General features: G+C 48.3%; 2 protein-coding genes across 7 annotated transcripts; one reads left to right on the top strand and one right to left on the bottom strand.

Moving 5' to 3' along the window:
* The first annotated feature begins 26737 nt into the window (after positions 1 to 26737).
* On the top strand, positions 26738 to 54741 carry TCL1A (TCL1 family AKT coactivator A). 5 transcript variants are annotated; one of them, XR_006599968.1, is made up of 5 exons: positions 26738 to 26910; positions 29100 to 29270; positions 29687 to 29747; positions 49763 to 49833; positions 54231 to 54741. XR_006599968.1 is itself a non-coding variant. In XM_045060483.1 (4 exons), the coding sequence occupies exons 1-3, from the start codon at positions 26791 to 26793 to the stop codon at positions 29741 to 29743; spliced, it is 348 nt and encodes a 115-aa protein (XP_044916418.1). In that variant the 5' UTR covers positions 26738 to 26790; the 3' UTR covers positions 29744 to 29747; positions 49763 to 50507. The 5 variants fall into 5 exon arrangements, 2 of the variants coding, with proteins under 2 accessions (XP_044916418.1, XP_044916417.1); XR_006599967.1 differs by having other exon boundaries at positions 53628 to 54741; XR_006599969.1 differs by lacking the exon at positions 54231 to 54741 and adding an exon at positions 52394 to 52654.
* A 3188-nt stretch (positions 54742 to 57929) lies between these two features.
* TCL1B (TCL1 family AKT coactivator B) lies at positions 57930 to 62204 on the bottom strand. Of its 2 annotated transcripts, none has more exons than XM_045060481.1 (4): positions 61673 to 62201; positions 59422 to 59598; positions 59163 to 59240; positions 57930 to 58590 (listed from the first exon to the last, which is right to left on the bottom strand). In XM_045060481.1, the coding sequence occupies exons 1-3, from the start codon at positions 61832 to 61834 to the stop codon at positions 59187 to 59189; spliced, it is 393 nt and encodes a 130-aa protein (XP_044916416.1). In that variant the 5' UTR covers positions 61835 to 62201; the 3' UTR covers positions 57930 to 58590; positions 59163 to 59186. The 2 variants fall into 2 exon arrangements, 1 of the variants encoding a protein (XP_044916416.1); XR_006599966.1 differs by having other exon boundaries at positions 59471 to 59598; positions 61673 to 62204.
* Between the last annotated feature and the right edge of the window lie 8122 nt (positions 62205 to 70326).

Here is a 70326-nt window from a genome sequence, read left to right as displayed (position 1 = left end):
ACCTTGTCATGGTGCCAGCTTCCTGAACCCTACTTGCCTGTCTCATTAAAATTTGCTAAACTAATGAATACTAATTACTTTGAAAAAAAAAAAGGGAAAAAGCATCCTCTAAAGGACAGCATACTCCAACGCGTCTGAGATAATAGACAGGGGGCCGAACCACATAGCGGGGACTTATCTTCTCTCCAGGATTAGTGAACTCTTCCCAGATTTTAATTACATTTCTCCACAACAAAAACAAACCTATTCTGTGAGGGACTCACCCCCATTTATGGAGAGCCAGCTGTACTGAGTGGCAGAAAAACAAAACGGGCAAGGGACAATCGCGGCTCAGGGGAAGTGAACATGACAGTCACAGGCCACTGTGCTGATGGCTCCGTGCATCGGCTTCACAAGCCTGATGGGCTTGTGACTATTATTGTGCCCGTTTTGCATGCGGGGAAACTGAGACTCACGCGGGGTTAAGGCATTTGCTGAAGCCTTGGTCCTGGTGGAGCCGGGATGTGAAAGTAGCCATCTGATTCCAGAGCCCAAGCCCCTACCCCCAGGGCGTCCTACCTAAGGAAGGGAGGGAGAAGGGGACAGATGCACGTCCTGTGTAAGCCTGTGTGCCCCGGAGCTCATCATGGCAAACTTCTTCCTAGCTTTGCCTTCTAAGCTGCAGCCATGCAAGAGGAGAAACGGCCCTCGATTCCAAACTCGACGGACCCTCATTTGAGATTGGAATGAGGTGAGGTTCGAGTCTTTGTTGGCAAAGTCGCTCGACCTCCCTCGGCCTCAGTTTCCTCATCTGTAAAGTGGGGCTAGGGCTCTTCCCTCCTCTACGGTTGTTGCAGACCTAAAACCAGAAAGGAGAAGCCCGATGTAAAGAGTCGTGACACGGTCACTCCTGGACCGACTGTGTTCTTTCAGGTTGGGGAACCACACTGAGCAAAGCGCCCTTCGCTTTGAGTTAGGGCAGTGGGTGCAGAGAGCTGAGTGTGGCCCCTCCGGCAGCTGCTGTGACCGAGGCTTCTGGGCCTCCTGGTGCTGGGGGTTGGTTCTCTCTGTGAGCATCTGGAGCTGACCAAGGCCATTGGGAAAGCAACACCCCCCCCCCCGTGCTGTGGACGCCCCCGCATGACTCCTCATCTGGAACAATCTTGCCGGAACAGCCCCTTCGAGGCAGCCTGGGCCACGAGGCCCTTCCCTCCAGCCCCACCGTCTGCTGGGGGGAAAGGTGACTGCTCAGAATTTGCAGCCCCATTTCCCTTAAACGTTACTGAGGTGTATGCAGATCCTTGTCAGAAACGAGAACACCCCGTGATTCGTGTACTGCTCCTTACACAGGGGGCAAGAGAAAACTAGGAGATGTGGCCCTCACATCCACACTTTTCATCAGGAACTCTCTAGGTCTGTTGTCTCTCTCTCTCTCTCTTTTTCAAAAACTCGCACCAGGGGCATCTGGCTGGCTCAGTCAGTAGAGTAGGAGACTTTTTTTTTTTTTAATACTTATTTATTCTTTGAGAGAGAGACAGAGACAGAGCACAAACAGGGGAGGGGCAGAGAGAGAGAGAGAGAGAGGGAGACACACAATCGGAAGCAGGCTCCAGGCTGAGCTGTCAGCACAGAGCCGGACGTGGGGCTCGAACTCATGGACTGTGTGATCATGACGAGCCAAAGTCAGACGCTTAACCGACGTAGCCACCCAGACGTCACTCTAGATCCGTTCTCAGCCTGAGTGACTTTTGTCCCCATTGCATTTGGCAATGTCTAGAGACATTTTAAGTTGTCACAGCTGGGGAAGGGGGGGGGGTATGGGTGGAAGCCTGGGACGTTACCCAGTACCCCCCAGTGATGCCCAAGGCAGCCCCCACGACGAAGAACGACGCAGCCCCAGATGTCAGGAGTGCTGAGGAATCCTGGCATCATATTCCAGGGCTTCCTTTAACACTTGGCAGCTGCTGTTCTCCTCACTAGCCCTCCCGCCATCTTTCCTTAATGGCAAATGGCGGTTGGAGGGGGCAATGCTGGCCAACCACGTTCCCAATAGCGAGCGTCATTGACAAAGAAAACGCTGTCTCTTTTGCAGAGAATGATGATGTTTGCCACCCTGCTGTCCGCTGGGTTTATGACACTCATGCGGGAGGAGCAGACAGGCTAGTTTGATGCATCCCGTGTACTGCCATCCCGCGAGTGACAGTGCTCAGGCTTGACTTAATGGCCGGGACAGGCTGGCTTGCAAGGCATAAAGGTTCTTCACATTCCAAGCATTGATTTTCTTTTCCAAACGAGAACTCCTCCTACACACGAGAAAGCATTGCATGTGCGGTGACTTAGAACTCTTCATGTACACAGAATCATGGCGTGAGGTCAAAATTACGTTAAATTCAAATCAGATCCGACCCAAGTCCCCTTCTATGCGCTTATCAGTCTTCCAACAGAGACGTGCAGAGCCCCTCTTATGCCCAAGGCTTTCTGTTCCCTCATGAAGCCGCTTCACGCTCTGATGGGAACACACACCTGCAGAGGAACAGTTACAGGGAGACAAGGTGCATTGGGTGTGGAGACAACGTAGAGGACCAACCAGCTCCAAACCTGCGTCCTTCCCTCTTATCTACACAGCCAGACTCCATTTCCCAGCTTCCTCTGCAGCTGGGTGTCTCTGCATCCTAGGCTGTGAGCCCCAAGTGGGAAGAGTCGCTCACCCCACCCTATAAGAACTTCTCAGGGTTGGCCTCTCTCCTTTCCCCCGCCTCCTAGCCGGAGACCGAGGATGGAGCGGAGGGCTCTGAGATGCTAGGGGACAGCACGACGACACTATGAGGGGATGCAGGTCTCTGAACGGCCTGGGGCAAGATCACCCCTGAGCGAGAACGCCCGCGCTGGATTAAGACAGCAATCTATACCGTGTTGCACTACTGAAATTTGGGGCGTTATTCCCTACAGCTAGTGTTGCCTGTCCTGACAAATATCAGATGTGAAAATCACCTCCAGGTCACTGGAAGACTGGTCAGAGGCATCGTTTCCAACTGCAAAGGTGGGGTCGGCCCTACCATCCCCTCCGGAGAAGCCAAGTCTTCCTTGCGTCCCCATTATGCTTTCTAAAGACCCTTATCCCAACACCTGCAGTAACATATTTACCTCTTTGTGTCTCTACAGCGGTTGCCACAGGCTTTCTGGATAGCGGGGGGCTTACGGGTAGCGATCTGATGGAGGGATGGGGTTAGGAGACTTGTCCTCAAGCTGAAATGGCACGTTTGACTCCCGGTCTAAAACAAGAATCTCTAAAGGTGTGTCCAGACACGTCATAGGAGAGTGAGAAATGTCCACTGTCCATTTCAAAGGAAGGGTACGGTCTCAGCCAGCACTGCGGTGGTTTAAAGGCTCTAGAATACACACAGCTTGACCTCGGCTCTGCCATTTACTGTTGGTGACATTAAACAATTAATCAAGCTCAGCCTGCTTCTTCCTCTATGAAATGGGGATACCACAAGCACCTGCCTCAGAGGATTAAATAGGATGATGCATGAAGGTCCTTATCCCAGGGCCTGGTACCTGATTTCGGCATCATCATCATTATCTGCAAACCCCCAGCATCCAGCACGGTGCCTAAAAGCACGGTGTTTGTTGAAAGAAGGAATACCCGAATTTAGAAAAAAGAACAATGCAAGTCAGAGGAACACAGGAGAAAGATATTGCTTATTCAACGTTGAGTCAGTGATCATAATGAATTTGAGAGACACATTTTGTTGGCATTCTTTTTCAGGAAGGATTCTCCCCCAGATTTAATTAGGTAGGCAAAAGTCAACCTCCTACCAGGGTACTTCTCCTTTTTTTATTGTCCTCTTAAAAAACAAACCAAAAAAGCCTACGGCGCTATTCTGTCTGGCACGGCAAAATATATTACCCTGGGTCCTCACTGTGGCGATGCGTGTTGTATAGAAGAATCGGCTGGCTGTGCTACCTGCTTTTGGAAAAAGACCAGGGTCAGCCCCTGGGATCTAAAAGCCACTGGAAGGAAGAAGACAGTCGTTGGGCTCAGGGGCTATTAAATAAGAAAGACCTTAGGGAGGGTCTCAAGTTCTAGCTGGGGAAGCTGAAGCCCTGGAAGGGATAAAATTGCCCAAGGTCATTAGGAGGAAACAATAGGTGTGACCCTAAAAGCTTCATTCTTTAGTCGCTCTGAATCTAGGTGAAAAGCATTAAGATTCTTCCTAAGGATTCTCTCTACCCTCCGTCCCAGGATCTAATGCAAGCAGAGTAATTCATTCTGGCTCCTCCAAGGCAGGTGTGGGTGTCTAGGGATTCTGATCCCAGTCTGAAGCCCTGATGTCATAGTAGGAGATGACTTGGCCAAGGAGCTGAGTAACTCTCATGACAGATGCTTCCAGGGAAAATCACCTCCAGGTCACTGGAAGGCCCCTGAAAGACCAGTCAAAGGTGTCCCTTCCAACTACAAAGTGGGAGTGTGTGCAGAGCAAAGGGGTCAAGCTGCCTGCAGAATAACTCGGGGGACGGGGTTGTGGTGGGGGGGGGGGGCGTCAGCACAAGAGAAGCCTTGCTCAGTGAGCTGGAGCTGGGCATCTTGTCCAATTCACCCGTCTTCCATCCACATCCAGCCCAGCGTCGTCTCATCTAGAGTTGGGCGCACTCGCGTGAGGTCGGAACCCTGACTCTGAGCCAGACTCACAGCATCCCTGTGAGGCTGTGGGCAAGTCACTTAGCATCTGCTTGACTCAGTTTCCTTCTCCACAACATGGAGACCCTGATAGTACCCGCTTCATGGGGCTGCTGAGAGGATCACACGGAGCCTGAGAACACATGCACGTATGTGTATACACATGCACTACATATACTATGCCGTGTGTAGCAACACATATATTTCTACATATATATGAGTATATGTAAATGTACAGCATGAGAGTCCTATGCATGTATATGTGTATGTTTATGTATTTGTGTATTTACTTATCATTATTATTCCTTGGCCATGTCTGCTGGCCCTGACACTGATCTCAGGACTTCAGGGAAAACAAACATGAATGGCACTTGGTCTCTGATCTCAAGGAGTTCCGCTGAGCTAAAAAACTACAATGAACATCAGAAGACCCCATAGCTAGGGTCCCGGGGAGCTCACACTAAGCATGATGGTCAATGGAAGGCAGCGTACGTGGTGGTCAGGAGCCAGGACGGGGAGCTCATGCCTTGGCACAGGGAGAAGGATGGGTGGTGGCGAGTGTGGGAGGCCAAAGGAAGTGAGTGGAGATCCTGGGCAGTGGGGAGTACGGCTTACAGACCACTGCCAGAGTCTCTCTGGAGGGCAGATTAAAAAAAAAAAGTTTATTTATTTATTTTGAGAGAGAGAGAGAGAGAGAGAGAGTGTGGGTGGGGCAGAGAGAATGGGAGAGAATCCCAAGCATGCTCGGTGCTCTCAGTGCAGAGCCTGATGCAGGGATCAATCCCGTGAACCGTGAGATCATGACCTGAGTGGAAATCAAGAGTCCATCGGACACTTACCGACTGGGCCACCCAGGCGGCCTTGGAGGGAAGGTTTTCAAGGAAGAAGGTGCCAGGCCCCTGCTCAGCACCTTGCCAGCGTTAACCCATCTAATCCCCCCAACTGCCCCTTTATCACGTCCTCTCTACAGACAAGTTGACTGAGCAAGGGGAGGGTAGATCATCTGCCTGAGCTCGCTCAGCTGGTCCAGAATTCGTGCTCACGCAGAGCTAGCTCAGTAATCTTTGCCCTCCACTGTTAGGCTGGCGGGAGCACTGCGGGTCAGAGCCGGGAGGTGGGTCCCCGGGGCTGTGCAGTGAGCAGGTGGAAGAGGCGGAACTCGCACACAGGTCCTCAGAGGCAGGTCAGCGGCCTCATCCCTACCGGCTCTCACGGTAAGAACTTCACACTTGCCTGTTTCCTGGCCACCTGCCCTCGGGACACGCAGTATCCCGGCGCTTTTTTTTTTTTTTAAAATCTAACCAAAGGGTGTGCAAATGTCCTCTGCTACCTGAAGTGTGGCTGCTGCCATATGCTTCGTGGCCCACGGCCCGTGGCTGGATTTCTGGGAGAAAGACCCCAGAGATGTGGTCTGCAGAAGAAGAATTTCCCTCCTTGTGCGGAATCAGCAGGCACTGTTGCAGGTGACATTTGCTTTCAGCGTTGAGGAATCCATTCTTTTCTGTAGCCCAAATTCTTTATGGAGGGAGGAAATTACCACAGATAAAACTGAGTCTGTTTCGCGGTGCCTGACTCACTTGGGGACGGCCCTGGAACGGTGATGGACCCGGGCCGTGCTGGTCAGTCCCGTCCTGGAGCAGGGCCCCCACTCTCCGGGCAGAGGTGGCCCAAATCCTGCAGTGGCCCCACTGAGAATCCTCTGTGTGACCAGGGGAAAGACCATCCCCCCAACTTGCCCCGTTGTCTCCTGTTTCCACTTGAGCAAAATGAAGATGATAATGGCAAATTCTGCCCTGCATCCCCACTACTGATTAGACCATGGATGTGAGTGCCTTTGCAAAACTACAAAGGGGAACTGTTCCCACCAGGTGATGGCAGATCTGTCCCCTCCTCCCCGTTGGACTCAGCACCTACTTCCTTTGAGACTTCCACGGGGGTTCAAAGGCTGGCCATCTTAGTTCTACCATTTCCCAGCTTATGACTTTGGACAACGCCTCACCATTTTCTTGTCTGTGGGAAGGGGATAGTAGGAGGATGCCGTGGGAGGTAAATGAGGAGATTCATGGGAAAGCACTTAATTTAGAGCAGCCAAGAGGCATCACCACCAACTAGCAGTAGGAGCACACTTGCTGTACGACTCGGCTGTTTGTGGCTCCTGTGAGACCGTGGGCTCCCAAGGACGGGGACGTGCCTTTCTTATTTTGCTATATTCACCTTGAACTGGGAATGAGTTCTTCCTGCACACCTCCTCACGCCCTCATTCCTGCTCTCTGGCATTACATTCGCAGATGAACAACCCCACGACCAGCCTTTCTCTTGGGTTCTGTTTCTGCAGGGGGGAAGGGGGGCAGGCGAAGACGCCTGGCTCTTCTACCTGTGTTCCCCCTCATAGCGAATGGCAACCCCATCCACACCGGTCCCAGGAAAGAACCAGGGAAGGCACTCTCCACTCCTCCTTGCCCTTCTTCACTGTTCCCGCCTCACCCAGACACCCAACCAGATGGTTTTCTTTCTGTTGATTCTGCTTTATTATCTGATGGTTTGACTTGACTTCCTGTTGGCTCTACTTCCGGTTGCTTCTACCTTACTTCCTGTGGACTCTACTTCCTTAATAGCTTTTTCAACAGCTCGTGTCTCACCAGCCAGCTCCCTGTGCCCTGCCAGCGTCACCACTGCCCCCCGCCCCCCGCCCCCTCCACCATCCTGGTGGTCTCCCTGAAGGGTCTCCAGTGCTCAGCAAGGCCAGATCCAAGAATCGTGTACAGCCTGCTCTGAGCCAGACCCTCACCCCGACAGCAGGCATGAGGAGGAGAGTCTGGAGACCGTTTAGGAGGCTGCCACGAGAGGCTCAGGCAAGAGGTGGTAAATCCCAAGAAGCAGCGGACTTGGCAATAGACATTTGAGTTCACCCTCCGTCTCTTGTTTCCCGGGAGTCCTGAAGCTCCTGACATGGCACCCCCAGGATTTCAGCGGGAGGGAGCAGCCTCGAAGCGTCTGCCAAACCAAAGCACATTTGGCACCAGGGGACTCGAGAACCCACTGTGAGCTGGCTTCTTGTCCTCAGATAAAAGTGCTACTTCATCTCCAGGCAGGGCATATGGAGCAGCCAAAGGGAATTAAATTCATAAACTGCATAACGAGCCCAGACCCACTGCAGTCGTCCCTGTGAATCATCCTGGCACCAAGGCCCTCGGCCGCTGTGTGGGTTAACAGCAGTTCCAACCTGGGGGGGCAGGAAGGCCGGAGCCTGCTGTTTATATGTTTATCATTGTCACCCGCAGATACTTGGGGAGCATCTGGGGGAGGAGGTCCAGAAAAGGGTCAAACCCAAAATATAATACACTATCTAGAGACCAGTAAAGGCCAAGTAGGGCTCATCTTTTTTTGTGTGTGTTTTAAGCTAACATTTTTGTGCCAACCACCATATTGAACTCCCACAGTCCCCGGAGGGGGACATTATTTTCTCCATTCTACAGATGAAGAAACTGAGACTAAGAGAAGCAAAGTAACTTCAGTAGGATCTTACCGTTATGTCCGCCTTCCTCCATACCCACTACTCCATGCTAAAATTTGCAGTGAGTCTTTTCCTTCCAGAATTGTGCTAGGCCAGGGGCTCCTGGGTGGCCCAGTCAGTTAAGCATCTGACTCTTCATTTCGGCTCAGGTCATCTCACAGTTCGTGAGATAGAGCCCCTTGTTGGGCTCTGTGCTGACAGCGTGGAGCCTGCTTGGGATTCTCTCTCTCTCTCTCTCTCTCTCTCTCTCTCTCTCTCTCTCTGTCTCTGTTCCTCTCTGCTCTCTCTCTTTCTTTCTCTTTCTCTCTCTCAAAATAAATAAACACAAAAAAAAGAGAATTGTGCTAAGCTGGTCAGAAGGACTTCTCTGGATAGAAAAAATAAGCTATAATCATTGACCTACTTTTCAAAGGTATTTTATTTTATTTTATTTTATTTTATTTTATTTTATTTTACTTTACTTTACTTTACTTTATTTTATTTTATTTTATTTTTGTATTTTGGTCTGGAGCCAAAGAACCTTTTCCTTTTTATCCAAAGCCTGTCTGCTGCTTGAGACCACTCCAGCACCCCTTCCCCCAGGAAGACCCCCGGGGACTACTTCTTACCTGTGAGCTCTTACAGCACCTAAGCCTGTGCCAGTCCTTTGGTGCTTAATTGTCAGCATTTAATTAACTTCTCTTCCCTGATTATTTAACACTTGGTTTTAACAAGAGAACCTTTCAACTCAAATATACATAGAGCAAAAGGCAAGTATTGGGAATGAGAGCATGTTGAATGTACACAGACTGAATACACCTGTGCAAATAGCACCCACGTCAAAAAGGAGAACATGACCAGACCCCCGGGATCTCCCCAAATACCCCCTTCCAGCCACCACCCCACCCCACCGAGGGTCACCACCCTCCTGACTTCTAAAACTGTAGAGTAGCTTTGCCTCTTTTTGTACCTTTCATAAATGCAATTGTAAGTTGCGTCGTGGGGTAGGTACCCCATGGCGTCTGACTTCTTTTGCCACATGATGTCTGTGAGTTCATTACGTGTTGATTTTTCCCCCTCAGCCCTACGCTTGTGAGATTCACCCATTTTGTTGTGTACAACAGAAGTTCGCTTGTTCTCATCGCCGAGTTGCGTGGATCTATGCCACAATGGGGCGATACCACGCAACCACTGGTGGGCTTTTGAGTCGTTTCCAGCTTGCGCTTGTTGTGAACAGTGCTGCAGTGAACATTCTAGTTCGTGTCTTCTGGTGGACGTATGTGCACATTTCTGTGGGGTAGGTATAAGAATGGAATCGTTGGGTGAGGGGGTATACATGCTTTCAGTTTTAGTAGAATTGTCAGACAGCTTTCCAAAGTGAATTTACTATTCTTCCAACAGGGTAGGAAGATGCAGTTGTTCACAACCGTACTAGCACGTGATATTTCCTGTCTTTTTCCTTTTATCCATTCTGGTAAGTATACGGTGATGGCTCATTTGCATTTCCCTGATGCCTCTTGAAGGCGAGTTTCTTTTCTTTTGTTTTAAGTTTTCTTTATTTTGAGAGAGAGAGAGAGAGAGAGAGAGAGAGAGAGAGAGAGAGAGAACCAGCAGGGGAGGGACAGAGAAAGGGAGAGAGAGAGAGAGAGAGAGAGAGAGGCAGAGAGAGAGAGAGAGAGAGAGAGAGAGACAGAGAGAATCCCAAGCATGTTCCATGCTGTCAGCACAGAGTCTGGCGTGGGGCTTGAGCCCACAAACCATGAGATCATGACCTGAGTCAAGATCAAAGTCAGATGCTTAACCAGCTGAGCCACCCAGGCGCCCCAAAGGTGAGCTTATTCCCATATGTCCACTGGCCATTTGGATAACTAGTTTTCAGTGAGGTCCCTGTTCAAGTATTTTGCCCATTTATCTATTGGGTTACCTCTTTTTCACATTGATTTGTAGAAGTTCTTTATATACACTATATTAGAGTCCTTTTTCAGGTACATGTACTGAAAATATCTATTCCCACTTTGTGAGTTTTTTTTTAATTAAAAATTTTTTAATGTTTATTTATTTTTGAGAGAGAGAGAGAGAGAGACAGAGCATGAGTTGGGGAGGGGCAGAGAGAGACGGAGACATAGAATCTGAAGCAGGCTCCAGGCTCTGAGCTGTCAGCACAGAGCCTGAGGTGGGGCTCAAACTCATGAACCATGAGATCATGACCCAAGCTGAAGTCAGATGTTTAACTGACTGAGCCACCCAGGCACCCCTGTGAGTTGCCTTTTTACTCTCTTGATAGTGTCTCATGATGAATACATGTCTTTAATTTTTATATAGTCAGATTTGTTACTGTTTCCTTTATGATTAGTGATTTTATATTCCACTTAAGAAACCTGCCTACTTCAGGTTCCCAAAGATGTTCTGTTACATTTTCCTCTAAAAGCTTTATTTTTCTACCTTTCTCATTTAAATCTGTGATCCATCTGGAAATAATTTTGTATACTGAATGAAGTAATAATTGAGATTCATATTGGCTTAAAGTGTATATCCACTTCACCCAGCACCACTGGTTGAGAAGAGCATTCTACTCCCCTTGGTTGAACTATCCTTTTTGTGGATAAGTTTCTGGACTATCTATGCTCATTCTTTTTTTTTTTTTTAATTTTTTTTTAAGTTTATTTATTTTTTGAGACAGAGAGAGACAGAGCATGAACGGGGGAGGGGCAGAGAGAGAGGGAGACACAGAATCGGAAACAGGCTCCAGGCTCCGAGCCATCAGCCCAGAGCCTGACGCGGGGCTCGAACTCACGGACCGCGAGATCGTGACCTGGCTGAAGTCGGACGCTCAACCGACTGCGCCACCCAGGCGCCCCCATCTACGCTCATTCTTGAGTTTGTCAATCCTTGACTCTATCACTCTGTCTTAATTATTGTAGCTTTCTATCTGGCAAAAGAACGGGTGCCTGGGTGGCTCAGTCGGTTGAGCCACTGACTTCGGCTCAGGTCATGATCTCATGGTTTGTGAGTTCGAGCCCTGCATCAGGGTCTGTGCTGACAGCTCAGAGCCCAGAGCCTGCTTCGGATTCTGTGTCTCCCTCTGCTCCGTTCTTCTTCAAGATGGCCTTGGCTGCTGTTGGTCTTTCCGGCTCCACATGAATTTTAAAATCCATTTGTCAATTTCTGCCAAAAAAAAAAAAAAGAAAAATTTGTTGGGATCTTGATTGGAATTGCTTTGAATGACACCTTCATGATGTCGAGTGTTCTTATCCATGATATACGCTCGCATTCAATTTATTTAGGTGTTCTTTGATTTCTTTCTGTAATATTTTGCAGATTTAAATCCGAAGTGCTCAGAATACAAGGAAACTAGATTGAAATCTCTGCCCTTATGGAGCTTACATTCAAGTGGGGAAGTTTTAAAGAAAAGAATAAGTCTGAAATCTTCAATATGAGTAATGAAATAAGCCAACAAGATGGCTGAGTGCTGGGATCAGACATGATGAATGTATTAAATCAGAAAGATGCTATGACTTTCTCTAGCAGCACTAGAAGAGATAAAACCGACAGCAGAGGGCTGTAAATTAGAATGAGGGAAAAACAGTACCTCCTTGACTTGATATTCCAGAAATACATTCCAATCTCCAAAGGTGATTGCCCTAACTGGTTTGCCTGTTTTTAACAAAACAGAGCAATGCCCAGATAATCCAGTGGCCGAATTTTTGGCACAAACACCAGCCAGGAAATGAAAAAGATCTTAGTGAGGCCACTAAGCTTTAAGACAAATGGCTGTTACAAGCCGTCGCCATCCTTATCCAAATAACATCATGCAAAATGAGACAAAAGATTAGGAAAATGAATACATAGGGGCCATCAGGAAAAAGTGGCTCACAGGAAAAAAAAAAGCAAAAGCAAATAAATGCTTGGGAAGTAAATAGAACTAAAAAGGAACAGGGGTGAGGGGAATGCAGTGTTTAACTGTTAGGGGAGGGGCGCCTGGGTGGCTCAGTCGGTTGAGCGGCTGACTTCAGCTCAGGTCATGATCTCATGGTTTGTGACTTCGAGCCCCGCATCAGGCTCTGTGCCGACAGCTCAGAGCCTGGAGTCTGCTTCGGATTCTGTGTCTCCCTCTCCCTCTGCCCCTCCCCCACTCATGCTGTGTCTCTCTCTGTTTCAGAAATAAATAAACATTTAAAAAAATGTAAAACTATTAGGGGGGATCAGCCTGGGCACAAGACTCCTTGTGAGCATTTCCAAATGATGATAAGGTCAATCACGTAGCCTGATAAAGTCAGTAAGAGGACTTTTGTTTACATTTACTTTCTTTGCAAACACAAGAACAGATGTCATACTCCAGAGGGAGAGATTTTCCCCCCAAAATGATTTTTCTAAGTTGTCATAGAGCAGAGGGAAAATATTCGCCATCAAAAAAAAAAAAAATTAAATCACATTATTGGTAATTTTTAGAGCTTTGGACAGTCTCCCTAAAAGAAAGTCATGTATTCCCATATAAACACAGCTTTGCATACAATTCCAGCACCCTGATGCCTAACTTTGAACTTCGGGTTGCAATCTCTGACTCATTTCCCGGCAATGCAAATAAATAATGTTGCTATTTTTGTTCCGCTTTGCCGAAGTTAATGAACCTTCCAGGAAGTCCTCTCTGCAGTTCTACTCTTTAATAATAACGTGCTTAAAATCCATGTTTATGACTCTAGCGTCATCTTGGCTCACCTTCCCCAGCTCCATTTCATTGCAAAGTAATCTGCACAGAGCTCGTATTCACTCGTCTATTCAGTGCACCCCCGGGTGGCTTCACCTCCTGGAAACATCCGGCTCCGTCTCACCTTCCATCCTTGCAGGTTTGTGTTTCCAGATCCCAGCATGCCTGCTGCCCAGCTGCACCTGAGTGTTGAACCCTTGCCTCCCACTCCCACCTCACAGCATCGCTTCTGGGTTAGCCAAGGTTCCAGAGAGACAGAACCAATAGGAGATGCTACATACATACATAGATGCATCGATAGATACATAGGTGCACGGATAGAGGCATAGAGGCAAAAAGACATAAGTCCATGAGCCGCAGTTTGCAAGCTGGAGACCCAGGAAAGACAGCGACATAGTTTGAAGGTTTGAGAGCCAAAGAGCCAACGGTGTAGATTCTAGTCCCGCCCTGAGGACCTGAGAACTAGAAGTGCTGGGGGCAGCAGATCAGCGTCTCAGCTCGAGCTGTCAGGCAGAGAGCGAATTCAACCTCCATCCACCTTTTTGATCCTATCACGTCAGCACTGGGTTGAATGACACCCACCCACTGCTTTATGCACCTGACCAATTCAAATGCTAATCTCTCCAGGGAACATCCTCAAGACACCCTCAGAAATAATGTTTCAAGGGGCGCCTGGGTGGCTCAGTCAGTTAAGCATCAGAGTTCAGGTCATGATCTTGTAGTTTGTGGGTTCGAGCCCCGCGTCGGGCTCTGTGCTGACACCTCGGAGCCTGGAGCCTGCTTCCGATTCTGTGTCTCCCTCCCTTGCTCATACTCTGTCTCTCAAAAATGAAATAAATGTTAAAAAAATTTTTTTTTAAAGAAATAATGTTTCAATAGCTCTCTGGGCATCCCTTGTCCCAGGCAAGTTGACACATCAAATTAACCAACACACCAACCCAGCCCCACACTTAACTCTTTCCAACACTCATCCCAGGTCCTGAGTAGAGTCAAAGGAGCACCAGGGGCCCCTGGCGTTCCTTCCAGGTGACTGTCCGAGCTACTTTCTCTTAATTAATCTAAGACACAGCTGATTGGATAGGTCACCCTCCTATGGCTGGAAAGAAAGTTTTCCTAACTTGACCAAATAGTGTTTTGATGGGTTGAAGGACTCTTTTAGTTTGGTTTTTCTTTGTTTGCAATGGGTGGAGTGTTTGATTGACTGGAAGCACAAGTGACAGAAGAAAGGCAAAATGGGAAAAGAAAGTAAAAACAAAAACAAGAAGGTAGAAGAGGAATACAACCTGTACTACTCGTGAGGCAGTAAGCGTGGTTAGTACCCAAGTTCCCCTCTACCTATCCTGATTGCAGCTTCTTTATTAAATGTACAAATAATGTCCTTTTTTTTTTTTTAATGGAGAGGGACTGTCACATCCCCGCCTGCCCAGGGCTTACTTGAGCAGCAGCCTCAATTATCCAGAAGATTTCCCAGAACTGGAGAGTCCGTCGGTGGAAAGCATTCTGCACAGTTTCTGGATAATGTAATGCCTACATATGGCAGCTCATGTTTCTGCTCTTAGGGAAGCCTCTCAGGCCCTGCTCAGGGCCCATCAGCTTGCATATCACACACACAGAGCCCTAAGAAATTCACGACTCTCTGTTGACACAGATTAAAAGCAAATATTTGCGAAGAGCAATGAAGGAAACTGGCATATTTGTGGGGCAAGGGTGCCACTGCCTTCTGTGTGTGTGTGTGTGTGTGTGTGTGCGCACACACACACATGCACCTGTGTATATTTAGTCTTTGAAATCCACTGTGTTTTTTACATCATAGCACATCTCGGTAAAGACTAGCCACACTTCAAGTGCTCCATAACCACATGTGAATAGTGGCTGCATCGTGGACAGCACATCCATGGAAAGCTTACCCTACCAAGGACTCCATAAAAGTGTTCTTAGAGGAATCGCTCCTACAAGGAAGTGAAACCAGGAAGGAGACAAAGATATAAGAAACAAGAGTAAATAAATATTTGTGAAGTGTATTGCTGTCTAAGAAAAGTCCAAAAATAAATGGAAAGCTCAAGGTTGCCAAGCTTTAGCATATGTCCCCAGGGTGAGAACTGCTTCGGTCGTCCATTACTTCTTTGGGTTTCTGCTCTCACTTGCTTTGGCCTCTGATTTATTATTTTCTTGTCAGCTCAGTGACACATTTAAGAAGACTTTTAAGACATTTTTTATCTGGAATTTTCATTGTCTTCAGCTAAAATATTATTCAGACTCTGTATCTTACCTTTCCAAAAATCGATAGCTCTTCACATCCTGTGTTTAACTTTCTATTGGTTGCCCTTAACTTACATTTAAAGACATTATTTCATCTGAAGTTAATCAGTTTATTCATTCTCCCCTTAAAGAAGAGAACCTTGGGGGGCATCTAGCTGGCTTAGTTAGTGGAGCGTGCAACTGTTGATCTCAGGGTCGGGAGTTGGAGCTCCACGTTGGGGGCAGAGATTACTTAATATTTTTTTAAGTTAAAAAAAAAGAAAAAACAGAAAAGAACCTTGGGACTTACTTACATCTCCACTCCATGTTGATGTCTGGCATTTTATTTCCATATTTTAAGAAAAATAATTTAAACTCACTTTTAGAAAATGTTGTTTTTGTTAATGATGATAATATTCCATTGTGGCTTGTATCTCATTTATTTCTTTTGGAGTTTTTTTTCCCTTCCTACTAAAGAGCTGTCTCTATGTGCTGGATAGGGTCTAGGGAGTGAGGGTTGCTCACATGTCATCTTTACATTTGAATGATAGTTTAGCTGGATATATAATTCTGGTCCAAATGTATTGTGGAGACTTTTGTAATGCAGCCAGTGAGAAATCTGTGTGCATTTAATTCTCTGATCTGGTTTCTTTTCTCTTGTTGACAAGGGTTTTTAAAACTTTTATCCTTTCTATTTTATTATGGTGTGTTTAGACCTTTTCCCTTATTGATTTTGTTCTTATAACACCAATCTTCTTTAGTTCTGGGGATTTCTCAGTTTTTCATTCAAATATCTCTTCCCTTTTATTCTCTTTTCTCTGATTCTTGAATTCTTATGACACAGATCCTGGTAGGTGTAGATGGGATGCTATCATCCCATCTCACAAACAGCACACAAGAGGTGACTGACTTGCCCAAGGTCACGGACCTGGGAAAAGGTCGCGGACCCGGGAAATGGTCACATACCTGGTAAATGGTCATGGACCTTGTAAATGGCTGCTGGAAGGTAGGCGCAGGCAACCTGTTTCCTACAGCACTGCACCTCCGGGAGATGATTATTTAAAAATAACCACTTATACTTGTGTCATTGCCATCAGACATTATCTTGCTTTCTGTGGGCATATCAGTTATGCTTGTTTTTTTTTTTTAACGTTTATTCATTTTTGAGACAGAGAGAGACAGAGCATGAGTGCGGAAGGGGCAGAGAGAGAGGCAGACACAGAATCAGAAGCAGGCTCCAGGCTCTGAGATATCAGCACAGAGCCCGATGTGGGGCTCGAACTTACAAACCGTGAGATCATGACCTGAGCCGAAGTCAGATGCCCAACTGACTGAGCCACCCGGGAGCCCCAGTTACGCGTGTTTTAAATCCTTGTTCTGGCTGCTCTGATAGCTCTATTCTCTCAAATTTAAGTCCTTCCAGTTGTTGCCTCTCTTTCGTGCTTTGTGTCTTCTTCCACCTTCCTGTGATTCCTTTCTGTGAGTTCATCTAGGCAGCAGAGCTCCCCTAAAACAGTGTCAGCTGTCCTGGCTTTGGAACTCTAGGGGATGGGCAGAACTTCTATTAAGCGAATTTGTCCTCCTTTCCAGGGATAATTTTGCTGGGTGTCCAGTGGCTGGAAGTCCTCTGCTTATCTATGGACTCCCTGCTTCTCCCTCTACTGCTATCCCTCCAGGGCACTGCCCCCAACTCCTATCCTGATTACCATTCTCCCAGAGGTTAGATGTCACGCTTGCCTTACCCAGGGGTGGTGGGTCTTGGGATAGTGGGAAGCTCTTCACATCAGCTGGACCGAATCCTCATGCTATAAAACTCTGGCTAATTCTTTTGTTGGTGACCATTCCCACTCTCCTCTCCCACTAGGCATAACCATCTCTGGGCATGGGAATCCCCATCTTGTTACTCCCGTGTCATTTAGATGGTGCTGCCTTGCAAGCATGCTGCACTGCTCTTTGTACTTCGATTGAGAAAAAATAAAAAATAAACACACACACACACACACACAAGCAAAGAAAATAAAGAGAATGAAAAACAATATTTGAAGAAATAATAGCTGAGAACGTTCTAGATCCAAAACTTAGACCTCGTGTGCCAGAGCTGAGGCATGTGGACACTCCAAATCAAGAACTGCCTTAGGGCCACCTGGGTGGCTCACTCGGTTAAGCTTCTGACTTTGTCTCAGGTCATGATCTCACGGTTCATGGGTTGGAGCCCTTCATTGGGTTGGAGCCCCTTGTCGGGCTCTGTGCTGACAGCTCAGAGCCTGGAGCCTGCTTCGGATTCTGTGTCTCCCTCCCTCTCTGCCCCTCCCCTGCACTCTCTCTCTCTCTCTGAAAAATAAACATAAAAAAAATTTTAAAAAGCTTAAAAAAATAACTGCCTTAGAGAAATCAAGATTTATCCATCAGCTGGGTCACCCTTATTCCCAGTTACATAATGAGGCTGGAGGTAGAGTCCCCAAAAGTGAGGGTTCCACAGCAACGAAGAAGAGGGAGGTGAGGGCTGGTGGGCAACATAGAAGATGTGCTCCACCCAGGTGTAAATCATTTCAATAGAAATGACACCCAACACCATTCAACACAATGGTCAAAAAGTTTAAGAACCAAGAATGGTAGGACATTTTTTAACAGATAAAGTCTATCTACCAAAACTTTCATCTAACATCCCGCTTACTGGTTAAACTTTAGAAGGATTTTTATTAAAGACAGGAACAAGAAAGGAATGCCTGCCATCACCCATTCCTGTTGTTTAACATATTTTAACAAACGCTAAAAGCTAATGAGACAGAGAGAATGACAGAGAGAATGAGAGATAGAGGGACAGACACACAGAGGGAAGTATAAGTATTGTAAAGGAAGAGTGAAAAAAAAAACCTATCATTTGCAGATAAACCAACCATTAAAACTAACAAGAAGGGTGCCTGGGTGGCTCAGCTGGTTAAGCGTCTGACTGTTGGTTTCAGCTCAGGTCATGATCTCACGTGGTTTGTGAGTTCGAACCTCACATAGGGTTCCGTGCTAACAGTGCAGAGCCTGCTGGGAGTCTCTCTTCCTCTCTCTCTGCCCCTCCCTCGTGCTCCCTTTCTCTGACTCTCTTTCAAAAATAAATACACTTTAAAAAATTTAAAAAATAAGAGAGTTTAGCAAGGATGCTACATACAAAGTCAACACCAAAATGTTATGCCAGAAAATGTAATTAAAACATACCATTCGCCAAAGCAACAAAGATATAAAATATCTAGACGTGAGATAAGCAAAATACGTCACACTTTTATGGGGGATATTATAAAATGTTATTAAAGAATATAAGAGGCTTTCCTCAACCATACAAATGCAATGAAATGCCAATAAAAATCCCAAAAGTATTAAGAAAAAATACAGAGATGCAAAAGTACAACTTTGAAAAAGAACAAAGAGGGATGACCTATTCCACCAAGTATTTCAAGTTCAAATTCAAAACTTTTTGAAGTGTGGTTTTACCATAGCAACAGACGAATGAAACAGAACAGAGCCCAGAATGGGAAATTGGTATTCAATATTGCTAGTGTCAGAAATCTTGTGTGGAAGGATAAATTATTCAGCAGTGTTTGACAAATTGGCTAAATATTTGGAAAATTTAACATAGAACTAGATTATGACCTAGTATATAAAATATACATATTAGTATATGCTATGTAATATTTGCATACCTCAAAAAATTAGTTCCACATGACATTGACTAGAATCCCTTTTAAAATATCCTAAAATTGGGGCACCTTGGTGGCTCAGCCGGTTAGGTATCTAACTCTTTATTTCGGCCTAGGTCATGATCTCACAGTTGTGAGATCTAGTCCTGCATCGATCTCTGTGCTGAGCACGGAGCCTTCTCAAGAATCTCTCTCTCCCTCTTCCTCTGCCTCTCCTCCTTCTCTCAAATAAAGTAAAATATCCCAAAATAGATATTAGTAAACTGAATCCAACAACACATTAAAAAAAGCATTCACCAAGATCAAGTGGGATTTATTCCTGGGATACAAGAGTGGTTCAGTATTCACAAATCAACTAACGTGCTACACCACATCAACAAGAGAAAGGATAAAACCCATATGATCATTCCAATAGACGCAGAAAAAAGTTTTTGACAAAGTACAACATCCATTCACGATCAAAACCCTCTACAAAGTAGTTTGAGGGGGAACACACCTCAACATAATAAAGGACATATACAAACACTGCACAGCTAACATCATACTCAATCAGGAAAAACTGAGAGCTTTTCTTTGAAGGTCAGGAAGAAGACAGGGATGTCCACTCTCACCACCAGTATTCAACATAGTACTGGAAGTCCTAGCTACAGCAATCAGACAACAAAAAGAAATAAAAAGCATTCAAATCGGTAAGGAAGAAGTAGAACTTTCACTATTTTCAGATCACATGAGACTATATATAGACAACTCTAAAGACGCTACCAAAAAACCTACTAGATAAATGAATTCAGTAAGGTCGCAGGATAAAAAGTCAATATATAGAAAACCATTGTGTTTCTGCACACGAATAAAGAAGTAGCAGAAAGAGAAATTAAGGAAACAGTCCCAACTTACAATTGCACCAAAAATAATAAAATACCTAGAAATAAACGAAACCAAGGAGGTGAAAGATCTCTACTCTGGAAACTATAAAATACTATGCAATAAATTGAAGATGACACAAACAAATGGAAATGTATTCCATGCTCATGGACTGAGAGAACAAATATTGTTAAAATATCCATACTACCCAAAGCAGTCTACACATTTAATGTAATCCCTATCAAAATACCAAAAGCATTTTTCACAGAACTAGAACAAACAATCCTAAAATTCATGTGGAACCACAGAAGACCAGCAGTCCTGAAAAAGGAAAACAAAATTGGAGGTATCACAATCCCAGATTTCAAGATATCCTACAAAGCTGCAGTAATTGAAACAGTATGGCACTGGCACAAAAATAAACATATAGATCAGTGGAACAGAATGGAGAGCCCAGATATAAATTCACGATTACATGGTCAACTAATTTTCTATAAAGGAGGCAACAATATCCAATGGGAAAAAGTCTTTTCAATGAAAGGTGTTTATTTTTTGACAGCTACATGCAAAAAAAAAAAAAAAAAAAAGAAACTGGACCACTTTCTTACACCATACACAAAAATAAACTCAAAATGGATTAAAGATCTAAATGTAATTTTTTTAATGTTTATTTCTTTTTGAGAGAGACAGAGACAGAATGCAAGGGGGTTAGGGGCAGACAGAGAGGGAGACACAGAAGCAGAAGCAGGCTCCAGGCTCTGAGCTGTCAGCACAGAGCCCGACTCAGAGCTCAAACTAATGAGCTGTGAGATCATGACCTGAACTGAAGTTGGACGCTCAACCGAGCCACTCAGGTGCCCCTAAAGACCTAAATGTAAGACCGGAAACCATAGAAGTCCTAGAAGAGAGCACAGGCAGTAATTTCTCTGACATCAGCCATAGCAACATTTTCTAGATATGTCCCCTCAGGCAAGGGAAACCAAAGCGAAAATACACTCTTGGGATTACATCAAAATAAAAATCTTCTGCCCAGCATAGGAAATAATCAATAAAAACCAAAGACAGCCTACTGAATGGGAGAAGAGATTTGCAAATGACATATCCAAATGAAGGGTTAATATCCAAAACATATAAAGAACTTGTACAACTAAACACACACACACACACACACACACACACACACACACACACACAAATAATCCAATTAAAAAATGGGCACAACACATGGACAGACATTTCTCCAAAGACATCCAGATGGCCAACAGACATGTGAAAAGATGCTCAACATCACTCATCAGGGAAATGCAAATCAAAACCACAATGAGATATCACCTCACACCTGTCAGAATGGCTAACATCAAAAACACAATGAACAAGTGCTGGCAAGCATGTGGAGAAAAAAGAACCTTCGCGCACTGTTGGTGGGAATGCAAACTGGGGCAGCCACTGTGGAAAACAGTAGGGAAGTTCCTCAAAAAACTAAAAATAGAATTGCTTTCGACCCAGTAATTACACTACTGGGTATTTACCCAAAGAATGGGAAAACACTAATTTGTAAAGATATGTGCACCCCTATGTTTACTGCAGCATTATTTACAATAGCCAAAGTACGGAAGCAGCTCAAGTGTCCACCTGTCGATGAATGGATAAGGAATGTGTGGTGTATCATATGACAAAAAAGAATGAGATCTTGCCATTTGCAACAACATGGATGGATCTCGAGGGTATGATGCTAAAGGAAATACTCAGTTAGCGAAAGACAAGTACCATACGATTTCACACCTATGTGGAATTTAAGAAACAAAACCAAGGAACCAAGGAAAAGAGAACCAAGGAAAAACAGAGAAAAAAGCAGACTCTTAACTAGAGAGAACAAACTGATGGTTACCCGAGGGGAGGGGAATGGGGAGATGGGTGAAATAAGAGAAGGGGACCAGGGTGCCTGGGTGGCTCAGTCAGTTGAGCGTCTGACTTCGGCTCAGGTCATGATCTCACAGCTCATGAGTTCGAGCCCCGCGTCGGGCTCTGTGCTGACAGCTCAGAGCCTGGAGCCTGTTTCAGATTCTGTGTCTCCCTCTCTCTCTGACCCTCCCCCACTCATGCTCTGTCTCTCTGTTAAAAATAAATAAACGTCAAAAAAAATTAAAAAAAAAAAAGAGAAGAGGACCAATAGGACACTTATCGTGATGAGCACTGAGTCATGTATGGAAGTGTCGAATCACTCTATTGTCCACCTGAAACCACTATAACACTGTATGTTAACTACACTGAAATTAAAAATATATATAAATCTAAAAAATTAATTAAAAATAATAAAATAAACATTGAAAATATGATATGCATATGATCCAGCAATCCTAATTGTGGGTATTCATCTGAAGGAAATAAAAATACTTTCTTGGAAAAAAATACATAAGATATCCTACAACTGAAGATCTGGGTCAAGAGATATTGGGTAAATGGTACAGAGGGGATTTTCAGTGTGGAAGCTGAAAGCAATACGTAGTTAACATATTCCCTCAACTTATATATCTAAGAGGCATGAAGGTGATGAGCCAGTTTTCTGGAAAGAAATATGTGAATTATTTTGCCAAGAAAAAAAAAAAAGAAATCTTTTCCTGAGGTAAAATTAAATCAACCATATTGAAGAATTGGAAGTTGGCATCATGAGAAACAAGTTGACCCACAGGACCGACAATGTTGGGGGCATAATCCCTAGAGGGTGGAATCGTCCCAGGGTTGAGAAATACCTCTGATACCGACTTAGGTCAACTCTAACTCATCGCGGCAAATCTAGCTCAAAGCATCCATTGTAATTCTACTACCTGCCGCCCCCTCCACCAACCTGTCAGGTTCAACTACTCGGTGCATTTTGAGTCGGGACCGTGGGTGTGTTTTGCGTTTGTGTGGTGTGTGCACTGGGTTGGTACAGGGCCTTGCTCCTCAGAGGTGGTTCAGTCTCACCCCGGACCTTGTTGGAAATGCCAAGTCTCCACCCAATCCTGGTGAATCGGAGTCATTTTCCCAACGTCCCCATAGACACCTTACCGTTCGAAAAATGTTTAAAACGTAAAGAAAACTCTTAAGTTTGAAGACAGATCATAGCCACCCAGGGGGTAAGGCTATGATCGGTCCCTGAGCTCTACTGGGAATATCCTTGTCCCACGTTCTCCAATAATCTAAAGATGAAATTTCATCCCTTGTGGGTAAAGGCCGTAACATCCCTTTTTACTCTGGGCTCACTTGTTCGTCAGCCTTAATGATCTAAAATGTGGCCCAGATGTCCGAACAAACAAACAAAATCCACCCCGGGTGACTTAGCATGGATGTCTCAACATCTACCCATCAGGGAATAGGGAAGGAAGTCAAGTGCAGGCTGGGGGTGAGGTTTACAATGAGAATTGATGGTAGAAAGAATAGCTTTAACATTTTCCTGGTTATTTAGTTTTATAAATCTTGTTCACACCTCAAAAACAGGAGCTCAAATCTTAGATAAGTGGTTCTCAAGCCTCACCGCACAGTAGAATCACCTGAAAAACCCTTTAAAAAAAAAAAAAGAAAGAACATCCAAGCCTCAGTCTCAGAGATTCTGGTCCAAACGGGCTCAGACACACGTAGTTTATGAAAGCTTCTCAGGCGATTCTAATAAGCAGCCAGGGTTTCAATTCACCAGCTCAGTGGTTTGGGGGCATTCATTGTAGGGCCCAGAGGCCTGGCCACCTAAGTAGCCCTACGTAGTTTCTTTATAGCTTGCTGGTCATTGCTGACGTTTAGGATGACCTAACCTGATTACCCAATCCTGATTCCCAGGATTTTAAGAGGAAAACACTTTATATATTAGAAGTGATTTTGAGGGGCGCCTGGGTGGCTCAGTTGGATAAGCGTCTGACTTTGGCTCAAGGTCATGATTTCACAGCTTGTGAGTTTGGCCCCACAATGGGCTCTGTGCTGACAGCTCAGAGCCAGGAGCCTGATCCGGGTTCTTTCTCTCCCCCTCTCTTTGCCCCTCCTCCGCTCATGCTCTCTCTCTCTCTCTCTCTCTCTCTCTCTCTCTCTTAGATAAATAAAACATTAAAAATCTTTTAAACAACAACAAAAAAAGAAGTGATTTTGACAGAAACTCAGAGAGCCTAGGACTAAAGGATACAGAGACACATATCCAAGGTTTTGTGTCACAGTTAAAGAAAATCTAGAGGGAAATGGTAGAATGAGGCAGACACCCACCATCTGTCCCTTTTAATCCTCCCCGTATAGACCAATGCTTAACGTGCGCCCAACTATCCTTGTTACAGTGCAGTTTCTGACCCAGCTGGTCTGGGGAAGGCTTGAGGCGTAGCTGGTCCAGGGGCCACACTTACCATAGCAAGGTGCTAGATCCTACTGATGGTCAGGACTCAGTCTCAGGACCCTTTTTTGGGACCCAAACAAGAAAATGGCTTCCTCACTCCTGCAGAATGAATTTCATTGTGGTCCTTCATATCCAGAACCACTCTGCTCAAAATCATTCTTAATCTCCCACTGGACAACGTTATCAGAGGATCAGGGACTGAGTTAGAATGGGCTTCAAGGGCACCTAGCTTGGCCCACTGATTACCCAAGTGTGGCAATGAAACCAAGATGCAAAGGATCTGCCAAATTCACAGGCGATAGAGGCTAAGTCAAAACTGGATCCAAAGCCAGACCATGAAAGCAGCAGTTAAGGATTCTACATTTAAAAAAAAAAAAAAAAGTCAAAACAATTGCTTTGGGTTACTTTCTTTTTTTTCTAAAGTTTATTTATTTATTTTGAGAGAGAGAGAGAGCGAGACACAGCTTACTTATTTTGAGAGAGAGAGGGAGAGACACAGCACGAATTGGGGAGGGGCAGAGAGAAAAGGAGAGAGAGAGAATCCCAAGCAGGCTCCACACTGTCAGCACAGAGCCTGAATCGGGGCTAGAACTCATGAACCGAGAGATCATGGCCGAGCCTGAAATCAAGAGGGGACGCTTAATCGAATGAGCCACTCAGGCGCCCCTCTTTGTGTTATTTTCTAAATGACACACCACTTGATTATACTCAGGGAGTTTGTAGACGAATAAAGCAAGGTCAGAAAGAAATATACAACCATAAAGCTGGACCCACTGGCCTTCCGGCCCTAAGATGGGGCAGATAACGTGCTGGAGAGGCTTGCCTGTCCCTGGGACCACACAGGAGCATTGTTTCCTTTCCGGTGGGATTTCCATAAAGAAGTCTCAAGGCCCCCACAGAAGCTGCCCCATGTCACTTTCGTTTTCTGAAACCCCTTCTCAAGTGATTTTCTAAGCCCCACAGAAGAATGACATCCACTTTTGGGTATAATGTCTTGCTCAATATTAAGAAACCCTCGTGTGAAACTGAAGACCTCCACTGTTCTTTCAAAGGGGATTGCGGGTGTAAGGATCATATTGCCAGAACGTTGAGAAACATACCCAGCCAAGTGAGTCTGATTCTTGGTCCATTATTTGTTCCTTTTGTGGCTCCTTCAAAAAAACGGAACAAGTGCCAACGAAATCAGCAGACCCGGTGGCATTCGGAGTCCTGGGGCCGTTGATGCCGCTGGGTCGGTGACCACACCGGCTCCTAGGTGTCCCCTTTTTTGCCACACTGTGTAAGCTGGACTCGTTATCATTTTTGCCCTCAAAGCTCAGGACTAGGATGAGACTGCCCCAGCAGACAGATTACCATATTATCACGCTCTCACTAGCCATCTGAGTCTGGAATTAAGAACCATCCACAGGGAAATCAGCCTGAATGCCACGAGTCTGAATGTTACATACAAGCACCACAGGGGCTTCCCGGGGAGGGAGGTCTGCTGGGCTGGCGTCTGCCCTCTCCACTCCCAACTTTGCTTGGCTTTTGTCTTCTATTTCGGGTTCCTGGTAAATCCAATTCTGTCTCTGTTACCATAGGCCACCTCAGCGCTTTCTTGGGAATTCGGTTGTCTGGACAGGCAGGGAAGCAAATGCATACCTCTGGTGTCAAGGGATCAGGGCTAAGCTCATTTTCACTTTTGTGATATTTCAAAAGATCACAAATTGTTTTCTTAGGGCCTAGTCAGAGAGACAGGAAAGAGCTGGAGGGTGAGACACCAAACTGCGGCCAGGGGTGATGTTTGAGCGATGAGCCTGGAGCTGCTTTTGCATGTTTCTCATTGTACTTTATTTTTCTTAATTGCCTTAATGGGCATGTGGTGCGCTGCAAAGCGAAGCGAAATTGTTTTCCTTAGTTGCTGTAATTTACAGAGAGACAGTTTGATCATATAACCCAGGGACTTTTCAATTCCATTGATCTTGGGGTAGAGGGAGAGGATTCTTTTAAAGTGAACGATGTGTTCGCTAACGAATTCAAAGCCTATAAAGGGAAAAACCCATGTTTCTTCACCGCCCTGTTTCACAATAGCTATTCGATGACCACACCATCATCAAAGCGGTGGAAAATGTCCGTGGGAGGGGGACCGGGGCTTCAAGAGTTGCACTTGGCCAAGGCAATTGATTCCGACACCCCATCCACAGGCTGAAGGTGATGCCGTGAACCTGGGAAAGTCCAGGCCTGGTTCTGGCTGCCATGGGTCTGTTCTGATCCCAGAAGATGTGGAGGGGGTCCTGGCTCTGGGTTGCCTGGCGTCGACTGTGAGTTCCCAGCAGAGGCCTGGCGTCTCCGTCTGAGTATGACTTGACCAGCCACACACAGAGCCCGACTCGGACAGTAGGGTCTGGGCGTCCCGGGGAGCGGAGGACGCCGGCACCTCCTGACAGAGAAAAGGCCAAAGGCCACAGGCAGGGGTGCCTCCCCAGCAGTGGGGAGTGGGGGCTGGCTGGCTGGGGGCCTGGAGAAAGCCCGGCGTCCACCGAGCTGGGTCTGCACTCCTAGAGGGTGCCAGGGTCCCAGGGCGCAGGGCCAGCTCCGGAGCATTTCCTGCCAGTCGCCCCGCCCATCCCGCCTCGCGCCCCGCCCACGCTGCCTCGCCCTCCTCTCCGCTTCGCGGCCTGCTCCGCGCAGCCCGCCCCCGCCCTCCTCCCGCCCCGCCGCTGGGGGGCGCCCGCGCGCCGCCCCCGCTATAAAGCGACGGGCCAGCGTCCCGCGCGCCAGCGAGTGGGTTCCAGAGACGCCTAGGACGCCCTGGGAGCCATGGGCGAGCTCCCGTTCTTCAGGGCGCGCTCGGCCTTGCACCCGGACCACCTGTGGATCTGGGAAAGGTCTGTGTACGTGGACGAGAACCAGCGTACCTGGCTGCCCATAATCATCGAGGTACAGCCTCCCTGGGGCCGGCGGGGCTGGGCGTGGGCGGCCGCGTCCACGCGGGTTTCTCTGCGGAGTGCGCTCGGCCACGTGGGGGGCCTGCCTTGGAGTTTGGGGTGTTTCCTGCCTCCTCTGTAGTGGCATTTATTTAGTTTTTTGCCTTTTTTTTTAATGTACCTATATGTACTTTTATTTTAAAAAATTTGGGGGGGCACCTGGGTGGCTCAGTCGCTTAAGTGTCAGACTTGGGCTCAGGTCATGATCTGACGGTTTGTGAGTTGGAGCCCCACATCGGACCTTGTGTTGACAGCTCAGAGCCTGGAGCCTGCTTTGGATTCTGCGTCCCCCTCTCTCTCTGCCCCTCCTCTGCTTGTGCTCTCTCTCTCTCTCTCTCTCTCTCTCAAAAATAAACATAAAAAAATTAAAAAAAAATTTTTATGAATATATAGAACTTACCAAACTCAACACCCGAAAAACTAATAATCCAGTGAAGAAATGGGCAGAGGACATGAATAGACACCTATGTGTCCTTTAAAAAATCAATTTAAATATTTACTTTTTTTGAAGTCAGGTATTTGTAGAATATCCTTTTTTTTTTTCAGCCTCTGCTTGGGGAAGATCTTCTTAAACATACCGCCCAAACCACAAACCAGAGTTTTTCACATAATCATTGTAAGTTCTGCATGAAGCATAACCCACTAGCAAACCGTGGGGCAGGGTTTGCTTCCGTGTAATTGAGAGCATTCTTAATATGTAAAGATTTACTTAAATCAATAAGAAAAAGATGAAGAAGGAAACTAAAAGTGGTTGAAGGATACAGAAAACTCTATACTAACACAGCAAGAATGGTGATTTCCACTTACATCTTGCAGGATGATCTGAATTATGTCTTAACAATTCTAATTTATTTCATAGATGGAAAATTGTTAAAAATATTTCCACTCTGGAGAGAGAGTCATTGAATAAGCATAAGGGCCTGGTTTATATGCCAAGCACGATTCTAGACTGTTGAGGGTTTGCAGTGAATGTGATAAAATCCTACTACTTGTGAAGCTGACACTGGGCTGGGGTGAAGGACAAGGAAGTAATTGAGGCTGGTGGTAAGTTGTGTCGGATGAGAGGCAGTTAACTAGTGGTGTGGGTCTTCAGGCAAGACCCCGCAAGAGTATTCATTCTCGTTTGCCTGTCATTTTAGTTGAAACCTTTGCAAACCACAGTTTTAGGCCTGCCTGCCTCGTGTGTATTTCAGAGAGTTGGATTTCCCTGAAATTTGTCCCTCTAGACGTAACATTTGTGCAGAGAGCTATCTGAAAGAAAGAGTAGGAGCCCTGTGTCGATCTAGCAGAGAATGTTCCAGGCAGAGGACAACAGATACAAGAGATTACTGGGAATGTGGCATGTCCCCGAAATAGCGAGGAGGCCTTTGTGGCTGGAACAGGGTGGAGGGTGAGGGGCAACATGGGAGAGGGGGGAGGCAGGGGCCCAGAGAGTGAAGGTTTCAGGTGCTTCTGCCTACGATGAGAAGCCACTGGAGGGCATCCAGCAGGGGAGTGGCGTTTTAGATGCACACCCTGGCTGTCGTCCGGGGATCTGGTTGTGGGGCACATGATTAACCAGACAGCAAGTTAGATTTATTGCAATAGATGGGCAGTGGTGGAGGTGGGGAAAAGTGGTCTATCACCTGATTGTGGGGTCCGGGGATATTTGTCTCTCGATTTCCGCTCAGGTCATTATCTTACTGTTTGTGAGTTGGAGCCCCGTGTCGGGCTCTGTGCTGACAACACGGATTCTGCTTGGGATTCTCTCTTCTCCCTCTGCCTCTCTCTGTCTCTCTCTCTGTGTCACTAACCGCCCCCCCCCATCAATAAATATTAATAAAAAATAAAAGGAGCTCTATGACAAAATTAAAAAACAAAAAACAAAAAACAAAGAAAATCCCAGAGCAGCTGAACTAAGGAAGTTCAAGGACAAACTCTCAGTTTGTTGTGTGGCCCTGTCTCGGTGTCCAGACACACGTGACCGCTGGTCGTCCTGGCCTGGCCAGAGTCCGCGAGAGGAGCATGCGTGGCTCAAGGGAACAGCGGTCACAGGCAGTTCAGATGCCGGCGAGGCTGCGAGGGTGGCAGGAAGGACTCTGGTCATCTGTGGGCCCGGGAGCCTGGGCCCTGAAGGTGTGCCGGGCCTTCCCTCCTCTTCAGATGGAGAGTAGCCTCCAAGTACTCATGCGGCAGGAAGATGTGCTCCTGGGGGAGGCTGTGTGCCCCGGCCTGCTAGCCCCCGGCCTGGTGCCCTCCATGTGGCAGCTCTACCCTGGAAGACGATACCGAGGCTCAGACTCCAGTTTCTGGCGCATCGTGTACCACATCGAGGCAAGTGTGTCCCTTCTCCCGGGGACCACCGGGTGGCCTTGGGTGGCCCTGCGCCCCCTCCCCCCACGTCTGGCCTCCGCTCCCTCCGGCTCTGCACCAAAAACTAAAAATAACAAGGGCAGGAGCTTACGGCTGCAGCATTTTAAAGGACTGGATGAGAGAGATGTTAGAAGAAGATGAATGGCTGGGGCCACCCGCTGAGGTCCCACAGAAGCCCCCTCAGCTGCAGGGGGTCGGGGAGCCTCTCCGGAGGGCAGTCAGGGGGTGAAGGCTGGGGGGAGGAGGGGCTCCTAGGATCCCTCGCCCCCCAGCAGGTTCCCGCCTCCCGCTCCAAACTACCAGGAGGCCCGGAGCCAGGAAGAGAAGGATGAAAGGATGCCCAGGGCTCTGGCCATTGGTCCCCTTCTCTCATGCAGTTCAGTGGCACGGAGGAGATGCTCCTTGAGCAGCTGCCGGACCCGGAGTATGAGTGACGAGGTAAGTACCTTTGGGGCGTGAGACCTGTTAGTCTGGAGGGACCAGGTCGGGGAGAAGGAGCAGCCTTTTCACCACGAAGGCAGTGCTGACTTCCACCCCGACCGTACTGCCCTCCGAGGGTCTCGGGGGTGGGGGTGGGGGAGGCTCTCCCCTCTGCCACCTCGGAGACTAATAATTTTGGGGCAGCCCCCTTAACTGCACATCTATACCGCGCCTCACAGGTTACGGGCATTGTGGATTATCACGCCAGCTGCGCCGGGGATCGTTTGACTCGATAGGTCACCAGAATGAGCTTCGAGGAAGTACAGTAACTTCTTAGGTCCCAGAGCCAGGTTCCAAATCCAGGCGTTCCGTCGCCGGGCCGCTCGCTGTGGTCAGAGTCTGCCCCTGCGAGGCTTCAGCTCCTGGGACCCGCGCTCGCCTCCAGGCTCCCAGTCCAGACCTGCCCCTGCCGGCTCTGCCTCTGCCCCCTCCCCAAACCTCCCTCCACCCCACCTCCGGCCCGCCCCTCAACTCTATCAGGTCCTGCCCTTTGCCTTTGACTGTGTCTTCTCTCGTCCTTCTCTTGGTCCAGGCCCCACGGCTCCTGTCTCCTCCTGTCCCCAAGTGCTGCAGGCCTGCAGTGGGGACGTTCGTGCTTGCGCTCACCCTCGTGTGCCAGCCCTGTGTGTTCTGTTCTGTGCCCCCCACCCCCCTCCCCGGCCCGGGAGAGAATGAGAGGCAGGAGACGAGCCTGCCTGAGGCCCCGTCCACGTGCCCCGGCTGTCCTGCCCTCTGGCTTTCTCCTGGTGGGTTTTGGCCTCTCTCTTCATTCTGCCGTTCTCGGTAACTAGTGTCGTGGGGCTGCGTACCCCGGGCTGCTTCTCACTCTGTTCCCTCAGCTCCGTGTGCCTCTGGCTGCCAGGGAGTGGGGCCGACTCACTTGAGCCCGGGCCAGGCCGTGGGGCCCCTGGACCAGCTGTCTCACGTGGTGCCTGTGACCGTGCTACAGAAGCCAGAAGCCCCCCCCCTCCCAGCCCAAGCAGGCTGAGGTGCGGTTCCCAGGAAGGCCGGCCTGAGAGGAGCCCAGATGTGCACCCAGGATGTCAGCAATCCACATCTCGTGATATAACAGGAGGCCAAGCAAGCGAGCGCCGTGGACGGGCCCTCAGGCTGCCCATCTGTCCAAGGACGGAGCTTGAAGTTGCCCCTTTTTAATGGTGTGCACACACCTGGGATGTCATGAAGTCGTATGTCGTGTGAACACTTTGGAATGTGGATTACGTGTGAAACAGTTCATCTGCCTCGGTGCTGACCCAGCTCCTATCCCTTCACCTCGATTCTAGGGGAGAGAAGCGAGAACAGGCAGTCACCAAGTAGGTTTTGGAAGGGAAAGAAGACTCATGAATTTAGTGTGTTTCTTTTACGTTGGTGACAAGGCTGGGTTGAACGATTGATTGGCATATACTCCAATTGCTCAAAACCCCAGTGTTCTCGGAGGCCCGCTTTGAGAACCGTTGGAGTAAGTGACCCCAGAAGGTCTTTGTTGGTGTTCAAGACCCCTCTGTCTGGTGCCCTGGCCAGTCATCTCCCCCCCCCCCCCCACCTGGCTCTGGCACTCACCAGGCTCTGTCCTTACATGTGTACCTCCGGTGCCAGTAGGGGACCCTCCTCCCTGCCTATAACTGTGCCCGGCCACCCAGGCCTCAGCCACAGTCCCCTCCCTGCCTCTCATGCTCCATGCTCACAGCCCAGCCCACAGGGTCTCTGTCTCTTGTGATTTTAACCCCGTTGCCCTGCACGGTGCTTGGTGATGTGAGAGCTTGGTGTATTAGAGCTATTACTAGACAAGACTCTGGTCGGTAGGGACAGGGCATCAGGATATCAGGACAGGAGGAGCGTCGGAGATCAGCCGGTTGTCTCACTTTTAGGAGCAGGCCCAGGAGGAGGAAAGGTCTCATCTGGGGTTGAATGTTTGCGCCTCCCTCCGTCGCCCAGATTCATGTCGATGCCTTAACCTCCAATGTGTGTATTCAGAGATGGGGCCTTTGGGAGGCAGTTAGGGTAAGATGAGGTCCTGAAGGTGTCGCCCCAGGATGGAATTGGTGCCCTTCTAAGAAGAGGAGGACCGAGAAAGAGCTCTCTCCGTGCACGCGCGCCAAGGAAAGGCCAAGTGAGGACACGGTGAGAAGACAGCAGTCTGCCAGCCGGGAAGAAGGTTCTCAATAGACAAGGAATCTGCCAGCACCTCCGTGTTGGACGTCCCAGCCTACAGAACCTTGAGAAATAAACGTCTGTTACTGAAGCCACCCAGTCTCTGGTATTTTGTTACAATGGCCCAAGCGGACTGACAGTTCTTGCTCAAAATCCTTTTGTTTCTGAAAAGTGTGCCCAGCCCTGTGAACTCTGCCGGGTGCTACAGATACAGCCGTGAACAGGACGAAGGCCCCGCTCTCATGCACTGCTCATTCCAGAAAAAGACGGACGAGAAGCTCGGGCTGTGCCCAGTCCTACAAAGAAAATAGAGTAGGATAACCTGACGGTGAGTTGGGTCAGATGGTGAAGAGATGGCCATCTCTGGGGGTGGCCTCTAAGATTGGACCTTGAAGACAAGAGTGAGCTAGGCTCTTAAGCCAGGGAAGAGAGTTCCAGGGAGAGGAAATGGCGAGTCCCGTGCAGGTTTCATTTTCTGTGGCCATTAGAAATGGCAAGAGGGTTGCTTCTCGTTAAAAGAGATGCTGTTTTATAAGAATAAGTGGCCCCAGTGCGTTAACCGTAAACACGGCGCAGAATTGCAGGTTTCCACAGCAAGAGTGACTTCGAGCTTTGGCTGAAACAGCTGAGTGGACCGTGGTGCTACCACTTGAGGTGCAGATGTGGCCCGGAGATGTGGCTAGGGCAAAGGGAGAGAGACCAGGAGTGCTGTCTTAGCCGTGCTGAGTTTGAGATGTCTGGGATACCTCCAGCTGGAGTTGTTGCCCGGATCTAGAGCTTACTCGGGACTAACAGCATAAATTGAGGAGTCATTAAAAATATACAAATGACCATTAAAGCCGGGGCCTGACTGGGCTCACTTACGGAGATGTGGCGGTGCCTGTGGCAGCGGGAGGAGAATGTGTTTCAAGAAGGAGTCTACAGGGGGCTCCTGGGTGGCTCAGTCGGTGAAGTTTCCAACTCTCGATTTCCGCTCAGGTCACGATCTCGTGGTTCGTGAGTTGGAGTCCCTTATCGGGCTCTGCGCCGACAGTGCAGAGCCTGCTTGGGATTCTCTCTCTGCCCCCCACCCCCTGCTCTAAATAAATAAGCTTAAAAAAAAAAAGGAGTCTGCAGAACCCGCTGCTTGGGGCTAAGTAGAGTGACCATTGGATTTGGCCACATGGAGTCTGATGGTGACATCAGGGAAAGTTTCAGTGCTGTGACAGGGGTATTGCCCTGTGGGGTGGGTGTGGAGGAAAGGGGAGGGGAGGAGGGTTGACCTTGCTATGAGCTCTGCTGGGGGGTCTTGGAGAAGGTAGCTCCGAGGGTGTGTTAAGCTGGAGCCCAGGAGCCTAGGCGTGTGCACTGAAGGAAAGGTTCAGTAGAAGGGGACCGATTGATGAGGCAGGACGGGGAGGGTGCCGGCAAAGGAACAATATTCCAGAAGCTAACAGAGATGAACCCCGGGCACAGAGGTGTGTCGGCATCTGATGGCAGCTTGCAGCTTCCACAGTTTTCGATGCCAGGCCGATCTCCTTTCTTTTCTCCCTCACACAAGATTGGGTTTTTTTTTTTTTCTTAAGTATTTTAAAGAGCTGATCATCTCACCCACAAGCATTTTATTACATATCCTCACAGACAAGACTTTTATTCCTGATAGCCAGCATACCGTTATCCCACCTAACAAAACCCAACTGTAATTCCTTAATATCTTCTCCTACCCAGTCTGTTTTCAAATGTCCTCCATGATCTCAGACGGCTTCCAACAGGTCGTATAATTCAAGATGCAGACAGCACGTGGCTGATGTGTCTCAAATGTCCTGTAATCTGTAACAGCCCTCTTCCTTCTTTAGAACAGAGCAGGTAGATTGTCCTGTAAGACTTTCTGGATTTGGTCGATGGCATCCCAGACTTGCTGAGACTCTGGTTGAATTCTTTGGGCACGGATCCTCCATAGAGGTGGTGCCACGATTGGTGCTCGTTGCAACAGATCAGGAAGTGCGCAGTGCCAGGTGACCCCACTCTGAGTGGTGGTTTATGATTGATCTGCGGGCTCCGGTGTCCTCCCATCCATCCTGGTGTCCCCTTCTGAACCCGTCCTCTCTCTACCTTTGGCATGTTTATGATGCGTAGTCATCCTATCCAAGATTATTGTCTTGCCTTTTATTTGAGTCTACATTGTCTTTCGGGAATGCTTTATAGTTTTAATCATGAGGGTTTCGCACATTCTCGTGGGAGCTATTCTCAGGCATTTTATTGATTCTTTTTGTTATTATAACAATGTCTTTCCTTTCGTCATCTTTAACAGGATGTTGCCCGAAGGGTTGTGTGAGTACGCAAGTATGTATATCATGAGCTATCGTTTCCTGTAAGCCAGTTTTATAGTCTTCTGTATTACTAAATTATCTCATTATTTATAGTAGTTTTAATTTACTTTTTGGGTATTCCAGATATATAATGATAGTATCTACAAATAGAGTTATTATCTCCTCTTTCTCTCTAATTCTATGGTCATAACTGTCTTCCCTTGTCTAATACCGCCAGCGCTATGGTAAGTAACGGAGATACTAGGCATTCTTTTATTTTCTTCATTTTATCAGGACAGCGTCTAGAGTTTTCCCCATTAAGTATGATCCTGGCTTAGGAGCTTGGATGTTTGTATTTTAGCATGTTAAAGAAGTGTCTTTCAGTTCCTTTTGTAGAATTTTAACTTGAATGGGTATTGAGTTTTGTTACACGCCTTTTTCATTTCTAAGGAGATGATCCTATGATACTTTTCTTACACTCTAATGATATCGTGTTAATATTAGGTTATTGACTCTTCCTTGCATTGCTGGAATGAACCCCACTTGGTCATGATGTAGAATGTGTTCATGTGCTGGTGGATCTCTTTGCTGATATTTAACATTTTTGCATCATAGCAAAAGAGGTCTAGAATTTTTCTCTACCCCCCTTCTCTGTGTCACGTTTTGGCATCTAAGTTATATTCACTTTATAAAAATAATTTGGAGACTTTTCTCGTGTTATATCCTATTATAGCATAAGTTACATTAGACTTTTTTTTAAGCTTGGTAGAACCCATTCACGCCTGGTGCCTTTTTAGAAGGAGCACTTGTACAGTTTTCTATTTCTTCTGTGAAAATTGGCCTAAGTCCTCTCTCTCTCTCTCTCTCTCTCTCTCTCTCTCTCTCTCTCTCTCTCTCTACTGGAGTTAAGTTAAGTAAATTTTCCTGGGAAAGCACCAATTTCACCTAGGTTTTATATTTTATCTTCACAGCTATTCAAATTAGTCTCAGGACTTTTAATATTCTCTCTGGGGGATTACTGCCTCTTGTCTTTTCCTATTTTGTCTTTTCTGTGTGTTATCCCACTTAGTAAAATTAGGTTTGTCTGTTTCCCAGAGAACCAACTTTCTGATTCATTCATTCTTTTTTGTTTGTTTTCTATCTCACTGGTGTCTGTTTTTATATTTCATTCTTTATTTCTGTACCCCTTTGTTCTCCTTCTCCCGTTTTCTAGCTATTTCAATTGGGTGTTTATATCCTTTTTAAAATTTGTAGCCAGATATATAGCAGTTTTATTTAAATGTAATTGACATCCCATACAATTCACATATTCAAAGTGTATAATTCAGTTGTTTTTTCCATATTCACATAGCTATACAACCATCACCGCAACCAATTTTAGAACCTTTTCATTACCTCAGAAAGACACTGCACAGCCACTAGCATGGACTCCGTGATACCCCCAAACTTCTCAGCACCAGACAATCGCTGATCTCATTTCTGCCCTATAGATTCACCTATTTTGGAAATTTCATATAAATGGAATCCTACACTATGCGGTCTTCTGTGACTGGATTCTTTAGCATCATATTTTCAAAGGTCACACATGTTCTAGCAAGTTTCAGTATTTCATTCCTTTTTATGACCAAATACTGTTCCATCATGTGACTACTCCACATTTTATAAATTCATGGACATTTGGGTTATTTGCACTTTTTGCCTCTTATAAATAATGCTGCTACAGGTTTTCACATATAAGTTTTTGTGTGGACATATGTTTTTATTTCTCTTGGTTATATACCTGGGAGTGGAATTGCTGGGTCATACGGTAACTTGTTTTTGACTTTTTGAGGAATTGCCAGACTGTTTTCCACGGTGGCTGCACGTCCCCACCAGCAGTGTATGCGAGTTCCTATTTCCCCACACCCTTGTCAACACTTCGGATGTGGCTTTCTGATTCTAGTCATCTAGTTGGCGTAAAATGGTATCTCATTGTGGTGTTGATTTGCGTTTTCCTGACGGCTGATGATGTTCATACATTTTCATGTGCTTATTGGCCATTTGCGTATCTTCTTTGGAGAAATGCCTGTTAAGATCCATTGCGTGTTTTTTTAAGATCGAGGTATAATTGATGTACAGTGTATTAATTTCAGGTGTACGACCTAATGATCCAATATTTGTATGTATTGCCAGGTGATCACCACAGTAAGCCTAGTTAATATCCATCACCATATAGTTATGAAATTTTTCTGTGATGAGAACTTTATTTTATTTATTTATTTATTTATTTATTTATTTATTTATTTATTTAATGTTTATTTTTGAGACAGAGAGAGACAGAGCATGAACGGGGGAGGGTCAGAGAGAGGGAGACACAGAATCTGAAACAGGCTCCAGTCTCTGAGCTGTCAGCATAGAGCCCGACGCGGGGCTCGAACTCACGGACCGCGGAGATCACGACCTGAGCCGAAGTCGGACGCTTACCCGACTGAGCCACCCAGGCGCCCCTGTGATGAGAACTTTAAAGATTACTTCCTTAGCAACTTTCAAATATACAATACAGTATTATTAACTGTAGTTACCATGCTGTATATTACATCTCCATCACTTGTTTATTGCTATTTTTTAAATGGGGTTATTTTCATTTTTATTACTGAGGTGAAAGACTTCTCTATATATTTGGATTCAACTCCCTTATCAAATGTCATTTACAAATATTTTCTCCTAACCTGCACATTGTCTTGCCACTTGTTTGATGGTCTCCTTAAAAGCACAAAACTTCTTAATTTTGATGAATTCTAACTTATTTTTTCTTTTATTACTTGTGTTTTTAATATTATATCTAAGAAAGCTTTGCCTAACTCAAGGTCATGAAGGTTTAGTCTACATTTTCTTCTAAAAGTTTTATGGCTTAAATTCTTACATTAAAGTATATGGTCCATTTTGAGTTAATTTTTATGTATAGTGTGAGGTAGGGATCCATGTGTATAGCTAGTTGCCTCAGTGTCATTTGTTGAAAAGACTATTTTTCCCCCATTGAACTGTCTTAACACGCTTGTCAAAAATCAATTGACTATAAAAGTAAGGGTTAATTTCTGGATTCTCAATTCTGTTCCATTGATGTATGTGTGTGTGTGTGTGTGTGTGTGTGTGTGTGTGTGTGTGTGTACATATACACAATCTGTTTTTATGTCTGTCCTTATGTCAGTACTGCATTGCCTTGCTTGCTCTATCTTTGTGATAAATTTTGAAATTGAGAAGTATGAGTCCTCCAATCGTTTTCAAGATTGTTTTTGTTATTCTGGGTCCCTGGAACTTCCATATGAATTTCAAGATCAGTTTGTCAATTTCTGCAATGAAGTCAGGGGAGATTTTGATAGAGATTGTGTTGAGTCTGTAGATCAATATGCAGAGAATTCCTATCTGTAATCTGCTCAGGCTGCCATAACCAAATGCCACAGATCAGATGTTTTGTTTCAACGGTTACCTTTATATTGATATCACAGGGTGGCATCCTTACTCCTTTGTAACACTGTCCAAGGAACATTCTGTAATGATGGACATGCTCTTTATTTGTGGTCTCCAATGTGGAAGCTACTAGCTGCATGTGGGGGCACATGGGTGGCTCATTTGGTTAAGTGTCTGACTTCGGCTCAGGTCATGATCTCGCAGTCCACGAGTTCAAGCCCCACGTCGGGCTCTGTGCTGACAACTCAGAGCCTGGAACCTGCTTTGGATTCTGTGTTTCCCTCTCTCTCTTCCATTCTCCTGCTCACACTCTTCTCTCTCTCTCTCAAAAATAAATATTTAAAAATATTAAAACAAAAAAAAAAAGAAATGGAAGTGTGAATTGTGGCCAGTATAATTGAGAAACTGAACTTAAGATTTTATTTTAATGCTAATGAATTTAAAATTTAAGTTGCCACATACAGTTGGTGGCTACCATGTTGGACAGTGCAGGTCTTTTGGTTCCTTACTATGAACAACATTGAAATTAGTAACCTCTTCTTTCCCCTCTTCTTCTTCTCCCCCAAAGTACTTAAAGTGGTATCTGTTTAGTGCTAAATGGTACCTTTCAGGGCACCAGCAAGCTTACTTTCTATGTAATTTTTCCCTTCTCTCCCCAGTTTTGATAGCTGAATTACATCTTTGTTATCGGAGGATATGACAAATACATAGTGTTCTTCACCCTATGCCTATTAGTCTTTACTCTATGGTTAAATATATTCAGTGCTCACCAGTAGCTCTTAGGAAAATCTTCTCTAAACACTTCTTGGTTGTCTGAAGCATATTATTTAGTAGATTACTCAGGAAGGGCACACAGTTGCATTATTCCCTGATTCCCTCAACTTTATCACAATTTGTCTGTAGCCTTCATACTTGAAGGGCATTTGGGCTGAATTAAAAAAAAATGGCTCAGAGTTCCTGGGTGGCTCAGTTGGTTAAGCATCTGACTTCAGCTCAGGTCATGATCTCATGATTTGTGAGTTTGAGCCCTGCATTGAGCTCTGTGCTGACAATGTGGAGCCTGCCTGGGACTTGCTCTCTCTCTCTCTCTCTCTGGCCCCCTCCCCAGTTGCACTCTATCTCTCTCTCAAAATAAGTAAATAAAAACCTTTTGAAGTAATGACTCACATTTTCTTTCTTGGGTATCTGTACTATGTTACTTAATTTTGTCCATTGTGTTTTAACTTAATAGTATTGTGCGAAGGTGTAATACCTTGTAAATTACATGGTCATTTTAGCTATGCCAAAAGGATTTCTATTCTGTAAATTCTAATAAAATTAACAGACAGTGCCTTGGAGTTGACTGTTCTGGTCCAAGCACAATACCGTCCCGTTTAAATATACAGGTTCAAGTCAGTTTCTTGGTTTGTTTTCAGGAAAGTTTTCTTTAATAGTGGCTTATATTTGTTCACTCGACTGCCTTTTACCTTCTGTCCTTGTGTTGTGCCGGGGGTGGGGCTGGGGAGGGGCCTATTATGCATATGTTGGATCTTCTTTGCCTCTCTTCTATCCATCACTTTGTCTTGAATCCTTTTGATCTTTTTCTTCGACTGATTTTCCTTTTGTGTTTCCACTTTATACACTCTTTCTTTTTTTCTATCCCCGTTACTCTACTTGTTTTTGTCATTTGAGGAGACTGGAAAACCATGCCACTCTCACCACCTTGCCCCGATCCTTGTTGTACTTTAAAGATACTTTGTTACTCTTTTTTTTTTTCCTCTCTCACCAAATAAGTTTATTTACAAAGGGGAAATACCTTTAGAAGCATACTGATTCTAAGAGATTCTTCCCCATCTGTCTATACCAGATGAGTCAACATGAACTGGTCCAGTGAAGTCCTTGTCAGTGAGTGAATCCTCTTTGTGATAGCAAGTGAACTTCCAATGGCAAACACCATTTATAAATCTAAGTGTGATATTTTCCAAGAAAATGTTCTTGCAAATACTTTACTATAACGAGCATTCATAGTTTTGAGGTGAAAAATCAACAGCACTTGGAACTATTAAAACTGAACATTTCAATAATATGGGAGAGCTCTTTGCACAAACTCAACTTTGGAACCTGGTCCCGATGATGATGTGGTACTTACACAGCAGGTTGGGTTGATTGAGGTGCTGATGACCTAGCCTCAGGGCTTGGAGGGCCAAAAAAGCCAGAATCTAGGGAACTTGGCTGGTGTGCTCTGACCTGATGGTGCCTCCCTCCAACACTGGCCTCATCACCCACCAACCAAGGACACCAGGGAGCCATGTCCACTGCCCTGCCTTTTTGGTTGGATTGTACTGGGTTAAATATCTGCGTGTCTCATTTCTACTGATCTGCTAACCTCGAGGGTCATGGATATCCACAGTAAACTTTCGTCTTGGGAGGCACGCGCAAATTTAGCCTATCTTGTGGAAGAAAAATAGACTCTAGCCATAATTTGATAATTCTGTCTGGCTTGTCATGAAATCTGCACTTGTTATAGTCTGTACACCAGTCAGGGTACACCATCCTTGTAGACAAGATTTAATTTAGCCTGGGAGAGTCTAAAGGCAGGTATTCCCTTAAGAGAGCGATTCCAGTAATCCAGACAAAAGGGGAGGCGAGCTGCTGCTATGATCTTCCTACTACCACTTAAATCCCACTGATGCTTAATTTCCGGCACAGTCCGAAGCACACTGTGATTGGGACAAAGCAAGTAATGATGCAACTCGGGTTGATGAGATGAGAAGACTCAGGCCCAGATATTTTTGGTAACTCGCCTGAATCACACTGCCACAAGCGAGAAGATCAGGTATTGAATGTTATGCCCAGAATTCGTGATCCCCAAAGACCACCAGGGAGCCGAGTCCAATGCAAAAGCAAAGAGCCTTTGTTCGAGCTAGCTCGAGCTCAATCCCCTACCTGCACCAACACAGCAGTGAGATACCGGAGAGAGGAAGCGAGTTTCAAAAGCACAAAGGTTTTATAGGGGTCTGGGGGCAGTTGGTGAGGTAATGGCTGTGGCCTCAGCCGATTGGCTGGGGAAGGGTCAGAGTCCTGTTACGCAGGTCGCTGGGCGTGTTTTGATCTGGAAGTTTGAACGGTTGAGTGGTTGAGCAAGAGGTTACTCAAGGGGAGGAGGCGTGGTCTGAGGTTTCTGCGATTTTCCCGGAAAGGGGGCATGTCGGGGACATAGTCACTCAAGGTGGAGGACACAGAACAAGATGGAGTCGGCCGGCGTAGGTCCACCCTTTCATTCCCCCCTTGTCATGTAGCTTGCGGACCCAATCATGGGACCGGCTGCATTTCTATTTTGTAATCCGGGCATGTATGGTGACAAGGGGAACAGAGTTTGGAGGTCTATGCAAAGTTCTGGGAACCAAGTGTCCCTGGGGTGGCTCTGGGAGGTCTGATTACGTATTGTCCCCAAGCTGGTGTTTATGATCTGCCAGGTGATATTTTGGGGGGGGCGTCGGGACTCCCAGCAGCATGAGCAATGACAAGGAGAGTTAACAGAGTTACCAATATTAAGTGGGTCGAATGTGCTGTAGCTTGAGCTTGAGCGGGTTGTGTTGGTCCCAATTGATAGCCCATCGCATGACGAAGTCCTTCCGGATCGAGGAGGGGTCCGCTGGCCGAACGTGGGTGTGATGGACCCAGGTCGCGATGCCGTCTACTTTGAGAGCGGTGGGGGTTGTCAGCACCATGATGTAGGGTCCCTTCCAGCGTGTCTCTCGGGTCTCTCGGTGGTGCCTCTTGACGTAGACCCAGTCTCCTGGCCTGTACTGATGAGGTGTCAGGGTCGGGCCAGCCTCATAGATGGCACGGAGGCACGGCCGAATGTCCTCGTGCACCTTCTGGAGCCCTCTCAAGGAAAGAAAAAGTTCTTGATCTTTAAACTTAGCAAGAAGTTCAGCTCGAAGGTTGGGAATAATAGGGGGTGGCCTGCCAAACATGATCTCGTAGGGAGTAAAACCCAAGGTGTAAGGAGTGTTCCTAACCTGGTAAAGGGCATACGGTAGGAGAGTCACCCAGTCCCTGCCAGTCTCCATGGTTAATTTGGTAAGGGTCTCTTTTAGGGTTCTATTCATTCTTTCTACCTGTCCTGAGCTCTGGGGCCTATAAGCACAATGTAATTTCCAGTTTGCCCCCACCGCCTTGGCTACTGCCTGTGTTACCTGCGAGATAAAAGCTGGTCCATTGTCTGATCCTACCATGGCAGGAAAACCATACCTGGGTAAGATGTCTTCTAGTAGCTTCTTAGCCACCGTCTGAGCCATTTCATGCTTGGTTGGGTATGCCTTCACCCAGCCAGAGAAGGTGTCTGTAAATACTAAAAGATATGTATAACCATACTTTCCTGGTTTGACTTCAGTGAAGTCGACTTCCCATTGGGCTCCCGGTCTGGTGCCTCTGAGCCTGGTTCCTTTTTCATTTGATGTGGCTCTCACGTTGGTGAGTTGGCAGGTTTTGCAGGCAGATACACCTTGCTCTATTTTGGTGTCCTGTTGGTGAATCTTGATTCCGGCACGTCGGATTAAGTCTTTTAATTTTCGGGCCCTCATGTGAGTAGACCGATGCATGTGCTCTAATGCTGAGACTCCGAGCCGGTCTGGCAGCACGAGCTCCTTGTTAGGTGTATACCACCATCCCTTTATCTCCTGGGCCATGGGGAGTTTCTTGATCTGCTGTAACTCCTCCTGGGAGTATTTGGGCAGGTCTGGTAAAACTGGGTCTCCCAAGTCCAGTAGTTGTTAAGCCATTTTCTAGCTCCCAACGTTAGCGCCTTGGTAAGGGTGACGAGCTCTGCTTGCTGGGCTGATGTTCTGGAGAGTAGAGCCTCCGCCCAAACAGTGTCCATTTCGTTGACCACCGCCGCACCCGCATACCTGTGTCTGTCTCGCACAAAGCTGCTGCTGCCATCAGTGAACCAAGTAGCCTCAGCTTCAGGGAGGGGCCGGTCGGTCAGGTCCATCTGGAATCCGTGTACTTGTTCCAGGATTCCCGCACAGTCATGTAGTGGAGCACCTAGGTCAGGGTCGGGCAGCAGGGTTGCAGGATTGAGGGCTGCACTGGGGTGGAACCGCACTCGTGGAGGGTTGAGTAGGAGGCTCTGGTAATGAGTCACACGTGTGTTGCTCATCCATCTATCAGGAGGCTGTTTCAGGACCCCTTAACTGGCGTGTGGGGTCGTGATCCAGATCTCCTGTCCTAGGGTCAGTTTGTCTGCATCCTTGACTAGGAGTGCTGTCACCGCAATAATTCTTAGGCATGGTGGCCAGCCAGCAGCCACTGGTCTAGTTTCTTGGACAGGTAAGCCACCGGGTGGTTCCAGGGGCCTAAGGCTTGAGTTAGAACCCCTTTTGCTCTTCCCTTATGTTCGTCTACAAAGAGGTGGAAGGGCTTCGTAATGTCTGGTAGGCCCAGGGCTGGAGCACTTAGGAGGGCCTTTTTTAACTGATTAAAGGCAGTTTCTTCTTTTTCAGCCCATTTAAATGTTTTCCCCTCTTTGGTAGCTTCATATAGGGGCCTGGCGATCTCAGCAAAACCTGGAACCCAGAGGCGGCAGTAGCCGGCTGATCCTAGGAATTCCCTCACTTCTCTTCGGGAGGTGGGAGTAGGGATCTTTAGGACAGTTTCTTTTCTGGCATCTGATAACCGCCGCTGTCCGCCCTCCAGGATATATCCCAGGTAACTCACCCTCTCCCTGCATATCTGAGCCTTCTTCACGGATGCCCGGTACCCTAAGGCCCCCAGGGTAGCCAGCAGTCCTGGGTCCCTCGCTCACAGTCTTTGGCCGTGTCGGCAGCAATCAGGATGTCATCTACATACTGTAGAAGGGTGAGGCCAGGGTGCTCCCTTCTGTACTCACCCAGGTCCTTGTGTAGTGCCTTGTCGAAGATGGTGGGCGCATTTTTGAATCCCTGAGGTAGCCGTGTCCAGGTGAGTTGCCCACTGTAGCCCTCCTCCGGATCATGCCACTCGAAGGCGAACAAGGGTTGGCTCTGGGGTGCCAGCGACAGACTGAAGAAGGCGTCCTTTAAATCTAGTACAGTATACCAGACCCTGGAGGGCGCCAAGGAGCTCAAGAGAGTATATGGGTTGGGAACAGTTGGGTGTATGTCCACGACCCTCTTATTTACTTCCCGGAGGTCTTGTACTGGTCGGTAGTCATTTGTGTGAGGCTTTTTGACCGGCATTAGGGGGGTGTTCCAGGGAGACTGGCAAGGAACTAGTACCCCTAGGCTTCGTAGTCTCCGGATGTGTGGCTGGATCCCCTTCCGGGCCTCCTGAGACATGGGGTATTGTTTGATCCTTACCTGACTCTCTCCTGGCTTGAGTTCTACCAGGACCGGGGTCCTGTGAGTGGCTAGTCCTATCCCCCCCTCCCCCCGTCTCTGCCCAAAACGAGGGGAATTCTTGTAGCCATATGTCTATATTATCTCCTCTCGAGAGCGCCTCCTGGTGGAGGCGGTATTCATCCTCCAGTTTCATGGTCAGGACCCGGATGGGGTGGCCCTTGCCATCGGTGACCTGAGCCCCGTCCCCCCCCTTGTCTGAAAGTTATCCGAGCTCCAATCTTGGTCAGTAAGTCCCGTCCTAACAGCGGGTAGGGGCATTCTGGTATTACCATAAAGGAGTGGGATACCCGGCCCGTTCCCAAATCTACTGTTCTTCAGGTAGTCCATGAATACTGGCTCATACCAGTTGCCCCTTGTACCCAGGACTTCTTGCTGGCTAGTTTTCCTTGTGGGGTGCGGAGGACTGAATGTTGTGCTCCAGTGTCGACAAGGAAGTCAACAGGGGTCCCCTCCACTTTAAGAGTTACCCTGGGTTCGGGGAGAGGGTCCGAACCCCGACTCCCCTAATCACTTAGTTCATCTAGCTCTAGGACTTTTACTCGATCAGTCTTGCTTCCCTTCCCGCCGGCCCTTTTTGGACAATCTCGGGCCCAATGCCCTATCTTGCAGTATGCGCACTGATCCTTCTGCAGCCTCTGCTTCCCCCCCCCCCCCCTTGGTGGTTCCTTTACCTTTTCTTGCGTCGTCTGCCAGCTGCCGGAGCCGGCAGTCTCGTTCCTCGGGGAAGTCAGCAGTGGTAGCTAGCAGTATTCTGGCCAGGTCTCGAGTCTGCTTACTGCTGGCAGCCGCCATGGCGCGAGCCTGCTTGTCCTCAGGAGGCTCCCGGTTATTATATGCCTTTTCGGCTACCACCAGTAAGTCCTGCAGACTTTTTTCTCCTAGTCTATCTATTTTCTGTAATTTTCTCCTAATGTCTACGGCCGATTGGTTTACAAAGGCCATGATAACAGCTGCCTTGCTTTCTGGAGCCTCTGGATCCATGGGGGTATAGGTACGGAATGCCTCCATGATCCATTCTAAAAAGGCAGCCGGAGATTCATCTTTTCCCTATTGTACATTTCCTACCTTGGCCAAATTGGTTGGCTTTCTAGCAGCCATTCGGAGACCCCCCCATTAGAGTCTGGCGGTAGACCCGGAGCCTCTCCTTACCTTCTGCCGTGTTGAAATCCCACTGGGGACGAGTTAAGGGGAAGGAGGCATCTATCTGGGCCTGGTTGGTGGTGGGATTCCCGTCTGCGCCCGGAACTAGTTTTCGGGCCCCACTGAGGATTCTTTCTCTTTCTTCAGTCGTGAACAGGACCTGCTTAAGCTGCTGGCAATCGTCCCACGTGGGCTGATGGGTAAAAAGAACAGAGTCTAATAAATCAATAAGCCCTGCCGGTTTCTCTGAAAACTTAGGATTCTGAGGTTTCCAATTGTAGAGGTCACTAGTGGCCAAAGGCCAATAGTGATGGGGCTGATTCCCCTCTGCCTCTGGGGGTCCGGTGGCTCGCAGGGGCAGAACAGTGGAGTCGGCGGTGGAGGCGGATTGCTCCCTCTGAGCCCTTTGTCTGGTAAAGGGCGGGCTTCCCACTGGAGGGTTTCTGCCTCCCGCTCTCGGAACAGCGTCTGCCTCCCCTGGAGGGGGAGGATGGTGTTCTTCCGGCATCCTAGGGGGGTTATATGGGGGAGGAAAAATTAATTCTTCTTCAGTCCCCCCTTGTAGGACAGGGTAGAGGGGTGCTGAAGGCTGAGTAAGGCTTTTCTTGTTTTCCTTCTTCTTTGTCCCCTGCAAAGCAAGAATGGGTCCTGGCTCTGGAGGGAGTGGAGCTAGGAAGGGCCTAAGCCAAGAGGATGGGTAGAGGGGTAGTCTGAGTCTGTCCCATAACATCTGTCCAGTAAGTCCACAGAACAAAACAGAGAAAGACAAACAGACAAACAGAGGGCCCTTAGAAACAGTCTTCCAACTCCATGGAAGCAAAACTGAAAGCTAGCTCAGACCTTTGAGGGGCTTCCACGTCCCTCCAAAACCGATGAGGGGATTCCACATCCCTCCAAAACTGAAAGCTAGACGACGGCCTCACGCCGACCGGCGGGAGCGACCTGCCTCCTCTCAGACCTTTAAGGGGATTCCACGTCCCTCCAAAACCGATGAGGGGATTCCACATCCCTCCAAAACTGATGAGGGGATTCCACATCCCTCCAAAAGGGAGGATCGGAACGTCTTCCGAAACTCCTGGCCCGTGGTCCTCCAGTGCGTCCACTTAGACCACGTCGGGCACTATCAGAATTTCAGAAATGAGCTCACACAGAAAAGATGGAATGAACAGACACTAACCATGGCCAGTCAGGCTCTCTGGGTTGGCGGTCCCTTGGGGGTCTTGGGGATCCCAGACGAGCCCCCAAATGTTATGCCCAGAATTCGTGATCCCCAAAGACCACCAGGGAGCCGAGTCCAATGCAAAAGCAAAGAGCCTCTATTCGAGCTAGCTTGAGCTCAATCCCCTACCTGCACCGACGCAGCAGTGAGATACCGGAGGGAGGAAGCGAGTTTCAAAAGCACAAAGGTTTTATAGGGGTCTAGGGGCAGTTGGCGAGGTAATGGCTGTGGCCTCAGCCGATTGGCTGGGGAAGGGTCGGAGTCCTGTTGCCGGGCGTGTTTTGATTGGGAAGTTTGAACGGGTGAGCGGGAGGTTACTCAAGGGGAGGAGGCGCGGTCAAGGTGGAGGACACAGAACAAGATGGAGTCGGCCGGTGTAGGTCCACCCTTTCATTGAATACACATCTGTTTTTACCCCCAAGGCCAAGCTTTGTCCACTCTACACACTGTGACGTAAATTAACATTTCTTGTGATATGGTTAAGATCTCAGCGGGGCAGGAGGGCGTGCACTTGGAGATGCTTGGCTCCTCCAACATGAAATGGCATACTTAAGAGGTCAAGATTAGGCCACCTCCAGGACCACCTGTCATGCTAGGTCAAAGCCCCCTATTATCCTGCTGAACTACTGTCAACACAATTGTATGATTCTATAGACCGTAGAGTTTGTTCTTGTGACTCACAAAACATCAACAGACCCGTTTTCTATAGTTAAAAAAAAAAAAAAAGATTTAATTTAGCCTGACTCTGCCACCTCCATGCCACCCTTCACTGTCACTCCAGTAGGGCCTCACACTCCTCCCCATCATCACCCCTTACTTCAGAGTGCCAGCATCCGCTGATTTCGTCTGGCTTCTGGATGCTCCGCCAGGCGTCTCGTTCTTGTTCCAGACACCTCACTCCATCCCACACTGGGCACCGCTCGGATTCCTTCACCACTGTAGGTGACAGACTTTGGGGGCTTGTTTGGAGTTAAGTTTGAGGGTTTGGGGAGGTTTGTGGGTTAACATTCAGACGATGCCTTACAGTGGGATATTAGACCCTCGTTTTGCAAAACTCTCTTAGCCACTGCTACATTATCACCCCTCCCCTCCCCTCCGCCATTAAGCCCAACACTTCTTTTTGGGCTCCTCCCTCCCTCCCAGACCCTTCCTTCTATAGCTAATCCTTGAAAAGCTAACATTCTTACTTTAGTGTGCAGAACAACTCATTCCGTTTGCCTCGGGGCTAGCTCATCAGTGATTCAATGCCCCATCACTGTGTTCTGGTAAATAAAAGACAATCCCAAAAAGAAACTATGTCTCTCTCTCTCCTAGGAGCCAGGGCTGCTGTGGCCAATTATGGGTTCTTTATTTTCTTTCTCTTTCTGTCTCCTTTCTTGCTAGTGTACCTACTCAGAGTGTTTGAGCTGAGAAGGAAGAAGGGCGGGAGAGTTTGCAGGGACAGAACCCATGGAGGAACACTTACTGGAAATCAGGTGGGAGGTGGTCCGCTGCGGGGAGTCCTTGGGTGCTCCTGGCGGGCAGAGGCCAGGAGAGGGGACTGAGCCAGGCCCAGGATTGAGAGCAGGCCCGCTGGGCTAAGAAAGTGCCATTCTAAGAACCTCCCCCTCGGGGAGGTATGGTTCTAATGATGCCTCTTTTATGCACATGAAAATAGGATCTTTGATTACCCACTTTGCTCAAAGTTAACAGAGTTGGTAAGTAGCAGGCTTGGAGTAAAGCCGGCTCCTGGCCCTGGGCCACGCTCTTGGTCATGGTGCTATTATTGTGCACTCTAGGAAGACAAGCACACTTAGATGGAATGCCAGTCAACCTCCTTACTCAGACCCCCAGTGAAGTGTTTGACCTCTCAGAGGCACCGTTTCCACACCTATAATAAGATAGGTGCGTTGAAACCTATCTCGTAATGTTAAGATCAAGTCAATGTGAAGTCTACCGTCAAGTAGGTTTGATAAAAATCAGTATTCCTTCTTTATGACATTTTCTGTATTTTGTGAAAAGGATCATTAACAGCATCTTTAAGGTTGCTTTAAGGTTGATTGAAGCATCTTTAATCCGTTTCTAAGATTGTTTTACTTTGTAAAAAAGTCATAAGCATTGAGGGGCAAACCCAGTGCCTGTTCCTTGATTTTGAGTTTAATAGAATTTAAACAGGAGGGAACGAATGACTATTGGTTTGTAGCTAGAGGTGAAAAAATGTTGCAAGAATGATCCAATTTGATCTGTAAAAAAAAAAAAAAAATCACACAATTGGCAGATTGAAGGGCTCGCCTTTAAAACTACTACACATAATCAGGTCGATTTTTGCTCTGTGTTACAACTGCCTTTTCCCAAAAATTTCTGCTTTCCTTGGAGACTGTTTAACAGGGTGGCAAGTACCCTCAGCCCTGTTTCCTCCAGGCTGCCTAAAATGAATTTATCCAGGTGTTAATGCCACAGAAGGAGAAGGTAAACTTGAAATAACACTGTATTATTAGCTTTTTGTAGCTACTTAAAACAAAGGTCTTTGCATATATAAAGAAAAGAATGAAACTTGTATATTATGCATTTTTATTCTCACATTTCTGCATAATCCTTTTTTTTTTAATTTTTTTTTCAATGTTTATTTATTTTTGGGACAGAGAGAGACAGAGCATGAACAGGGGAGGGGCGGAGAGAGAGGGAGACACAGAATCGGAAGCAGGCTCCAGGCTCTGAGCCATCAGCCCAGAGCCTGACGCGGGGCTCGAACTCACGGACTGCAAGATCATGACCTGGCTGAAGTCGGACGCTTAACCGACTGCGCCACCCAGGCGCCCCTGCATAATCCTTTTCTTAAAGACAGATTTGTAAATACCATACCCTGAATTTCATTCATCAATCCCAGTTTTTAAAAATTCTTTTGATGTTTATTTTTGAGAGACAGAGAGGGACAGAGCACAAGTGGGGAAGGAGCAGAGAGAGAGGGAGACACAGAATCCGAAGCAGGCTCCAGGCTCTGAGCTGTCAACACAGAACCTGACATGGGGCTCGAACTCAGGGACTGTGAGATCATGACCTGAGCCGAACTCTGCGCTTAACCGACTGAGCCACCCAGGTGCCCCAGTTTTTAGTTTTTCAAATGAACTCAGCTCCTTCGGTTCCGAGAGGCTCCAGGTAATCCGCCCACTGGTTGGCCCGGCCAGGTGAAGGTGTGGGAAGCAGTGGAGTCTGGAGGCTGCATTTTAGTCCCAACCACTGACTAATCTGCTGTAGGAACGAGTCCTACCAGCCCCTCTCCGCACTTTAGTCACCTCCAACGTCAAGAAAGGGAGTTAGGCTAAAACGAAATGACAATGTACGAATTACTGTGGTATGTAATTAATACCGATCCTCTCCTTTTAGCCTTTTAAAGAAGTACATTGCCTCCAGTTTCCTGGTGAAGAAACAGCCTCAGAGACAGTTAGCTGTCCAAGGTCAGTATGTGGTGTGGCCCAGATGTTCCCAGAATCGGCCCTATTTCTGGCCTCCAGTATTCATGTTTAATGCAGTCTTTGGCCCTGAACTAAGTGCACAAATACGGAGCTCTCTGGGGCGCACTTTCCAGCACAGAAGGAAGCACCATGATGGGGTAAATGGAAGGCAGGGATCAGGAATACAGGAAGGTCCGGCTGCAGAAGGGCCGACCAAGCAAGCAAGCCCCTCTCAGGAGGGGACAGTCCAGCTGAACCCAGAGCCATAAGAAGGTACCGGGGAAACCAATTAAGTTAAGGAGTCAGAGGTCAGCAAACTTTTCCTGTCAAGGGCCAAATAGTAAATATCTTGGCTTTAGGAGCCATAAAAGTCTCTGTTGTGGCTACTTGGCCATTGTATGGAAGGCACCCCCACACAATGCATAAATGATGAGCACGGCTCTCTTCTAACAAAACTTTATTTATAAAAACAGGTGACTGGCCAGATTTGGCCTATGGGCTGTAGTTCGCTAGCCGCTGTTTTAGATGGTAAATACTAAGTTATAAGTTACCGGCAGTGAAGGTATTTAGGTAAGTGGGGAGAGAACCATTTGTAATTACTTGTTTGCTTTTTTTCTCAATTTTTTATTTTTATTTATTTTTTGAATTACATTTATTTTTTATGATTTACATCCAAATTAGTAGCATCTAGTGCAACAATGATTTCAGGAGTAGATTCCTTAGTGCCCTTTACCCATTTAGCCCATCCCCCCTCCCACACCCCCTTTAGTAACCCTCTGTTTGTTCTCCGTATTTCAGTCTCTTCTGTCTTGTCCCCCTCCCTGTTTTCATATTATTTTTGTTTCCCTTCATGTTCATCTGTTTTGTCTCTTAAAGTCCTCATATGAGTGAAGTCATGTGATATTTGGCTTTCTCTGACTAATTTCACTTAGTATAATACCCTCCAGTTCCATCCACTTAGTTGCAAATGGCACGATTTCATTCTTTTTGATTGCCAAGTAATATTCCATTGTGTGTGTGTGTGTGTGTGTGTGTGTGTGTACATGTACACATATATAAATATATATGTATATACCACACCCTTGTCCATGCATCCATCGATGGACATTTGGGCTCTTTCCATACTTTGGCTATTGTTGATGGCACTGCTATAAACATGGGGGTGCATGTGTCCCTTCGAAACAGCACCCCTGTATCCCTTGGATATATACCTAGTAGTGCCATTGCTGGGTCGTAGGGTAGTTCTATTTTCAGTTTTTTGAGGAACCTCCATACTGTTTTCCAGAGTGGCTGTACCAGCTTGCATTCCCATTCAATTTTTTAAATGTTTACATACTGTTGAGAAAAAAAAAAAGAGACAGAGGCATGAGCAGGGAAGGGGCAGAGAGAGGGAGACCCAGAATCCAAAGCAGGCTCCAGGCTCTGAGCTGTCAGCACAGAGCCCGATGCAGGGCTCAGACTCGTGAACTGCGAGATCATGACCTGAGCCGAAGTCAGTCGCTCAACCGACTGAGCCCCCCAGGCGCCCCTGTAATTACTTGCTTTTTGGTGGGGTGTGTTTATCTTTCAGCTCATCAATACCAACTTTAACTGCACAAGTGAGCTGTAAGTACATTTTCCTCCTAAGAAAATAAAACATTATAAATCAAAGCCCTTTGAGCACGCCCCAAACCTGGAGCCCGTCACAGGAGTATTTTTTAGTTTTGAGTGTATCATTATAGGTTTTGTTTTCAATATAGCACTTATATTTATCAATATCTGATGAGCTGTGTCATACAATTTTAGTTTTTGCTGGTGGGTGAGGAATGTAAGCGGCAGCCTAAGTACAGGAGGGGTCACACCTCCTGCCTCCCCTTGGCCCTCATCTCCTGCCACTAAGGAGAGGAAGCACTTGATAGGTTTCCCTGGCTTTTGAAGGTCAATCAGGTCATCAGTCAGGCTCATCAGGTAAATAGCATGAAGTCTTCGAAATGGTGGACCCAGCATCATGCCCCATGAAACGCCAAGGCTCAAGGTCTGGAAGGGTTCATATACCCTGGGGCAAGACAATGAACGTGTGCTGCTTCCCTTCCCAGTAAAGGCAGACTGTTTCTATCCTCTCTGATGGAGATTGCTGACTTGCAACAATCCATCTTGGAGAGCCTGGGTGGCTCGGTCGGTTAAGCATCCGACTCTTGGTTTCGGCTCAGGTCATGACCTCACGGTTTGTGGGTTTTGAGCTCCGTGTTCGGCTCTGCCCTGACAGTGCGGAGCCTGCTTGGGATTCTCTCTCCCCCTTCTCTCTCTTGTCTCTGCCCCTCCCCTGCTCATGCTCTCTCAAAATAAATAAATTCAAAAAATAAACAATCCACCCCAGACCCGGTGAAAACAGATGTAGCAGAGAAGCTTCACAGAATTGCCCAGTAGGTCTCTGGCCTTCTGAGGGTTGCAGTCAGGAACTGACAGTTGAAACAACTATCAGCCCATTGTATGAACATGATTTGGTCTAGCAGTAGTTTTCTGTTGGGTTCAGAAAGTAAGAAGGCAACCTGGGCTCAACCGACTTTGGCATTTTACCTGGCAGATAATTCAGAATGGGGGAGAGGAGTCCTGATTTGCGAAGGAGCGTTTGCAACATGGAATCTAAGCTGGTGAGGGATCAGCGAAGGAGAAACCATTACACGGGATCTTTATATATTCCGAAAATAAGTCCTTTGCCAAATTTCCTCTACATGCTTGTTTTTTTTTAATGTTTGTTTTTTTGTTTGTCTATTTATTTATTTATTTATTTAGAGAGAACATGAGCAGAGAACATGGGCAGAGAGAGAGAGAGGGAGACACAAAATCCAAAGCAGGCTCCAGGCTCTGAGCTGTCAGCAAACAGCCCCACGTGGGGCTCGAACCCAAGAACTGTGAGATCATGACCTGAGCCGAAGTCGGACACTGTAACCGAGTGAGCCACCCGGGTGCCCCCATATAGGTGTTTTCAATGTGACCCTTCATTATTTTTTTCTGACTCATACCTGCGTACAAGAAAACAGGTTTTGTGTGTTAAATATATAACCACTTGCCTTCTTGAATTGTCTTATCGGTTCAGATATATTCGGGTGGTAAATGTTTTCCTTACGATGATTTGGAAAGTCTGTACGGTACGTTTGGAGGTTTATGTAATCAGTAGCTCGGTTTGTTATTCACCAGCCTCTCAGCCCTCCACCTTGAACGATGATGTAGTGTATTTGTGTTCCCTCCCACGGCCCGCTCTCGCCCACCACCACCGGTTTTCATTGGTTTAATGAGTCTTAGTTTTTCTGGGAGTTACTTTTCCCCTTTATGTAATAAGTTCCTAACTCTGTTGCTAGGCCTTTCCTGAGGCCCTTTCCATGAAGACCCCCATGTACTTACTCTACCCTGCCTTCTCATTCCTCTTCCCAATATTTGGAAGCAAACACTATCACGATTTTCATCTTGTCATACTTTAGAAGCATAAGGGGCGCCTGGGTGGCTCAGCTCAGGTCATGATCTCACAGCTCGTGAGTTCGAGCCCTGCGTCGGGCTCCGTGCTGACAGCTCAGAGCTTGGAGCCTGCTTCGGTTTCTGTCTCTGTCTCTCTCTCTCTCCTCTCCTCCGCTCATGCTGTCTCAAAAATAAATAAACATTAAAAACAAAATACTCCACGCTCTAAGCAGAATTCCTAAGAGTGGCTGATTGGGCCCAGATCTTTCTCCAGACCCACACAACACCTCCACTCACAGGACGCTGTTCCACATGCGTCTGCAACTCAATACCCAAAATCGAACATGTCACTTTATTTACCCTAGATCTCTGCTGCTCGCATGTTCCCAACTCAGGACCAGTGGGTCAAACGAGACTCCGAGGGCATATCCTTGACTCCACCTCTTGCTACTTCCAACGTCTGCCCATCACCAAGTTCGATCTGTTCTCTCTCCTCAGTCGCTCGTGTGTGTTCATTTCTCTCCATCCCCACAGCCGCTGCTTGGCTGCACAGAGGAGGAGAGCAGGGATGGGGACTCAGGGGACTCAGGCTCTGGCCCCGGCTTTGCCACTTCTGATGACAGACCAGGGCACATTGCTGGGGCAACAGACCTGCCTTTCTCCTAGGCTTGCTTTCAGGATCAAAGTTGGAAATCAGACTGTGTGTTTCATTCATAATCTGTAATGGAAAGTGCTGTGTAGATGGCAGTGTCATGTAAAGGTGAGGATTCTTCTACCCTGATTCTTCCTCCAGGAAGCCTCCCTGGATCACCCAGCAGCATGACAACCACCCCCTCTTTCTCTTGCCACACTTTGGCCTCAGTTGCATTCAGTGCTGATGCACAGTCCTTGGCTCAGCGGCGAAACTGAGCCCCGTGAAGGCAGGGACCGACTCCTACTCACTTCTCTTTCCCTGACACTCGGCACAGGGTCTGGCACAAAGCTGAGGTTCCATAAATGTGTGTACGACCAGGCCAGAGGCCCTCCGGAAGCTCCCATACTTGAGAACAAACAACTGCACCAATGAGTGACAAGGCTCGGGCAGAGCTATCACAGAGAGGAGACTCAGAACGTGAAGTCTTTAATGGTTCCCATGGAGGAAGATGTCCAGTGGGTGACACGGCCCGGAAGGAGCCAGGGTTGGGCTCACCCAGGATGCAGACATCCAGGGACGTGTGACCAGCATCTGTTGCCGTTGGTCAGTGCCCAGGCCACATGGGGAGTGCAGAGTTTCCAACACGGCCCCTGGTTTTGGCCGAGTGGAAGGACACTCACGGCACGTCCTTCATGGTGCTGATTGTGGCCAGTGATTCCGACATACAGGGTGGCCCCGAGGCGCCCATGCAAAGTAATTAAACCACCTGTATATTGCCCATAATTCTTTAAAAAAAGATAAATTTTCCTCATGTTCCTGGACAACCTTTCGTTTGTACATTAAAATCTTTATTTTTTTTTTTATTTTTTTAATTTAAAAAAAACATTTTTTTTTTCAACGTTTATTTATTTTTGGGACAGAGAGAGACAGAGCATGAACGGGGGATGGGCAGAGAGAGAGGGAGACACAGAATCGGAAACAGGCTCCAGGCTCCGAGCCATCAGCCCAGAGCCTGACGCGGGGCTCGAACTCACGGACCGCGAGATCGTGACCTGGCTGAAGTCGGACGCTTAACCGACTGCGCCACCCAGGCGCCCCACATTAAAATCTTTAACACAGTCCCTCGTAACTAGTTTAAGTCTTCAGCTCCTTGTAGGTGGGGCCGGGCCAAGTTTTCTCACCCTGCCCTGAAGCCAACTGTCACGACATTTTAGGACCAGACTTTAAGGAGGCCACACCACACACGCACACCCCACTCATGAACACGTGGAGCAAGCATTTAGAAAACACACAGAGAACGTAGGCGGCCACATGATGGCTTCTGGCTCGCATGCGTCAGCACAGTGTGGCCATCCTGAATATGTGCCGGGAGTGATTTTAAACACTTTGATGTGCTTTTCTCTTTGCTCCCTCCCGTACCAAGCTTCTGTCTCAGGTGGCCTTAGACATCCACCTCCCAGAAGAAAGGGCAGACTTAGTCTTTGCTCCAAGACAACAGGGAGCAACTGAAGGCTTTTGACATTTGCACCTGGCCTCCGCAGGACGGCACCCTGACCAGGCAGGCGGCCGTCTTGTAGGAGGATCTCCAGATTTCTCTTCTTGTCCTTAAGCATATCAACAACTGAGTCAAAGACCCAGGGGAGGTCAAAGGAGAGCCTGCTGCTTTTTTGTTGGGCTGGGAAGGAAAGGGGGGTACACGGAGGGAGGAGAAAAATCAAGCTGGCCCACTTCCCCTTCCTGAGCACGGAGAGAAGGAAAATCACAAGGTAAGTGGGGGAAACTTAAAGGTAGGAGGAGCCAGGGGGAGCCCCTGGGGCCAAAGCAAAAGGCACAAAACGGTGAGGGTGGGGTGAGGAGTCTAGGAGCGTATCCTCTGGGAGTCACTACCATACCCCACGTGGTACCAGGGCAAGCTGACCCCACAGCAGGCGCGGAGGACAGACCACCCAGACGGAAGCTTCATGGGGTCACAGGAGACACCGCACAGAAGCAGTGGGAGCCCAGATGAAGCCGTCACGGGCACAGAACATGCGTGATAATGCTGCAGGGGAGGCCATACAGGCCTGCAGACCACAGGCAGGTAAAGGGGAGTGCATCCCCAGGGAGCAGGCTGAGCCTGGGGACCCTCCCAATGCCATAGGACAAGGACTCCCTGGGACACGAGAAGCAAAGCTGTCCAAACCTGACGCTGGAGACTTATTGCGGGGGGGGGGGGGGGGGCAGGGACTGGAGCCCCGTTTCTCCATAAAGAGGCTGCACCCCAGTCCAGCTACCCTCAGGACTGGAGGCTTCCTTCCCCCATCCTGGGAGCCTTTCCAGGTGCCGGACAGCTGGCTTTCCCAGACATCTGTAAATAGCTGGCGCCCAAAACCAGCCGGCTTGGCACCCAAGAGGTGTATTTCTTGATCGTTACCCTTGCCCTCACGCCTGCCATGTATGAAGGGAGACGAAGCGGGGCTGAGTTTCCTCCCCTGGACCACATGCTCACTGGGTGTCCAGTAGAGCGCCCCCCTCCCTCGCCCTGGCATGCCTCCTTCTCCTGACATCCTTGGCTTTGTAAGCTTCCCATTGAACTAAAAGGATGGCTTCCTAATTCTTGCCCTATGCATCGTTATGGAATCATTCCTGGCTTGTAACTAGGATACAGGCTGCACAACACCCCCTCCACCCCACATACCTCTGTCTCAGGCCAGTGGGAGGGGAGGGCATTCTGAGAGTTTTCCAGAGAGCCTGTTTCTCCCATCACAGAAGCCTTTAACTGGAAGGGGCCCAGCCCAGCCTCTGCTCACGGGATCTCGTTTTACTCCATCACTCCTCCATGGTGGACCCCAGCTGTTACCGTGATGCTTCCTCTCCTTCCCTCTTGTGCACACGTGCAAGTGATTTTCTTGGCCAGTGGTTCTCAACTGGGGCGCTCACTGGAGACACTCTTGGTTGTCAAAACTCAGAAGGGGCCAGGGAGGGGGGTGCCTCTGGCATCTAGCGGGTGGAGACCAAGGATGGTGCCAAACACCTTACAAGGCACAGGGCGGCTCCTCGTGGTAAGGAATTACCCGGCCCCAAGTGTCCACAGCGCTGAGCTTAGCAACCCTGCTGTAGGCAAGCACTCCGGGTAAGGGCCCATGTGCCATGTTACGAACTGTCCTCCAAACCTCCGGAGCAGCTATAACGGTTTACACTCCCACAAAACACGATCCCATCGAGCCTTTAGTTCTACCAGCAACAAGGACCCAGATCTCCGAGTTCTGAAATCCACGCTTCCCCACTCCAGCATCTGGGCGTCTCCTCTTCCGTAAGTTGCTAGTTCCTGACATTCTCCCCCTTTTCTTAGAGATATCTAGATGTTCTCTATGCATTCTGCATTCTAGGGGTTTGTATAAAGCCCTAATGTCCTCCACCTTTGCCTTTCAGTCTCCCGTCGTATAGAAAACGTTTACCTCGAACAACCTAACTGTGTTTGGCTTTCAGTGTCTTACTCGATTCTCATGCCCCAAGATCAGGAACGTATTTTCCTGCACTTTCTTCGATGCTTTCACGGATTCTTTTTTAAGGTTAGGACTTTAATCCACTGGTGATTTCTCTTCATGACTGGTGTGAGGGACGGGATTCCCTCTTCTTGCCACCACTGAGTTGTCACCCTGCCCCATGCCCACACGGCCCTCTTCTTCCCCCGACCCCTACCCGTGGCCCTGGTCAGCACTTCGGACAGCGGCTCATGCTCTGCCCTAGGGCTGTTCCTTCCACCATCCTGCAAAGACACCCAGGGCGTCGTCCCTCTGCAAAAGCCAGGGTCCTCTCCAGCTTCTGCCAGGGTCTCTTCTGCCTTTTCCCTGCTTCACCAAGAGCTCCCTCCTCCCAAGAGGCTCACCTCCCTGCCTTCCCCCGGTGTCCTGCTCCTGAAATGGGCCAATCACAGCTTCCTCCTAGTGGGGAGAGCACCAAATGGGTAATTAGAATTTACCTTAACCTTAAGTGCAGCCTAAGCTGCTCTTCTCTACCAGAAACCAGTTTAAGCTCTGACTCAGCACAAAAGTTGACAACAAGTGATGAATTTTAATTAACCAATACGGGGAGGAAACTTCACGGACCAGCATCACACACAGGAGCCAAAGGACTGAAGAAGCAGGAGAGCCATGCGCCAAATCCATCCATCCCTGCGCACAGCCCCTGGTGCACGCTGCCTGGGACCAGGAGTGGACAGCCTGCCCAGCACTCCATCTACTCCAGGCCAGCAGCCCAGCAGAACTGATGCCCATCTGAGTCCCAAGTCCAGACCTGGCTCCCTCTGAGGCCTGCTCTTAAACTGAGTCACTCCCTGCCTGACATGGAGTGGGTTGACAGCAAGTAACAATCATGGGCTGCACTGGAGGCCGGGGGTCTGACCGGGCCAGTGCCTGGAGGGGGCCTGATGGGGATCTGGGAAGGGGCACTTGGAAGGCCGGCATGAGGGCACAAAGGGGAAAGAGAAACCAGGGATCGCAGCCAGTGGGGGAGCTGAGCCCAGCACACAGATGGGGGTCCGTCCGGCAAGTCACTGAGTGTGGAGCAGAGCAGGACAGCCGATGACAACAAGAAAAGCAGAGTAGGCAGGGGCCCAGCTGCCTCCTTCCCCCCCAGGGAGGCCAGGCTAGATGTGCTAACAGAAGGGCAGGTATGAAAAGATCCTCACTGAAGATCCATAGGGCCGGCAAGACCTGGGAGAAGACAGAAGGAGACAGAGAACCATGGAGGAATGGGGCGCCCAACCCAAACTGGACCCAGGGACAGGAGGGCAAGCCTCAGCTCCAGTCCTTCCAAGGCACCTGGCCCTACCCTGGTTAGTGTCAGGGAGGAGGCAGGTCCTTGAAGGCCACTGCCACCAATGAGACTGGTGGCACCCCAGGGCCGTGGTCAGACCAAGAGATCATGCTCAATGGATGTGAGCTTGACTGCTACTATTTCCAGGCTCCAGGTCTTGGGGAAATCCTTCCAACCCTCAGTTTTCTCCTTTGGAGAGCGGCACTTCAATACATACACCTCACAGAATTCTTACGAAGATTACATGATGACTATTATTTGGTGGGATCTCATGCTTTGTGAAGGTGGGGGACCTGCCCACAGTGAAAAACACATCCAAGGGATCAGGGGAGGAGGGTGACGGGGTGGCTGTGGAAGATAAGCTCAGGGAACAGCATGAGGGAAGGGAAATCAGCACTGCCTTCCTGTAAAGAGAGACCACCTTGCCTTTGTCTGACCGCCACACCGAGAGACACAGACCCCCACATACCAGCCTGTGAGCCGCTCTCTGCGGTCAGCCGTTCCCTGGTGGCAGCTCTGTCAGGACCAGCTCCTCTGTGGAGTCGATCTGCAGGAGAGGGAGCAGCGGTCAGAGTCCCCAGGAAATGCTTGTCCATCCGCCTGAAGCAGATGGAAACATGGGTTTGTGGATTTCAGTAGTCCGGTCCCTCCATCCTTTGCCTCATTTTGCACACATGCAGTGACCACCGGCCACTCATCACCCTCTCCTGGGGCCACCACACACTTGCCTGGCCATGGCTCACTATTTCCCAGAGCCTGGAATCCATTGCTCTGTACCTCCTTCCAGAGTACAGCTGCCACACGAGGGGCAGCCGGGACAGGGTCAGCTGGCTGGGGGACACGGGCTCCTGGGGGTGCACTGGCATCTGCCACATGTGGACTGTGACGCTGGGCTCAGGCTCATGCTGAAGGGACCAGAGAGAAGGGCACATCAGGGGCAGGGTTCCCCCAGTGGTTGGTCTGCACGCAAACACACACAGTCCCGGATGCGGGGCCCAGCTGGCAAACTGCCCCGTCAGATGTGAATATTTTCAGAATCCCACACCTAAAGCCATGGCACCTGGCATGGCCCTTGGGGGTGTCATCTGGATCTGGGATGACTGGTTCTCTCCTGGATCCCCCAAGTACGGTCCTCCCGCTGACTTGCACCCCACCACACCCCACTGTACCCCTGAAAAGTTAGCCAATCTCCCCACCCATCAGCAATTGATTATATTCTTAGGCCTCTGTCTCAGCCATTTCTACAGTTTTTTCGATCTTTCCAAAAATAAAGTATCTGTACACCTTAGGATCTGGGAGTGATGGGTTTCCCCCCAAAATATATCATATTTCATCACGGCATTCACGTACTTATTGTAAACATAAAAAATAAAATAAAATGAAATTTGGCTAATACAGAAAGGTATAAAAGTGAGTGGGAAAATCACCAACAACTATAACCAAAGCTCCCTTTGTCATGCAACAAAATGGAAAGTTCCTTACAGAGTTTTTTTTTTTTTTTTTATCGGAGTATTTGTCTTTCTGTGTGTGAGGAGCATCTTTACGAGTTAAGGATACTGGCCTTTTATCAGTCATACGTATGGCGAATGACTCTTCTCGGTCTGTTGTCTTCATTTTGTATGGGTTCTTTTGGCAGAGGAAATGCTTTTAGTTACATGGCGAAATCACTTTCCCTTTGGATTCTGGCTTTAGATCAGGTATCAATCACCAAACTGTGGGCCGAATCTGGCCCGCTACCTCTTTTGTTAAATAAAGCTTTATTGTAGATAAACAAAAGCTCATTCCTTTGCACATTGTCTCCGGCTGGTTTTTCACCACAAGGACAGAGTCAAGCAGTTGCTATAGACTCCGTGTGGCCTGCAAAGCTGACAGTGTTTACCATCAGACCCTCTACCAAAAGTTTTCTGGTCCTTGTGTTCGATCAGGCTCAGAACGCTGCTTCCCATCCTAAGATTATATGTGAAAATAGAGACCTACTTCTAAGAAGTAATTATCTTAAATAAGGGGAAATGCTCATTCTCTGGGTGCCTCTACTGCATCCTTCACTACGTTACTTGAACCCACTTTTCCCACTGAAAACATGTTTATGTTTTCAAAAAAACCCACCAAAATACTTTGTTCAGAATTTTTTGCATGCTTTATTTGGCATAGGTGCGGGAAAGACTTTCAGTGTTCTCCACCCAAAATTTTCTGCAGAGCCTCTTTGAAGATTGCTAGGAGAATTTTGTATTGTTTAAAATGTTTATGATGGCCTAAATGGCATTTTTAATACCCAGATAAGCTTTTACCATATTACACGGAAGTATTTATTGTATCCCTCAAAGAGGGACTGGAATCTAAAGCCCTCATCTACAGGGAATGCCTTCCAACCTGAGTGATTGTCTTCACCACCTGGGGAGCTTTTGAACCTTAAATGGTCTTACACTCCACCCTCGCCTCGGGAATCAGTTTCCCAGGTGGGATTCCGGAAGGTGTTATCTGCTGAACGCCCCCAAGGCCTTGCGGCTGGTGAGCCGCCTCTCACTTGCCAAGGAGGCAGATTATTCTCATTTTTGCAGATAGGGAACCCGAAGTCAACGTTTCTTTTACGCCGTTGGCTCACCTGCTGCCTCTAGGTTGCAATAGCTCCTGGAAAACTCCTACTCATCCTGTAGAGCCCAGCTGTGATGCCTTTCCAGCATGCACCGGGGGGAGGCCTGGGCCCTGACCTACCTCCCCCTTGAGCTCCCAATGAGGGCTGCATCATCTCCTCCGGCTAAGCTCAGACCAGTGGTCCCTCCAGGCCGGGGCTCCTGGGGGTCTGCATCAGGTATAGACATCACCGTGCTCGCGCTCAGCACAGGTCTGTTTTTCCAGACAATTGAGAACTGCCTCCTCTCACCTCTGTCCCGGGCCCTATTGCTGCATGTGCCAGGACCACGGGCTGACACCCGTGCACAGTCCTCCCCCAGACCCCCCCACCCATGCCTGACAACTCACTGTGCCGCCTGGGGAGGCCCTGCTCCGAGCTCTCTGGGAGGGACTGAGCCGCACGACCACCGTCACCCAGGTCCTCCCCTTCTCGTCTTCGTAGATGCCAGGCCTCCGGGCCCACAGACGGTGCGGGGGCACCCCAAGGATCGGAGAAGCCCCAGAGGCCATGGCGAGAGCGCATCCCCTCCGGGCCTGGAGACACAAGTGAGGCCTCCCAGGTGCAGAGCAACCTTAAGTGGGGCGGGGCCCGCACAGGGCGTGGCCAGCGGGAGGGGCTGCGGGGAGGGGCAGGGCCTGAGCCGCAGGGGGCCGGCAAGGGGCGGACCCACCGAGAGCTGGGAGAGGCCTCCCACCGCTGGGGGCTGGCAGAGGCAGGGCCGAAGGGTAGGGGCGGGTGGTGCTGGGTCAGTCTGGACCCGTTGGCTCAAGGTCACGAGCCGCAAGGGGCAAGAGGCCACTCTCTGGATACAGAGACACCCCAGGGCCCTGCGTCCAGGGCCTGGATGGCTCCGTAAGATCAACACTTCACTTCGCTCCCATGATTCCCCTGCATGCAGCCCCCTTCCTGAGCACCCCCTCCCCAGCTTTCATGGCAGGCTCTATCCCCGACCTTCCTCCCGGCCTTGGGTCTGTGCCCAGACCTCATGCAGACCTCCCTGCCCCAGATTCTGAGCCGGCACAGACTTCTCGCCACTCCTTCAGCAGGACTCCAGGCCAAGACTCTCTTGAGTTTAGAGGTCCCTCAAGCTCAGTGGGCTCTTGCCCCTGGGGGTACCTGGCCAAGGTCTAAAGGACAAATCAAACTCCCTCCTGTCAGAGAAGGCACCAGCGCCCCAGGGATATTTGATATCAAAATCTTCTGGTGACAGAAACGAGGGAAAGGAGGGCAAGTAGCCGTCTTGCCTGTCCATCCCAGGCCACAGGGTCCAAAGTGTCCACCTGGCCCCACCAACTTATCAGATCTGCTTTGCCGTGAGTCTACAGAAGCCGGAGGCAGGCCATTTGGTAAGCACTCCGTGCTCTGTCTGAATGCACCACGAAATGGTCATTTTCCTTTTGAAAACCACAGGTATGGGTCTTCTAGCACACAGGACACTGTTTACTGTGATGATGTCATTCCTCTGGGAAGACCAAAAAGTGATTTCTGGCCAGGTTCCTGATCTGGAATAAATGGCAGGTAGGGCGACCCCCATTGAAATCACTGGGCAGCTTCCGAGCTGCTGAGCCTTTTTCACAGTAACTACCTGCCTTCCCTGGTGTTTGTCCATCTGGCCTGGGATTGGGGTGGTCCTAAGAGGTCATTACAGTCTTGTATAAAGTGATCGCATACATGGAATACACCTGTAATCGTATTCTATTGGTTGGAGCAGGTCCCACCCATATCCAAACAGAGGGGACCGATCACACAAGGGTGTGGATACCAGGAGACAGGGATTATGGGACCCCCTCCCCCACTGCCACCCAGAGCCTTGGTCTGCTGCAAGTACCAACCCCCTGGGTTACCACGAGGATCAGATGAGTGTGTGTAAAAAAGCAGTGCCTGGTACCCAGTGGGTCCTGGAAAAATGATGTCCAATAGTTATGTCCCCACACTAGTCCCCTCTCCCCTGTGTCTCTCTCTCAATTCATCAGTCCTGCCCTTGTAACACTGACGCGAAGAGTGTTTATCTCTGTCCCTCCACTGATAGTGGATATTCTCAGTCTCACTTCCTGATGAGCAGGTGTGTGGCTATAGATGGGGTGGGGACACAGTTGGTGCATGTATGCAGGGCACCCACGCTAAGTGAGACATTCGACATGTGTTGTCTCATTTATGTCCTCCAACAGCTCCGTGAGCTGGAGATTGTCATCTGCGTTTCTCGTAAATGGAGAAGCTGAGGCTTGAGCGGCTTCGTGGCCCAAGCAGGGCGGGTGGTGGAGGAGGAACGTGGACCCGGCTGCTCCCGGCTCTAACGCTCATGCGCCTTGTTGCCTGTCTTCACCCAGTCTGGCTCACCTGTGGGAGAGGCAGAACCAGGAGCTGAGAGATTTCCCATGGCTGCTGCTGAAATGGCCACGGGGGCGAGGTGAAGGCCAAGAACACCTCCCCATCGGTGTGGGGACAAGATGTAACTAGAAGCTTCCATGAGCAAACGGAACAAAACCATCAGATAGCGCAGAGACCCGCAATGAACAGACGGCTTCACTGACCGCCCTCCTCGTGCCAGGTCCCTTCGTGACCTTGGCCCTGCACTGAAGAAAGACCAGAGCTGGCAGGCAAGGAGAACACAAGTGTAGACCCTTGTCCTCCAGCAGGTCTCTTTGTGTATCACGTCTGAGATACTGCAACGTCTCTTGACCAAGTGGTCTGTCTTGGGTACCCACAACTTGAAGTATACTCACTCTCTGGGGTGGGTGTCGCCAACGTCTTTGAGAAGCACATTGACCTCTCCAGGACTGCTCCCTGGCAGAGCCTGTTAATGACTGGGTAGTCTTGCCTGGCCCCTGTGCTGTCCTCCTCCAGCAGAGGGAGCCCTTCCCAAGCCCTAAGCCCCAGGGTCCTGGCACCAGGCCCACCCAGCTTGGGGATGATTCCAAACCCCGAATAAAGGGGCACAGAACACTCGGGCTCAGAAAACTCTAAGAGTCACGGAGATCTCTGCACCGTCTGCTCAGCTCCTCCCGCATACCGAGCCCAAGCTGGCCAAGGCAGGCAGGACACCGCAGGCAGGTAGCCTGGAAGTAGCATGGCATGGGGCGGGGGGGGGGGGGGGGGGGGGGGGGGGGGCTGTTCCACTGGGGAAGCAGTGAGAACAGACTTGGAAGAGGGGGAAATCAGGGTGTGTTTGGAGACCAGGAAATGATGAGGCTTAGCCAGTGCTGAGGACGCAGGCTCCTAAGAGGAAGGGTAAGAAACGAGGCAGCGTGTGTGGGTGGGAGGAAGTCAGTGCTCTACGGTGGGGATCGAAAGGGCCAGCCCGACCAGTTGGTTTTGACCAAGTTGGTCAAGAGCAGTGACGGTGCTTGACAAATGGAATGGCATCTGTACGCACTTGATGAATGTTGGAACCAATGGTAAAGCAAAGAGCGACTCCACAGTCAGTGACCGCTAGAAAAGGCCTGGGTGGGGATGTTTCAGTTAACAACACAAACAAGAACATCTGAGTCCCAACTCTAGGGCCGCCTGGGGGACTCAGTCAGTTAAGCGTCCGACTTCGGCTCAGGCCGCGATCCCACAGTTTGTGGGTTCGAGCCCCGCGTGGGGCTCTGGGCTGACAGCCGGGAGCCTGGAGCCTGTTTCAGATTCTGTGTCTCCCTCTCTCTCTCTCTGCCCCTTCCCCGTTCACGCTCTGTCTCTGTCTCTCTCTCTCAAAATTAAGTAAAATTAAAAAAAAAATTAAGTAACATAAAATAAATCCCAACACTACTTATGTCACATGGTGAACAGAATAAATTTGCTGGATGATAAAAGAAATTCAACCCAAACGCAGAACTGAAGAAGGTGGGTTTCAGAGAGCCTTGCTAATTCTAAGGCATTGAAGATGTGCTCTGTTTTCTTCCAAGGTTATATTCTTTCACTTTTTTTTTTTTAATTTTTTTTTAACGTTTTATTTATTTTTGAGACAGGGAGAGACAGAGCATGAACGGGGGAGGGGCAGAGAGAGGGAGACACAGAATCCGAAGCAGGCTCCAGGCTCCGAGCTGTCAGCACAGAGCCCGACTCGGGGCTCGAACTCACGGACCGCGAGATCGTGACCTGAGCCGAAGTCAGCCGCCCAACCGACTGAGCCACCCAGGCGCCCCTATTCTTTCACTTTTAGATATGATTGGTTTTCGTGTATGATGGAAGAAAGGAAGGGGTCTAGATTAATTTTTTTCCATGTTGATATCTGATGAATTTAACATCATCTAATAAAAGACTATTCTTTCGCTCCTGTACTATCGTTACTTCTGACATAAAATTGGGACCATTTATGCGTGGATCTGTTTCTGGATGCCCGTGGCTCTTCCATTGCTCTACCTTAACACCTTGTGTAAACAGCACATGGTTAATTCCTATAGCTTTAAAACAGATATTGATATCTTTGAGCCTAAGTCCCTTAGCCTTGTTCTTCTTCGAGAGTGCCTTGGCTGCTGTGCTGGTTAATTTTGTGTATCCACTCAAAGGTGTCTGGGGATGAGATGAATGTTTAGATTGGTGAACGCCGAGTAAAGCAAATTGCCCTCCATAATATGGGCGGGCCTCATCCACTGTTATTTTAAATTCTGTACTTTATTTGTTGCTGCTGCCCAAAAATGCAGCTGAGTTTTGTACATTGACCTAGATCTGGATCAATTCACTGAACGCTAATAGCTTTTCTAATATTTTGGGAAACTATCAGTCATTGTATCTTCAGTATCTCGTTCCTATCTCGTTCTCCACCCCCCTTCCCTCCAGGACTCCATTTACACACTGTCAGACCTTTTAAACTGTATATCATGCTTCCTGTGCTCTGTTCTGCCTTTCCAAATTATTATTATCATTATTATTATTATTTTACTCTCTGAGTCTCAGTTTTGATGTTTTAGATATTGGCTTCTCTTACAGTTTATTAATCCTGGCATCTGCTGTGTCTGATCTGCTCTTAAAACAAATTTCTTTTAATTTTTTTTACATTTATTTATTTTTGAGAGACAGAGAGAGACAGCACAAGTCGGGGAGGGACAGAGAGAGAGGGAGACACAGAATCTAAAGCAGGCTCCAGGCTCCAAGCTATCAGCACAGAGCCCGACACGGGGCTCGAACCCACAAACCGTGAGATCGTGACCTGAGCCGAAGTTGGACACTTAACCAACTGAGCCACCCAGGTGCCCCCAGTCAGATTTCTTAACTGCAGATACTGGGGCCAGAATGCCCATTTGAGGCTTCCTTACAGATTCAAACTTCTCTGATAACTACCCTTTTAACCACTTTGTCCATCATCCTTTCCATATCCTTGGACATACTAATCAGTTATTTTAGGGGTGCCTACGGTGGCTCAGTTGGTTAAGCGTCCGACTTCGGCTCAGGTTATGATCTCACAGCCCATGAATTTGAGCCCCGCGTCGGGCTCTGTGCTGACAGCTCGGAACCTGGAGCCTGCTTCGGATTCTGCATCTCTCTCTCTCTCTCTGTCTCCTTCTCTGCCCCTCCCCTGCTCGTGCTCTGTGTCTCTCTCGGTCTCTCAAAAATAAATAAACATTTAAAAAACCAAGAAATAAATAAAGTTCTCTGACAACTCTGGCTTACCAGTGGCTCTCCTTTTATTGTCTGCTTTTTCTCTCGGAGTCATTTTTCAAGGAATACTAAATATTATGTATAAAAGCATGAAAGGTCCTAGATCGTGTTATCTTTCCCCGAGAGGGAGTTAAACCCTTTCTTCTGCTGGGCAGGAGGAGCGAGGTATCGGATGGTTTAATTCCAGGTAGGAGAGAACGAAGTTAAGGTTTGGTTCCAATAAGAATCAGCCTGTCCACCCTCGGCCTGCCCTGTCCCTGTAGTGTGGCTTCCAATCAAGAGCTTGGCAGGCTTTTGTGTCAGCTCAGAGAGACTACAGAAGATTCAGCTGGGGGCTGCTTGGGTGGTTCAGTCGGGTGAGCGTCTGACTCTTGATTTCAGCTCAGGTCATGCTCCCAGGGTCATGGGATTGATCCCTGCATCAGGCTCTGTGCTGAGTGTGGAGTCTGCTTAAGATTCTCTTGCTCTTGCTCTCTCTCTCTCCCTCTGCCCCTCTCCCCTGCTTGCACCCTCTCTCTCTCTCTCTCTCAAATAAAAAAAAAAAAAAAAAAGGACAAGATTGGGTTTTGTCTTGGGTGTGGGGGGGAGGGTGTCACTGCTCAGCATCCCGTCCTGAGCCACATCCATTTATAAAAGGCCTCGAAGGACAGAGCAGCAGGCGTGTGAGGTCTCCTGAGCCTCCTCGTGTGTCCAGCTGCACAGCGAACGAGCAGGTGCTTCTCTGGGAACCAGCAGCTGCAGGCGGCTGACGACCGATGGCAGATGTCAGTTCACTGCTCCCTCCGGTGCCTTCGGCTCTTCTCGCATCGTCCCAGATACTCCAACCCCCGGCCGGTGTTTGTCTTCTCAAGAGACTCCAGAAAACTCCACTCGGGATTTCAGGGCTCTTCAGGGCTGTCGTAACATGCAGCTTCGTAATTTGAAACATATCTCACCGTGGAATCTGCCTGGGCGTTTGGGCCCCTCGAGCCTGCGCGGAGCCCTCTGCCTTGGACCCGGCCTGGATTCCCGCCTCCAGCCTGTGCCCAGAATCTGGAACGGCCCGAAGGAAAACGCAGGCTGTGGGTGCTCACCTCTGGGCGGCCCACCTTCCGCCAGAAGTGTGGTTCCTCTGGTGCTTGTTGCCTTCACGGCTCCCCGGTGCTCTGGAAAATTCTTTTTTCTTCTACCCAGATCTTGATAGCTTGGCAGTGGTTCTGGCCGGCTGCAAGCTCCTCCATCTGACCCCGAGGGAGGGAGGGCGCCTTGAAGGTGGAGGCAATGAAACCATGTCTTTGTGCTGACGAAAATGAGAGAGGGATAGAAATTGTGGTTTATATACACATTGGAGTACTACGTGTCAATGAGAAAGAATGAAGTCTGGCCCTTTGTAGCAACGTGGATGGAACTGGAGAGTGTGATGCTGAGTGAAGTAAGCCATACAGAGAAAGACAGATACCGTATGTTTTCACTCTTATGTGGATCCTGAGAAACTTAACAGAAACCCATGGGGGAGGGGAAGAAAAGAAAAAGAGGTTAGAGCGGGAGAGAGCCAAAGCATAAGAGACTCTTAAAAACTGAGAACAAACTGAGGGTCGATGGGGGGATAGGTGATGGGTATTGAAGAGGGCATCTTTTGGGACGAGCACTGGGTGTTGTATGGAAACCAATCTGACAGTACATTTCATATATTAAAAAAAAAAAAAGAAAATGAGAGAGGGACAGAATGATGACAGGAGGGGCATTCACTGAAGGATGTCCTGCAGAAGGACCGCACAGAGGTGGGAGCCCCAAGGGAAGGCTTGTCCCGGAAGCGGGAAGGGCTCTCTTTCCATTGCAGTGGAGGGAACAGGGGGAAGGGGGTAGAACGATGTAAGGGGTTTGGGTTAGTGGGGACAAGAGAGAATTCCTCTCCTCCACCTTTAAAAAAATTTTGTTTAATGTTCATTTATTTTTGAGAGAGACAGAGAGACAGAGTGCAAGTGGGGGAGGGGCCGAGAGAGAGGGAGACACAGAATCCGAAGCAGGTTCCAGGCTCCGAGCTGTCGGCACAGAGCCCGATGCGGGACTCGAACTCCCGAACCGTGAGCCGAAGTTGGATGGTTAACCGACTGAGCCCCCCAGGCGCCCCCAACTCCTCCACCTTTTATGAGATAAAATCACGAATGGCTTAGAGAGACCTAACTTTACAAAGGAAATATATGAGATCATTGAGAGAGAATCACAGGAAACCTGTTTACGACCGGAGTAGGGACAGCTATCTTAGAGATGACACACAAAGCAGAAGACAAAAACAGACCGGTTAACTCTGAGGTGCCCCAAAGTATCCCTCCTACGGCGACACCTTAAGGAAAACATAATGACCAAAGTGAGCAAAATACTAACAACGTATAGCAAAGTTAGTTTCTGGCATATATAAAGAACTCTTGCAAATCAATGACAACAACCCATTGGAAAAGTCGGGAAAGGCTCAAATAACTTCACAGGGAAGGAAATGCCAATGGCCAACCACCACGCGAGAAGACACTCAACCTCACAGCTGAGAAAATGCAAACTTATACAATTATGCATTTTAAAAACATACAATAGTGGCACGCACACGCGCACACACACACACACACACACACAAGCATTCGCTAATATCGAACATGGCCAAGTGGTGTAGTCTGCCTCATTGGCCAGGCCCTTTCTCCACCAGGATGGGGCAAGATGGAACCTTCTATCAGTTTCCATAACATCAGCATACCAGGTGTGGCAGGCAAAGTCAAGTCTCTTTACTGAAGAATGAGAAGGAAAAAAAAGGCTTTGGCCAGATGGGCGCTGTCTGGTCTCACAAGCCTGGGGGAAGGCGCAGGGGCAGTTAGTCTGATGGGCTCCGGCCTGCGGGCCCACGGTGGACCCGGCCTGTCTGATTCAAGTTTCCTTATCGGCAAGAACCGTGAGCTGCCAACTCTTTCGTTAATAAATCCATAGAGTTGGCATTTCCCCCAACGAAGGACGTTGCTCCCGTGGGGCAGGACAGTCTAAAGCCAAATGAAGAAACGACACATTCTTCATTAGCAGGGGCCTGGGTTGCCTCTGCAAACTTTGGTCTCTGTTATCGTCAGAGGGGCTTTTGATCTCTTCCCTGCCCCAAGGGACGGGGCACAGGGTGGGGAGAGGCACTTGTCTTTTGTGGCAGAGCTTCGTTGGAGGAAGGCCAAGGGTGCAGTTTGTTTAGTCCGTCTGTACTGTGTCCCTCCCCGTAACAACAGAGACAAAGGGAGTCACGGGTGCTGATCCCTCCCACCACACTAATATTTTCCACCTTCCAGGGGGGCAGGAAACCGGGGGCACACAGCGTGCGGCCTGGGGCAGGGATTCCTGCCTCCTCTTTGGTCACCATGACGGGCTCCCACCTTCTCGGTCAGACTTCTGCGACGGCATCCGTCTTACTCGGCCTCGG

This window comes from Felis catus, chromosome B3, assembly GCF_018350175.1.
Source record: "Felis catus isolate Fca126 chromosome B3, F.catus_Fca126_mat1.0, whole genome shotgun sequence".
Classification (NCBI taxonomy): domain Eukaryota; kingdom Metazoa; phylum Chordata; class Mammalia; order Carnivora; family Felidae; genus Felis; species Felis catus.
The sequence above is the reverse complement of the archived record's forward strand: the minus strand, read 5'-3'. Positions and strand labels throughout refer to the sequence as shown.

Bases quoted from the DNA above. Each gene is read 5' to 3' on its own strand.
- TCL1A (XM_045060483.1), top strand. From the start codon at position 26,791: ATGGGCGAGCTCCCGTTCTTCAGGGCGCGCTCGGCCTTGCACCCGGAC. The intron at 26,911-29,099 runs GTACAGCCTCCC...CCTCCTCTTCAG, and splicing joins GGCTGCCCATAATCATCGAG to ATGGAGAGTAGCCTCCAAGT. The intron at 29,271-29,686 runs GCAAGTGTGTCC...TCTCTCATGCAG, and splicing joins GCATCGTGTACCACATCGAG to TTCAGTGGCACGGAGGAGAT.
- TCL1B (XM_045060481.1), bottom strand. From the start codon at position 61,834: ATGGCCTCTGGGGCTTCTCCGATCCTTGGGGTGCCCCCGCACCGTCTG. The intron at 59,599-61,672 runs GTGAGTTGTCAG...TGGTCCCTTCAG, and splicing joins GGGCCTCCCCAGGCGGCACA to CATGAGCCTGAGCCCAGCGT. The intron at 59,241-59,421 runs GCAAGTGTGTGG...CCTCTCCTGCAG, and splicing joins AAATAGTGAGCCATGGCCAG to ATCGACTCCACAGAGGAGCT.